Consider the following 72,089-nt stretch of genomic DNA (forward strand, 5'->3'; position numbering starts at 1 on the left):
ACTGACAATCATTTTGTGTCATTTGATTTTTTTTATTTACAAAAATACCATTCAATTTAGAAAAGTGATATATCTATTCCATTTTGTGAATATTGTTTAGGAAAACCGTAATATTTTTTTTTAATTTTCATAAGTTATTTTTATTTTTTGTTTTTGTTAAAAAAATAGACTGTACAAGCATGCAATGCCACAATACTAGTAAATGATTATTAATCCACATGTAAATTATTTTAATTAATCAAAATTAGTGAGTATAAATATTATTTATTTATTTATTAAAACAAAAATTAATTAATTGAGGAAAAAAAATTTCCTTGGATAAAGATTTAATCCAATGAAATGTATTCATCATATCCTAATTTATTAGATTTTTTATTCATGTTTTATAATTTTAAATGGAATTTTCATATATTAAAATCAAATAAAATATATTAAATATACCTCAAAGTATTTGAAATTTCTATTCATGTACTATAATTTTTAAAATGGGGTTTATATATATTTTGGAGAAGTAAATGATATTAATATAATTTTTTTCAATTAAAAAGATAATTAGTTAAAAATAATTATTGATCGCACATTTTATTTGTTATAAATCATAAAGATTTAAAGTTTAAATTGGATAAATATGAAAGAACTTTATGAGTTAATACAAGCGTTAAAAAACAAGTAAACATGATAATGATAATATTATAATATAATATATTTATCATAACAAATAAACACAATTATATGATACAAACTTTAAAAATAGAGTAACACTGTAACGTCCGAAAATTTGCTACGTAAATCCGCATGCATAACTAGGAGATTTAATAATTTTAAAATAATGTGAAAATGTGTTAAATTAATTTTATATGTTATTATGTGAATTATGTGATTTATTGGCATGTTTTAAATATTGTTTCGGCATTTAAATTGGTATGATGTTATTTATGAATTTATTTGAGAAAGTTTATTTTATGATCGCGTAGGCGGGACCGCGGACGGACGAGATGTTAGTTTTCACCCAAAATATTTTATGAGATTTTTAGGAGCCTTAAAATATTATTTTAAGGTAAGATTTTAAGAAAATTATGGTATTTATATATATGTATATTTATATGTCCGTTTTTACCCAAAATAAGTCATTTTAATGACTTTTATTAAGCTTTAAAAATCTCATTAATAATAATTTTGGGATTTACTTAGTTTTATCAAATTAGAATGTATTTTAAATTTTAAAATTAGAGTATTTAATTATCCTAATTATCTATTAATTATTTAACCTAGATTATCCTAAATATTATACCCTAAATCCCTCCCAAACCCACGCCTCACCTCTTAGCCGCCTCCATCACCCTCTTCTCCACCATTTTCACGTTCCATCAAAGTTTTCCCAGCCTCATAGCCGATCTTTGAAGGTTTTTGGATTATTTAGAAGATCCGTTCGTCCCGGCGAGCCCGATACGCGTCGTTTCGTCTAAATAATTATCAAGGCACGTCTCGAATCCATTCTTGGCCATCATTTAAATCATATTACAAAGATTTTATGCTTACAAGATCTGATATTGCATGTGTTATGATCTAGAAAAGAAAACATTAAAGTTCATGCATGTTCCTCACGTTTTTGCACTTCATGGCTCGGTTTTTCACTATTTTTGGACATGGCTTAGTTCGAACTGCTGGCTGATCGTTCATGGGTCTAGGTGGGTTCATAGGGGTCGGTTTAGGCAATGTGGTTCACGCCTGGAAGGGCTGGAACCAAGGGAAAAGGGGCTGGGACAGCAGTTAGGCGGGCAGAGGGAGCTGTCTGGTTTATGGGCCTTGGCCGAGCCATGCAAGGCTTGGCTCGGGCCAGGCCTGGTCCGAGGGATGAACTTGGACCCTGGGGTGGTCCAGGTGCCGGAGCTCCAGACTTTGGTGGCCGGAGCTGGTCGGAACATGCAGAGTATCATGGGCTTTCCAGAAAAGGGGCCTGCTCAGCTTGCATGGGGTTTAAGGGCCTTGGCCGAGCCATGCAAGGTTTGGCTCGAGCCAGGCCTAGTCCAGGGGTTGCACCTAGACCCTGGGGTGGTCCAGGTGTCGGAGATCCGGCCATGGGTGGCCGGAGCTGGTCAGAAAGTTAAGGGGAGTAAGGGCTGCTCCATGAGAGGGGCTGCGTGGGGTTTCTTGGGATTTAGGGATTGTGGCCGAGCCAAGCAGGGATTGGCTCGAGCCAGGCCCCAGGCTAAGGTTGCACCTGGACCCTGGGGTGGTCCAGGTGCCGGAGCTCCGGCCGGTGGTGGCCGGAGCAAGGTGTTTAAGGGGCTAAGGCGGCAGCTGCCGCAAGGGGGGTTGAGAATAGGTTAGGGTCGGGTTCGATGGTTTCAAGTGAGCCGGGCTCGGGTCTTTGGGTTCGAGTCCGGGTTGGGTCAAGTCTTGATGGGTCAATATTTTTAGTCCGGGTCTAGATTTTATTATTTGGGCTTAAGTCTCTTATTTTAATTAATTAAGACTTCAAGTTAATAAATTATGGGTTGGGCTTGATTAATTAATTGAACTAAATTAATGGGCTTTAATAATTATTGAGGTGAGCCCACTAATTAGTCATGGGCCATGTGATCCATGATAATTATTGGATCAAGTTGAGTCGGGTTAATAATTTTATCGGTCTAATTTATAGTAATGGTTAGTTAATAATTTTATTAATTTAACTTTAAATTAATAAGTTGATGGGCCTAAATTATGTTTTAAGTGAGCCCATTAGTTTTTCATGGGCCTGGGGGCCCATGAAGCTAATTGGGCCAGGTCAAATTGGGCTTTTGGGTTTTTGGGCCAGTCTATGAATTTTTGAGTTTAAGTCTAGTGGTCAGCAGCTCGAACAAGTCCTTGAAAAAATAAATGTCCGTAAATATATATTTAATTCATGCATGCATTTTTATTAGATATATAAGTATGGATTTTAAGAAAATAAATTAAATATATATTTACGGACAAATTTTCATAAAATAAAGAAATAAATGTGATTTTTTTTAAGTTCATGCATCATGTAAGAATTTTTATGATAAGTTTAAATGTATGTTAAGAAAAATATATTTTTATGGAAGTTGAAGTGAAGGTGGAAAGTGATGTGGTTGGAGGCCGGGATACCTGGGCCCGGTGACCTTCCTAATGATGTATAAGTATGATGAGCTTATGGATCCAGCTGAGAGGGCTGGTGAAGTGGCAGCACAGAGGTGGAAACCCCACCGCCGCGTACGTTGGTTTATAGATTGATCAATCGCTCAGTATGATGCCACCGACATGGATACGACCTGTTGAGAACTAAGAAATCATGATATGTTATTTTTACGAAAATTATAAAGTATGATGAATTATGTTATAGCATGATGATTTAGAAGTATGATTATTTATTTATGTTTATATGCATATAATTTTAAGATCATGCACGTATAATTATTATTCACGTATTTTATATGATGTGTGCTTGTGTGTGGTTTCATTTTGTTATGTAAGGATAGAACGTGCTGAGCCTCTAGGCTTACTAGATTTAAATGGTGCAGGTGAGCAAAATGTCAATAAGGATAATGTGTTCCCGACTGGCGGTGAGAGCGTATGAGTATCCAGGCGGCTAGTACCCGTGACCATCGCTCTATTATGAATTTTATGTTGAGACTAGAACATTTATTTCCGCATAGATTTTATTATTATAGATTTTTAGTATATGCATGAATTTTAGATTTAAGTATTTATTTTCTAAGTTTTCATGAATTTTTGTGAAAGAAATATTATTTAGGAGTTTTATTATGGCATTCTTATAAATTATTATTTAGTAATTATTTTTAAGTATTTAATTGCATGCGTGTACTTTTATTGTATCTTTTGTGTATTTGTATTTTAAATTAAGTACGATATATATATATATGTATGGACATATATATATTTATATTCATTATTTCATCGTTAGAGAGTTTAAAAAAAAAAATTCCAGTAGAAGTTCTAGGACATTTCAAACACTCATGTGAGACGGTCTCATCCGTGAGACGGGTCAACCATATACATATTTATAATAATAAGTAATACTTTAGGCATAAAATGTAATATTTTTTAATTGATAACCCATATAAAAGGCCGTCTAAAAAAATGACCCTTGAGACCGTCTCATAAAAATTTTTATCTTAAAAATATATGTCAACATTTAAATTCAGGGCGGGTATTATCCTAAAAATAGAGTAAAATTTCCCGTTATTTGAGAATTTATATATATACTATAAAAGTGCTAACTTTTAATATTTATCAATAATCATATAGTCCACGCTTTTAAGTAGAAATTTTAACTTTTATATTTATCTCTAAAAGATATTATTCGTAAATTCATCCGCTCTAAAAAAAAACGTTTAGTTAAAAAAAATTAATGGACCTCACTGAATTGATAACAATTAACGTGTCAAAGTTTATAAGCTACTACATAAAATAAATTTAGTCAAAACATCTTCTTAAATACAGTGTTTTCATAATCGGACTGGTGATCGAACTGGTCTACCTTAAAAAAACGGTCCAACTGGTTCGACCGTTTTAACCAAACGGTCGGACCGGAAAACCGTTTATATAATATAATATAATTAATAATATCTTTTAAATTTTAAAAATCTAACAGATGTATATAAATAAACAAAAATATATTTATCATAGTTTAAAAAATAAATAACTATATAAATATATTTAAAATATTAATTATAGTTATATATACTATATTTTTAAAAATAAATAAATTAATTAAAAAAATATAATAATAGAAAAATAATATTTTTAACGAAGTATAAATTTCAAATAATCATGTGTATATATATAATAAAATATTAAATTAAGATTTTAAAATTAAAAAAAAAACAATTTAAAAAAAAAAAAATTCGAAAACCGGTTCAACCGGTTTTCTGGCCGGTTTTTGGGATCGGTTCTTAGCCGGTTCGACCGGTTTTAACCGGTATATATATATATATATATATGTATATGTGTGTGTGTGTAAAAAGATTCACAAAAAATTTAATGTTTATCCTGCTTCAATTCAAGGCCTTGTTATTGTTTTTTTTAAAAAAATAACAATTATTATTATTTAATGAAATAAAGTTTGGCATTCAATAACTCCTTTAATACTCGTAATAAATAGGCACAGGACGTAGCAAAATGCAAATCTATTTAATGCGGCGGACCACTATGTCGTTCATTGCAAGTGGGAAACGTTAAGTCACATTCCTTCGTGAAATTTCCCTTTCCTATACATTTACTTCTTTTCCATAATCGTATTCATTTAATTACTAGAGAATTCAAACTTAATTCACTAGAAAACGAAAGCCACTCTCCAGGCTTCAATAAATACATATTATATGCTTATGTATTATTACAACGGAGGTGTCTCTTTTAACCTGAGATCAAACGCATCTCTCTTTTGTAAGGATAAGTTTATGCTATTACACCATTCTCATATAGCCAAAACATATTATATTCCATCATACTATAAGATCCTAGTGTTTGGTGCTTAAACCAAACCTAAATGGTACCGAAAGTGCTAGATTATAAGCCGGTCCGGTTTATTATAAAAGTACCCATCAAGTTAATAGCCGGTTTCTTCGCCATGTTGATCTTTGTCATGGTTGGGTTTAACCAAAAATCTTGACAATGTTACCAATTTTAGGCCCTAAACCACTTTCTCCCTAGACCATACAATATGTTCTAACTTAGTCCTATGCCACTATGTGCCTTTCTACTCCCTACAATTTTCATCTGTTTCAACTTCCCCCAAGTGGCATAAGAAATCATTTTCCTAGCATGATAAAGGAAACAAATAGTGGTACATGGGATACTTGGTGGCACACTTTTCTATTTCCACCTGTATACTATACCATACACAGGCTAGTGAAAAGGATAATGTGTTTTACTAACTTCACACGTTCATCCGACTCATATCTATCCATCATAAACAAATTTGACAAGTGTACTATATATACTTTTGTGTTAAAAAGAAATGTGACAAATTCTTTGCTCATACTTGTTGGATCCACCTCTAAGCACTACATGAGCTGCCTAAACTATTTGAACTTCAAACAAGTATATTCACGGGGAGAGCAATGGAAAGGCCTTGAATAATACCAGAAAATAGGAGATAATAGAGAAGAAGAGCCGATATACCATTTCAAACATATGTAAAGCTTCACCGAGAAGAAAAAAATTCTTACCTAGAATAGGTCTGTCTAACACTAAGAGGGCTTGGATCACAAGACAACACCGTCCAGGATTTCATACAAAAACATGTTACGCACAAGTGTCAATATTCAAGATTTGACATTCACCAAAAAGCAAAAAACGAGTCTCATTGGGAGCCATAGACAAGCCAAGAAAAATAACACTTCATATGATTATATGAATCCTCAGTCACAAGCAGGGACAATTCTCTCCTTCTAGGTCACATAGCTTTACTCCTATCTCAAGTTCGGATTCTATCAATAACTTGTGTTGGAGAGGGAGGTGTGTTTGGGGAGGTACAAATAAACTAAAATTGCCATGAAAATGAAAGATCGATCATGGAGTAACTGTAAGACATAAAAGTTTTAACCAAAAGTATGACCTTCAAACAGGAAAACTTGTCTTCATACATTTCTGCTTTGTTCTCCAGCAGACTGCCATCACTAATCCCACAAAATTCATACTCTCTCATTTTAAGCATTCAATTCCATGGCAGTAAGCATTTTCCATCAATCAATGACCAAGTATCACCTCGAACAAATTCTTTCTGATATTCACACTTTAATAGCATTCAAATTTCGTATTTACAACTTAGTGTTGCATTTCTAGCAGCACCGACTTATTTGAGTTTTTTTTTTTTATGTATTTCATCCCAAAACTCGCCTCAATTCATATTTTTGTCCTTCGGTAAACCTTTTAGGGTACTTCACATCAATTTGGATCCTCAAGGATCCCTTCTTCCTTGGATCCTTTGAAATAGGCATTCCTTCATTAGGGACAACAACCTCATGCCCAGGTTTAATAATCTCAGTTAAAGGGACCGATATATTCCTCCCATCCAGAGTGGTAAGCTCCAAAGTCTTTCCAGTGAGGGATTCGAGAAGTGTTATTTCCTGCTTCACGATCAAATCATTACCATCCCTTGTATAAACTGGATGAGATCTTTCATCCAAAACAAAAATAACATCTGCAGGAATGATGCCAGGTTCTTCATTGCCTTTCTCTGGGAAAGTTATTTTTGTGCCTTTCTTCCAGCCTGGTTTTACATCAATAGTTACGATCTCTTCCACCAAATGAGGATGGCTGCAAGAAACAAAGAACAAATCAAAACAGAATACAATTCAAAGGTACACAAAGAAAATAATCTAACAGCAACATATGCAAGAAATTTTATAATTGCAATTTACTTCTTCTTACTGTTAACAATCAGTATGGACAATACTTGGTTTCACGAATACAAGGTCTAAAGAAAAAAGTTAAAAATTTGTGTTTTACAAAAATTAAAACAATACTGCATTGGCAGGTTTGGTCAGTTTACAGGCCCATATTTGATTTCATTACTTTTAGAGTAAAGTTAATAGCAGCATGATGTTTAACATGCAAAATGGTCATTAGCATCTCTAAATACAGTTGAACCAGTTTCAGCTCTCAGAAATTTTACAAAATAGCTAAGCACTATATGGAGAATATGATGTCCCTAAACATATTGCCTCAACATATTTAGATTATGTAACACAAGATGATGCTTGTATCATAATATCACTCAGACACCACCAGAAAAATTGGAGGTTTACCACATATTACAAAAATAACAAGTATCTCCAATCTTCGTACAATTTTCATGTTATCATATTTATTTTATCCATTAGGTAAAAACTTTGGCCTTCAAGTATAAAAAACTTGTGATTATAATTTATAATCTTTCTATAAGAAAACAAATTGCAGATCACAAAGAAGTCATAAGAGACATAATATCGGAGACACATCTAATCAAATCATAAAGTGTGTACAGAAATCCATATTTGTATGATATCACCAATATTCTATATTCTATACAGACTATAGGCTAAAGGGTACCGTTTAATTAGTTGGATAGGACAGATAATGAATGATGAAAAAAATTAAAGATATGAATAAATAGTGTATGGTGGTAATTTTATAGTGTCTGGTATGATTTTTATACGATGGATAAATTCTGGTTATGCATTTTTTGCCCTCGATATAATTGAACAATTACTACGGTATTATTATTATATTATGGTTAAATAATAATCATTACTAATTATTAATATATTTGATTAACAGGTTAAATTTGTAAATAGATGTTATTTTGTATCTTTCCTTTTTTTTTTTTTTTTTATACACGACTTTCTTTCTTCCACCTCTTCTCCACGACCTGTGGCTTCAATTTTTCACCACCATTTTCTATAACAGACCTTCATATATATGCTAGTGAATTTGTCAACAAACAACAAAGAAGATAAATCAAGTCTTTGCCAAATCTATAGGGACACAAGATTGGGGGTAAAAGATATGAAGATTCGATAAATAAAAATCCTCTTTAAAATAATACTGCAAACTCGAGATTTTCCTTCGCCACAGCTGCTGCTCCAGCAGTAGTTATTAGGAAATATAACAATTGTGACAATAATGATAATTCCTATAAAGCCGCAATTAATATTTGCTCGGTTTGCCCAAAGCTACTGACAAAAGGGTAGAAGAGTAATTTGTGTGCTAATCATGTTGTTGAAGAACTGAAGATTTATAAATTGGTAATAGTGAATTATAATGGACTCGTGGATAAAATTTTCTGATTTTAAAGTCCAACCAAACATGAGATAACATGTGAAAACGTTATCGGTCTTTTTTTATCCATTAAACCAAACAAGGCCGTAGGAGTATTATGGATGCATGTCTATATCTATAGATATATAACAATGATTCTAGGATAAATCCAATTTCGCAATTGGAAAGCGCCCGTACTTACTAATCCGGTTCAGAAGTTCTTTCTAGTCATAATCATAAACTCAAAAAGGACCCTAGTATGGCATATAGTATATGTTGTTGAGGTTTGCAACTTCCAAGGAAACAGCAGCTCCTTTTTCATGATCACAATCACATAGTATGTGAGCCTAATTGATGAATGAGCATAGTTGTTAAGGGCGCAAGGCGCACTAAGGCACAAAGGGTCCTGGAGCCTGAGCCTGAGGCGCAAGGCGAGGCGCGCGCCTTATCGAAGCAAGGCGCAAAATTAATTTTTCAAAATAATATATTTATTTAATGATATTATATGACAAAAAAAACTATTATTGAAATAATTAATCTAAGCAAAAATATATCATTTCACAAAGATATTTATCTTACTTTATAGTATACTACATATATTTTGATAATGCATTAAGAAAACCTTTCATTATTCGTATATTTATGCCTTACTTTTACTTTTTTAATCCAAAATACTGATATATTATTTTTAGTATGTTGTGTGTAGTTAAGAAAACCGTTATTACTAGTAGAATTTTTCTTTACTTTTATTTTTCTTTTTTACCATAGTGTAGGGATTTTCTCTACTAACTTAAAATTAGATTCTAGTTTAATGAAGATTGACAATTTAAATCCTAGTTTATAGTTGTTATCAATCTATCAATAAATGTAAATTTGAATATTTTAGGAAATAGAACCTCAATTTAATTTTTTTTAAATTAAAAAAGGGAAAATATATGACTTTCCTTAGGCCCTTTTATTTTATTCTAGGGTTTGATGAACTTTCCTTTCTTATCTTAAAATTTAAAACACAAAAAGATTTATAAAAAACAGAACAAAGACTGAGGCGCTTGGGAACTGGGTGGACCGAGGCGTGAAATTTGTGAAATTAAAAGTAAACACGTGCAATTCACCATTGTAGCAGACAGCCACCCCAAATTCAATTTTTAGTTTGTGGATCTCTATTTTTCACTTGACCAATTACAAGGTTAATTCTACATGACTCATGGAAATAATTCCACTCAAATTGTATCTTACAATGGTCAATGGATATTGGTGAATATGTATTGCAACTAAAGGCATAACACAACACATGCTTATCAAAGTGAAAGAAGATATAAGGAATCTCATCACTCTTAACATTATAACATGGATAATATAAATTTAACACAGTAAGACGCAAGTTCCATGCTGATTTTATTCATGAACTTATTGTTCTTGATAACTGATGTTTAACTCTGACAGGCTAAAGAAGTTGAAGTTCAATCATACATCACAAGGGAAGATGCATCGCCACTCGAAAAGGCATTCAGAAGGCGTGACAAGAAAGAAAGTAAAAGGTCGCGAACCGCATCTCGCACATACTTTCTATTTCACACATTTTTTCCATCCAAAACCAAGTTGCACGATCACCCACTCCTCTTAATGTTCATGTAATAATCAAGAATGCAATGGACCTAATTCCTACTGACCAGGACTACATATATAAATATAGATAATAGTCCAGCCGCATGACATGACCTGACAGGTACAAGAGGAAATAACTAAAAACATAACCAAAAGTGCACCCAAAATTTGTGGAATAAAAGAAGAAAGAAATCTTGCATACCAAAAACCCAATTATCCACAACAATCACGTGATTCATGCCACAAATAGCCAATTTTGACACCCGAAAACCCTATGTACAGAAATTAAATACTTGCATTTCAAACTACCTCAAGAAGCATCAAAACCTCCAAGAATTACTAAATAAAAGAGGAACACGTTTGATCAATATAAACGTAAAATAAAACGGAGGAAATCACACATGGCGTTGTAAAATGCAACCAAAAGGGAAAAAAGCAATCTTGCACTTAAAAATCCCGAAAAAGCAGCAGAAAAAATTCAAGAACATAACAATCACACGTGATTACATAACCAAGAAACAGGAAAACACAACAAAAAAATTCAATAATTGCACGCACAACAGCAACCTCACAAGAATTCTACTTCAGACTGAACAATCAGACTGAGGATAAAGAAACACACAACCAAATACTCGATTATTAAAGAAAAATAAAAGAAAAGGTGCATACCCATGCCCATCAAAAACATTCCTCGAAATCTTCATTTTCCGCGTAACACCACCGTACAACTCTTCCAAACCACACACGAGCACGTTCTCCAAAGGCGGCGCCTTTCTGGCCCCCTCGCCGCTATTCATCGTCGTACTCCTGAAATACCCCTCTCTCCTAATCCCATTCCCACCGCCGTTACTGCTGCTACTCGCATTTCCGTTACTATTCTCCCCGAAAATTTCCGCGTAAATATCATTCGCATTTCTGGGATTGAACCGGAAACTCGGGTTCGGATGCTGCTGATGGTTGTGGTGAAAACCCTGATGACGATTCCGCGCGGCGCGTGTAGGATTCGGGACTTGACCCGATTTGAGGCCTTCCTCTCCACAAAGATCGTAGATATGACGCTTCTGCGGGTCACTCAAGACGTCGTAAGCCTCGGAAATCTGCTTGAACTTGGCCTCTGCTTCTTGCTTGTTGATGTTCTTGTCGGGATGCCAAATCATGGCGAGGCGGCGGTAGGATTTCTTCAAGTCGTCGGCGGTGGCGTTGCGGTTGACCTTGAGGATGTTGTAGTAGTCCACCCCCATTACTTACACACAATTTCAGTGGAATTTCGTTAATTCCTTTGTGACGAGAAGTGAGATTTGGGGCTATAAAGCCAAATTGGATTCAGTGGGCTCCATTTTTATTTCAAGACTAATTCACTTTGCAATTTAGATATATATTTTCTAATTTTTTTTTAATAATTATTTAGATAAGATTTACTTTTTATCATGTCTTTGTTAATTTATTATTAATTTATATTTTTACAAATAAATTAAAATAATCATTAGAAAAATAAAATTTACATACAAATTTTCTTTTTATATACATTTTTTTCATACAAATTAAAAAAATCATGAGAAAAACAAATTTATATACAAATTTTCGTCTTATTTCTATTTAATTCCTTCAAATCGAAAAATATTTATATGCATTTCAAATAGGAATGACAACGGGACGGATTCGGGGCAGGTTTGGGCAAACCCGGGACCCGCCCCGCCTACCCGTGGACTCATCCCGTCCCGTGAACCCAGCAGATCCAATCTAAGTTAGACTCGTTGGATCCGTCAAATTAAATATAATTTAAATTTTATTAAATAAAAAATTTAATTAAGTTAAAAAATTAACAAACCATCATTAAATTTATTTTTCAAATTTATATTAATAATATTTAGAATAAAAAAATATTCTTACAAATTAAAATATCATTTTTAATTTAAATAATAATTAATAACAAAGGAAAAATCATAATAATATATTTTCATATTAAAAATATCATAATATATTAAATTATTTAAATCCAAAAATATTATAAACTCAAATTAAGGATAAAGTATTGATTATGTAATATAAATAATATAATTATATATTATATATATACATATTTTATATTTATATTTAATATATATATACATATTTGGCGGGGTGGGTTCGGAATGGATCCGGCCAAACTCGAGACCCGTCCCGGACCTGCATGTGGACCCGTTTGATCGAGTCTAAACCCGCCCCGTCGGGTCGGGTTCAATGCGAGGTCGGATTTAAACTCGACTCATTGCCATCTCTAATTTCAAAGTTTAGCTAATGAAATATATTAATTAAAAAAATAGAGAGAGAATATTGTATGTTTAAGAATTAAGATGAACGAAAAAACCATGCATAATTAAAATGGAGGTAATTACATCACAAATATTATAGACATTGGTGCTATATAAGTAGTATATGTATTTAATTTTTTACATTTCAATAAATTAATGATAACTACATAAGATGGAAATTAAATATTGCCCTCCTCGTTTACTTTATACTAGTAGTTCACGCACGCAAAAATTCACATACATAAATAAGTACATCTAAAAATATTGAATTTTTTTAGAATTTTTAAATTTTAAAATAAAATTAAAAGATGATAGTTATAAGTAACAAGAGACATTTTTGTCCATCCATTAATTTGACTAAAGTAATTATTATAAGAAATTCATGCATTATTATATTGTATAGATACCACAAGAGTATTATGATAATCATATTATATTCCTTACTTTCAGACAATTTTTCATATGATTATAATAAATCCATCCTACCATAAAACCCATGGGCCAAAACATAATATATATATATATATATAATTCAAAAAATTAGGAAAGAGTAGATGAAAGTAAAAAATAAAAAGTAATATTACAGTAATTGTGCTTCAAATAGACAAGACACATTGAACAAACCACACGAATTATCTCCAGAATTTCACAATTTCCGGCTAAAAAAATCAACTGCTCCGTGCTCTCTTGTCAAGGCACACGCATATACATAAAACACCACCACAGGTGAACTCCACAAAAATATACAACAAGAGGCGACGCAAACACGACATGCTATCTACGCCTACGAATCGTATGAGCATATAAATATCAATCAATCATCTTCGAATCATGGTTCCTCGGTCAGACGACCGCCAACAAGAACAAAGAATGTAGCATGGTCTGATGCTACTCTACTTTCTTGAAGTTCCTCCATTTACAAGCTTTGGTTGTCAAGAAGAAAGGTGTTGGGAACAGCGAGGCGGTTTTGCGGTCATGAAAACTTTAATTGGTGACAGTTCTACCTTTAATCAATGGATTTTGTGATTGCGAAGAAAAACTTTAAACCATGACAGTTTGACCTGTAAATCCATCCTGGAGTTGAAGAGAGCCATCTTTCATCAGATTGAGGCTCAAGCTCTTGAAACGTTCTCTTGAGTACTGTCGAGACGCCTTTCTCCAATCTGTCCCCGTTTTCATCATTGCGACAAACTCGTCGTAACTAATTTGGCCGTCCTGAAATAGGATGGCAGTTAAAATAGGCTAAAAAGCTTCAAGAAGGACTAGCTACTAAATTGATTAGACACCGGAACTATTTTAGTCTAACCTTGTCTGTGTCAACCTCCCGCATGATGTCATTTAGTACTTCACTATCAGTTTCACCTGACTCATCGACTAACGCCTCTCGCAGTTCATGGAGTTCAATATACCCACTACCATCCCTGTCAAAGAACATAAACGCTCTACGGAAATGCTCGTCATTCTCCATCCTCTGTAAGTGGATTGTAACTGCAACAAACTCGCCGTAGTCCAATACGCCATTTCCATCAACATCAGCCTATCATTCATTAGAGAATAACCTTCTATAAGGACGACTTGCAGACAATTCAGGGTTGCGTTAACAAATTCACAACAAAGTTACAAGAAATGCAGTTTCCCAATGTTTGAAGGCTGAGTATCATGGATAGAATACATTATTGTCAATCAAATTGAATTTCTAATCGCTAACAAGATCCATCCATTAAGTTTAAACACCCAAGATATGGCACAATTTCAATAGAAGTTGGCAAGCTAGTGAATACTCAAATCTTACTGCCTCTAAGTGACACAGAAAAAGTGAAGAACAGGGAGAAAAAGACAATTGTGAACATTAACTCTTAACAACTATGTTAAGCAGAAAACGACTTCAATGTTTTCGGTGGTCCGCAAGTTATACTTACCACATCCATCAACAACTTTATCTCAGGCTCTGCTAGCTGAGAACCAACTTTTCGCAGACCAGCTTTTAGTTCCTCATATGATACTTTCCCATCTCTATCGGTATCCATCAATGCAAACATATCTCTCATAACTTCAACTTCTTCAACAGATAAATGTTCCGCAATGACCTACACATGCATTTGTGGAAAAGTAGAAATAAACTATAGAGCAACACAATTTATCAACATAGGTGGTAAATGGTACTCTTTTACCATTGTTCCCTCAGTTCAACTTACTGACAGGTAAGACCGCAAATTTTATAAAAGAATATTAGATGAACCTCAAATAACAGTGCCTCGGGTTGTTCACTAGAAAATCTTTCCCCCGAAATTATCATGATGTGAGAGGGATATTGATTTTTCCAATAGAAAATAAAGAGTTACAGATACAGCTAAGCTAATGCTCGACACTTACCCGTAATGCTCTCTTCTTGAATCTATTCATAACAGAAAACTGCTTAAGTCTTGCCCTCACAATATCTCCCAATGGTACATTTGGGGCCTTTTTTGCATTTTGTATCCATGGGTGTTCTAATCAAGACAACAAATGAAAAGAAAAACGTTAGAATTGTTGCATAAAACCGCATGTAAAAAATTGTCTCCTCGCCATCAGTATGATTGGCGAGTTACAATAGTTGTTAATAGAAATATTTTAAAAACTGTCTCTTGCAGTTCCCTACACACCCATGCTTGCCTTTCACAAACTAGCTGAAGGAAATTCTTTTTTTTTAATGTGGCAATATTTGAGAACCGAAGGTCTGAAATGTTTGTTGAGCCGTAAAAATTGATCGAGTCATAAGTCATTAGTGACCAGGGAACCAAAAAGTGGCACTTATCTGACCAGAGAAGCTAAACCTCCTGGATATGATATTACTTCCTAATCAAACAGTCAAGAAGTAGCCGGATGGATTTCTGGGAGACCCAGATCGAAAAATGCACAACCCAATAGGGTCTCGTCTCGGTCATTAATCTTGGATTTTATTATTACTTAAATACTGTCAAATCATTTCACAAGCCCAGTTGATTATTTTGTATACGATAACAGAACCATTTTCTACATAAGCGTATAAACTGATTAGGAATCTCCACCAAGACCATGGACATCCAGGTTTCTACCATTGAAATCCATAATCGAGAAATGTTATCCTAAACGCAAAAGACCAGTATATAGACTGAGCGGCCCTCTGCTGCATGATGCATAGTTAGCACTGACAGAATTAAAATCTATTTTCTGGAAATGTTCTGCATTTATTTTATTACCAAAGTAAACACTAGTTATCCTGGCCAAGTGCCATAAGCAAATAAAAAATTCTTGCGTGCCGGGGTCATCCATTCCTTTCTCAGCATGCTGCCCCATCATCATTTTAAAGAAAAGTGATCACATGCAGCAAAGATAAAATAAAGGCACTACCACTCTAACTTTATCAACACTTTTCAAGAATCTACTACAGGAGAGTACTTTACGAACATACCAAGTACTTGCTGTGCAGTCAAACGCTTTTGGGGATCAGGTTCCAACATCAGCCTAACGAGGTTTTTCGCACCTTCAGAAATCTGAGGCCATGGCTCCCTCTTGAAATCGATAACTCCTCTTAAGATTGCAAGCGCAACCCCTTGTTCGGTTTCTGCCGCAGGTTGTGATATAAAATAGCTTAATTCGTGAACTAACTATAAAAAGATCGGTACCGAAAAGGGGAGTAGTAAAAGTACCAGCCCAAAATGGAGGAACACCACACAACAAAATATACAAAATAACACCAGCACTCCAAATATCAACTTCGGGTCCATAATTTCGCTTCAAAACCTCCGGTGCCATGTAATACGGACTTCCCACAATTTCATTGAACCTTTCACCTGATTATGGAATTATCAATGCATTTAAACGTAAGAATATAAAACAAATCAATAAGTATATATTCCATCTATAATAACAGTATATAATACCAAATGGGACGAGGTAAAACGTATGATATACCAAATCAAAAGTTTAGCTTCTGAATTTCAAGCAGATTAACCAGATCAAACAAGTGGACATAACCAAAATCCGATACAACAAACCAACCTTGGCAAGGACTAACAAATTACAAAAAGGAAAAGAAAACTCAGAATTTCGTAACATATAATCGAAGAAGAACAAGAATGATATCAAACAATCAAAACCCAGTAAACAAAGCTAGCGAAAAGTTTTAAAAAGATTCAAAAACCAACAACACAGATCAAGAACCGATTTTTTCATATTACCACAAAAAAAAAAAAAAAAAAAAAAAGACTTACCAGGCTTGAAAAACACAGACAACCCAAAATCAATGGCCTTCAACGCCGCATTCTCCTTCTTACTGGCAAACAAAAAATTCTCGGGCTTCAAATCTCTATGTACAACGCCATTCTGATGACACATCCTCACCACCTCCGCGACCGTCTTCGCCACTCCCGCCGCAGCTCTCTCGCTGTAATGCCCACGCGCCACAATTCTATCAAAAAGCTCCCCACCCTCGCACAGCTCCATCACCAGATGCACAGCCTCGTTATCCTCGTAGGTGGCGCGTAGCTTCACGATATTCGGGTGCTCCGGCAAGCTAGACATGATCTCAACCTCGCGGCGGACATCCTCGATATCCACCGCAGTACGCAGCTTCTTTTTGGATATCGATTTGCACGCGAGCGCCTCCCGCGTCTCTCGGTCGGTGCAGAGATAGGTGACTCCGAACTCGCCGCGGCCCAGCTCACGGCCGAGGATATACTTGTCGGAGATTTTAGTACGAGGAATGAAGTCTTTGAGAACCCGGATCGGGGTAGGGGATTGCACATACGGATTGGTGTAGCGCTTGTTGGTTTTCCGGGATTCAGGAGTCTGATGCTCCGATTCCGAAGGTCTTATGCAAGCGTTGCAGTTGCCCATGATGGGTTCAATGGAGATTTAACTGGAGCCACAGTTGGAAGAGGAAGAAGGTGTCTCCGCCGCCGGTGTGGCGGTGGTTGCTTGGTTGGTGGTGGTGGTAGTGGTGGTGGCTGAGGAGTGAGAAGGTGAAGAAGAGATGAGTTGGGGTCAGCTGGTGGAAATCTCTGCCATTTGAATATAATAACACTCATTTAATTATCATGCTATTTTATTAATTGTTTTATTATTCTGTTACTAATTGCTTTTTATTGCTAATTATGACATATATGTATACACACTCACATATATTTAATATTTGGTTAAATTAAAAATTTCGTGGTTCCCCTTATTACAACGGTTCTTTTTGTCGAAAGATTAAGAAGTGGGTCAAAAATTCATCAAAAATATTATATTATATCATATTATATATATTATGTAATTTGTATGTGTCTATATTTCGGATTATCGAATAGTATTTTTTATTTTTTTTGAAGATAAAATAAATGTATTAATCCAAATTATTCGCGGATACAATTTCTTGTAACAGTCCCCAGGCATCGAATTATATGTGTTGTCGGACCAACAATATTCCCACAATGGCCTCTAATAACAGCCCCGATGGAAAATTTCCCTATTTTTCATATATATATTTGTAGTACGTATTTTCCTCATCTCAAATTTAAATTCTACATATGTGGTTGATTTGATCGATTTAAAATATATATTAATTTATATATGTGTATTTAGCAAGGTTTTATAAAGATTGAAGTACGTCGAAACATGAAAGTTAAGCTTTAAGTTTTTTAAGTTTAAGAGAATTTTGTACGAGCTTAAGCGGGAAAAATAAGGTTTTAAAAAGATTGAAGTAAGTCGAAAGATGAAAGTTAAGTTTTAAGTTTTTTAAGTTTAAGAGAGTTTTATACGAGCTTAAGAGGGAAAAAAACGTTTTTAATTATACTATAATTTCATGTTTGACTACAATTTTAATTATTTTAAGACAACATTAAATAAAATTAAGATTAATCATAAATATAAGATTTAATAAATATGTAAAGTTCTAAATTATAAATATAAAATTTATAGAACTATTTTCATTTTAAAAAACAAATAAAATTTTTCGTTTTAAAAATCGTTACTTAATCGAACTTAATCATATCAAATCTTAAACCAGCATGTCAAAACACTAATATGTAGACAATTCACAATAGGAAAATCGACCAAAAGGTCATATGGTTTCCAACAACATAACAATGGTTAGAGAATGATTACTCTTGATGAGTATCAGAGTATATACATGACGTGGGTGATGCTACATGTACACGGAGGATTACACGTTGGGTTACACGTAGCACATGAAATTACATAAATGTATTTTGGAAAGAGGTTTTTCAAATAAAGTGGAGGGATACTTTTATAATTTCATGTGTAGTGTGTAATCCAACATGTAACTCTCCATGTACACATAACATTTCCCTAACGTATTAAAAATTTGAACTATAAAAGGAAATCTTTAGCTTACTTTTGGATTTCGAATTTTTTTTTTTTTAAAAAAAGAAAAAAACAGAAGAGAAATTTGAAGATAGAATTTAAAATAACTTTAAATCGTAAATTTAAAATTTATCCAAACAACTCAAAACTAATTAAAAGATACTTGAATATTCAAGTGGATTTTGTTAAATAAAACAATAGATTTATTATTATGCATTTGAAACCTTCAACTTAAATCTCATATTATTATTTTTAACAATAATACATACACCGCGCGTCGAGTAATTGAAAAAAAAAAACCAAGTCTAGAAAAAAAAACGAATCGCAGGCGAAAAGTTTCGAAAACTCGAATGGATCGAACCACGAGGCACGAAGTTTACATCCGCAAGCGAACTCGAGAAGACCAAATTATTTGTAGGCATAATTTGCGATTATTTGCTTTAATTATCAAGTATTAGTGGAGTATTAGTTTACCGAGTCGTCTTCTTAATGAAGACACCAAAACGACGACTCAGCATGATTAGTTGAAAGACCATTATCACGACTCAGTAAAAGAAAAACATAAGCGCAGACCATTAATTAATAAAAACTATAGGCATCAGAAATTTATAATACGCGTGTACGTAATTAATACAATTTGGTCAATCCGAATATTAATTAATTGGGATGAAATTTGGTTACAGAAAAATACCAGTTTGACAAATACAGCTTAAATTGCTGGTCAAAGGTATTTATTAAAATAGAGATGTCCTCTTCACTTTTATAATTTTTAAATAAAAGAATGTACCGAAATGTGTTGGCAATTGTGTAATGGTAAAAGGGGATAAGTTTTTGGACCAAATTTAAAATACCCCAATACACCAAATTTAGCAAGTCACCGAGAGACGTTATATTTTGGGGGAAATCAATTCTTGTCCAATATATTACCTAAATTGGATGTTGATCATTGTATCAGTGACTTATACATATGAGATTGATCGATGTTATTCATATCTAGAGTGTTGAGTAATAATTTGAACATAAAAAATAATATTTTTTTATGGTTGAAGTCTGACCGTCTGATAAAATTGACTAACAATTTAACAAGAATTTTCGTGTTAGTCAAAATAAATCTTCAGCTTCTTCCATCACTTTAATCATTTTTCCACTACAATATTGGCAAGATCACAATCGGTGTCATATAACACATATAATCATTTGGTAACAAAATATAGGGGCCAAATTCTATTTTTTCTCTAATATTTTTAAATGCACACATATTATCAAATGACAATAGAATTTTAAAAAATTAATTAAAGAATGTATTAGAAGGATGCATTTTAATAAATTAGGTAGGATAGAAGTTGGTGTAGGTGAACTACATTATCATGAAGATTAAGGGGGAGAATCAAAGTAGTAGAGTGGCTACCATCCCATTTATTAATATTATTAGGTCAAAATTATTATACTTTTGCGCCGACTTGTAGACTACTATTTGCATTATACTAACATCATAGAACACTCACCACAAACTCATGAGCACACCTAATGAAGTGTGCCAAAATTGTTCTTTTCAAACACTTGATCCAACGCCTACAAGAAAAATCAAGTCATTTTTTCGTATGATTCAAATTTAACAATTTAAAAAAGATATATATAATCTCTTTACAACAATCGGATTACATTTTTAGATATTATCCTCTAATGGTAGATGAAATAAATAGCCAAAAGTACAAGGATGAGTTACCAAAGTGCTTTTTTGTTTATTTAATAAATTTTATATCAAAGGAGAAGCCATCATTTTGCTTATTGGCTTGCCGTTCAAAAAAGCAAACTTTTTAACAGCTAATACTCAAGCCCACATTTTTTATATATTCAAGAAAAGATGGCGAACTTTTTCTTTAGACTTTCCGCAGTCCGCTTGCGTTTAAAGAATGGTCTTCATAAAAACTAATTATTAAGGCAAAAAAAATTGTGACTTTTTTTTTTTTGGAAACATTTGGACATAATCGTGCATACAATAGTGATTTTAAATATTAGCAAAGAAAGAAACTGAATAAGGGTCAAAATTCGAGCTTCCGCAACTCAGAGCTCTATTACTGTTGTTGTCGCCGCTGCTGTTGCTATTACTTTACCAATAGCTTCAGTCAATGGCAAAGAAACTGTAGCTAAAGGTATGCCAAGCAGAAAAACCAACTGCAACTGGTAGCCAGTTTGGAAAATGAAGCAAGTTACAAGAAAAATCGTCTGCGACTTGTATCCATCTCGGCCTGTCATCAAGAACACGTGAGACACAGATACGAGCAACCATTAATCACGCATATCCCAGGGAAATACAAAAAAGGTGGGCCTCTGATGCTAAGAATTTTTGCGATTTGGAAAGTACCTTGTGAACCCATTCGAATTCACCGGCTTTAGTATCAAAGGTTCCATGTTGAAGACTGATTAGTTTCAGCGTGAAACGTGGGCCGCATTCCTGAAATTGAGGTATAAACACATCAATACTTGTTTAGCATCGTCCAGTTCGTAAGCCCAAACAAAAGACGAGAGCACATCCATTTAGCATAATATATAAATAACGTCTCAACTGCTAACAAATACAAGACTAACAAATAATCAGTGGATAAATTCAAATTTCTGTCACAAGTTTCCAATCATGGGTCAGCTGAAAAGTGCTGATGAACTAACTTTTCCAAATTAAACACAGCACACAAGTCAACTAGTAAACTGTTTCAATATACCAAGCCATAATACAAATCGAATGTAGAACAATGCATTCTTAAAAAGGCCAACAAGTTTTTATACCACAAACATTTTAAACTGTACACTTCTTTTACTGCCATGGATTCATTTGGAGAAAAAAGAATAGACATGTAATGTAATGGACTTATGTTATGGCACCAGCCAGAGATCAGAAGTATAAACCTGAAGCCGGGCAATGACTTTTTGCTTGGTGTTTGCTTTGTCATTATCTTTGTCATCTTTACTTTTTGATTCCACCGGTTTGCTATCTAAGCCTTCAAATATGTAACTTTCAAAGAGAAGAATATATAACTTCAGATAAGCAGGCCAAAATTCAGTGAAATGAAATTGGATCATACAGGGGGAATCTCAAGTACCGGTGATGGCGGAAGAATATAAAACCACGTTGATTGTGGAAGGTAACAACTCTCCGACCACGGAAATTAGGGTCTTGTGGAAATAAAGATTGTATTAACCTAATCAGAGAATCATTAAAAAAATGTTAATGCAGTACCAAAACCACCTGTCAATGCCAAACAGTCCAGAAGAGGGTAAACCGTATACAGAATAAAAGAAAAAAAGGATGGTTCTATTAGGATTTAGGAAGATTGTGCCAACTTTGAAACACCTTAAACTAAGGCCAGCTTGATGAACTTTTATAGACCTTAATTTTTTAAATCCATAAAAACTGTATCATGACTACTCTAGAACATATTTCAAATCAAGAATCAACCCCAAACAGCAACTCTGTAAGCAAAAAACAATATTTAAAATGAATAGAGCTTACGCTTTACCGCTACAACTTAACTTTCATGACACGGTTACATTTCAATTATCATACGAAGCAGCAAAAAGAATTACCTGCCGACACGGTGCCCCAAGCGTGTCGTGAAGTTAGTCAAAACTAACTCAGGCTTATGGTTGGTTGGATTGCCATGATTCTGCAGTAATTGAAAGACAGACAGTTAACAGCACGTAATATTTCTCATACCAGATAATTCAAGAACTATCAAAGCAAGATAAAACCTTACTTACAGCAATACAAACAACAAAATAACAAGTTCAGTGCGTCAAGTGACCCAAAAATAATGATGATGATGATGATGATCATAATAATAATAATGATGATGATAATAAAATGGTCAAGATTTGGTGAAATAAATTCCACTTAATGAAAGTTCACTTTCTTCAGGTTTTATATAAAAACAGATGCATTATGAGAATAGCTGAACGAAAATCAAACCTTAAGGTCTTTATGCAAAACAAGATTTGAAAGTTTGAAGTGGGCGGTAGGACCATCAGGCACCCCAATGATCAGAACAGCGTCTGCAGCAACTCACAAGAATTAACACAGTCAATTTCTATTATGAAACATAAAAGGTAACCTGACGTATCCCTTAAAGGCTTTAAAGTCCGTCTCCCTTTCAATTTTACAACAACCAAACAGTCAAGAAATTTGCTCAGAAACAAGCTAGATAAGTATCTGATTAAGATAATTACTGATCAGCTAAATATATTAAACCAATAGCATGTTATACAGGTTTTTGAAGTCCAGCAAAGAACTTCCCAAATCTGCATTCGTCCCACAAATAACTTAAAACCCACAACATAAAACCACATGTATCAATAACGAATTGTTAATGCCACAAAAACCATCAAGCTAGGCTTAGAGTAAGGATTACCTGGTTCTCGGCGGCTTGTGTGGATGACCACGACTGAAGTGAAATCCCTATTTTTTGCATACTCAACAATCTGCAGGAGTGATGACAATTTATGGAACAAAATACAATCGTGTCTCATGGACAACAATAGTACCATTTAAATCTCACTTAACGAAGGCATATCGTTTTAAAACATGGTGGGGGGAAGTGAGGAAGCGGGGAAGGGGGGAGAGGGAGAGAAGTTAAAGACTGAACCTTTTTTAAGTCATATGTTCCTCGCTTGTAGTAATGAGAATTGGGGATTATAGAAAGAAGATCCGAAGCAAGACCAGGTCCCCTCTGCAGTATAAATAATCAGCCAGAAATTGAACAGAGCATTAGACGCTCACTGATGCAGTATGAATGGAACCTAAGTAAAACTCGCTGCAGTCACACAAATCGGGTAGGCCAGACCCACCATCCTCAAAATAAATATAATCACCCCATTGCCTCCTGCCCTGCAATTATATACCTAGGCCCTCCCCCGACACCAGGAGATTGGTTAAGTTATCTCCCAAGAAAAACATGTTTGATACTTTAATTTTTAATAAAAAGTAGGTTGTGCGTCCAAAAACATCAAGCCAGCCCCAAAATAATGACACCAACCTAATAACAAAACACTTACAGTTGAATTGAAGCGGCATGTGGTTATCAAGACCTTCGGAATCAGTTCTTGCTTCAAAATATTACTAAATTCATCGGCATCATTGCCAGCAAAGAGCTCATCATCATCCGGCTTGCATATTGTCTCATCCAGTTCACGTGTATTCTCTATTGTGCGAGGGGTTTTCTTAGGAGGAGGATCCTCACCAAGCTCCAGAGCCCTCTTCTCAGCTGCTTCACGAGCCTTGACCTTCTTCCGCTTGTCAGCCTTCTTCTGGAGCTTCAATTTCGCATGAATGGCTGACCTCTTCTCCTTGTTCTTAATCATCGATGGACGCAAGGCCTCCTTTTGCTGCTTCATCTTCTTCGCTTTTCTTTCTTCTGTTCCTTCGTCCCCACTTCCACCACCATCCTCGCCACCCTTTTTCCGCTTCCCCCCCATAGCATCAACTTTCAAAATCCTGCAGAGCCACCAGAAACTTACGTCTGCTTCGAAAAAATCATGAATTCCACATAGTTTAAACTAAAAGCAATATTTCATTTGATATGTAGAAAGTTGAAGGACCGAAATTGTCATCCAGAAATGCTCAGGGATTACAACGAAGAATAGGGACCACAAAAAGCAAGTTTTTTTCCCCTAATTTTCATAAAAATTGCAATTTTCAGTCCCAACCCTACCAACATTGGATTAAAGTGAAACACGAACAATCCAATCAAATTCTTCCGTCCAAGGGAAACCTTACGTAAAATCATGAATCACGAAAAAGAGCAAGATGAGAAAATAGAAAAGAAACAGCACCTGAAAGGGCGGAACTGCAGCTCAAAAATGGCGGCGGTGGCTACAGCGCTCGGTTTGTGTGGATCGGCCTGTGATAATTTGCAGAGTGGGATTTCGTGAATAGTAATAAAAAGCGCTATAGGAATTTAATTTTCTAAAACCACAATAGGGTTTTTCTCTATTACTTTGCTTTCAGAAAATAAATATGAAGAATTGAAGATAACAAAAGTCGCTAGATAAAACAACAGCGACTTCACGAATAACGATATCAAAATTAAACACTTTTTTAAGCAATAAAAATTGCAACACTCTCTCCCAGCCCCCACTAAAAAACACGATTACATTTATTATAATGGGCTAGGGCTAGGTCAGTCAAGTTAGTTTGTCTGAACATATAAAATAGGGGGTTGGTTCACAATTTTTCAACCCATGAAATGGTGGGCACTGGGCCGGCCTGCCCTCTCCCGTCTAATGGTGAGTTGCGACGGGTTGTGGGTCGACCCGCCCCAACCCACCAATTTACACATAAGTTCGTCGGATTTGCCCGCCAATTTTTAAAAGGATTGGGTTAATGTTTTTTCAATCCGCCTAACAGATAAGTCAGTCCGCCCCACTAGCCCGTTTTAACACCTTTAATTACATTTCTAGTAATACACATGGACCTAGTGTAATGTGTTCATTATATTCTTTTTTTTTTCCTCCACGTACGTGTTTTTTTATAAACAAAAAAACTCTTGTGAAACGATCGCACATATCAATTTTATGAGACAAAGTTCTTATTTAGGTCATTTAAAAAAAACATTGTTCTTATTGTAAATATAAACAAAATTCCACGCGATCATGTCACAAAAACTACTCTTTTTATGATAGTTTACACTTTCCGATCTTCTTATATTATGAATTATTGTTAAAATCATCAAGGAAATCACCTTATTCTTGAAATTAAATTTATTTTTTAAAAACCCATTATTGTTATCAGTATTATTATTACGACTACTACGTATAATTTTGATAAAAATAAATAAATAAATGTTATGATGTGGTATCATATTCTATATGAGAAAAAAATTGATATCTAAACCCTCCAAGGTTGTGTTAAAAAAGTGAAATTACGCTTATGTCATGAACATACGTGTTTGTTTAATGGTAATTTACACTTCTCAATCTTTTCCTATTTTAAGATCTTGTTATTCTGTTGAACATATCATTTTTATATTTTTATCAAAAAACTCGTTATATATACTATAGTTTTTAAAAATAATTATCAGTTATTATTATTTATCGATCATAAAAACTAAATCCGAGGAACAAAAAAATCCGACCACCCAATATATATTTCCACAAGAAGTTTAGAGATGGTATTTGCCCATTTGCCCTTTGCCCTTTGCCATCATTCACCTTATGACAAATTATCCTCGCAATATAGACACCAAATGTAGATCAGTAAGATGTCATCTGCCATAATACTTGACCGAGGTTTCCGGCATCTTCAACCACATTCATGGTGCTCAAAAATGCGGCGACACGCGAGGTATACGCTCAATCGATTTGGTAAAAACACAGCAGATTTGAAGCTGAGGAGCACAGATAAGGGAATGAGTAACTTCACTGCCAAATGTTTTCCTACAACTCTCTGTCTTTAAGACAGAAAACGAGGCGAAAAAATATTTTCTTCTGTTCTTTCCCAGCAAAATCACGAGTTAAACTTACTAGCCGAAGAGCTATATAGAAGCTGGGGAGTATACAAAATAAATCCCTCCAGCAGGGCAGAAAGATGGAAGATTCACAGGCCTTGAGGGACTGTTGATGAATTAAATGATGCAATACAAAAAAGAGACGTAAAGTATAACCTTTCAGATCGGTTGCTAGATGACAAGCATCCAACGTCGCGTTTCTGTAAAAGAATTATCATGTATACCATTTATTCAGAAGTTCCAGAAGGAGAACTGCAGCAGAATCCTTCGCTTTCTTGACACTCGGCATTGGATCGCCGATGCATTCATCGGTCCATCCTCTATCAGAAGTATTAACACGCACAGCAAAGGTAAATCTTTTTGCATGTGCTGGACCACCCTCGTGTATACATCTGAAACGTTTTTTTTTTTTTTGGGAAAAAAAAGCCATATAAATGAATATTTCTCCGCGAACGACATTTTTAATTAGAAATTTCAAGGTAGAAAAAGAGCTCTTACTGGTATATAGGCATTGGCCAGTTTCTACGCAAGCAGATATCATTTAAGGTCTGCCTGGTAAAACTTTGGCTACCATTCTTCTCTTTTCCATCAGCCTCACCGCTCTCTTTGGCTTCAGCTGACTCCTTTTCTTTCAGAGCGACAAGAGCATTTCGGGCGGCCAGTTTTTGTGCCATTTTCTTTTGAGGATTATGGGCGACCCCGACCTGCACACCATCAACATAAACTTCCACGATAGCCAGGTTCCCACTCCGAGTAGCTTTGTATTCTAGGCCTTCAGCTTGTTGCTGGCATCGCTCTTGTAATTCTCGAACAGGATGCATCGGGAGCGTTTCTGGAGTAACCATCGGGTTCAGCAAGGGCTGAAAAACCTGGAAATTTACACCAAATACATTCCAACTCAAACCTCCAAGCCCATCCCTAACAAGTAACAACATTATGAGTCAATAAAATTCTGATGGGTTACATTAATGAAGCTAACCTTCCATACAGATGCGGTAACACATCCACTATCAAGGAAGATAGCCCCAGCAATTGATTCGAAAATATCTCCAAGAACTTTCGGAGCTTTGCAATCCCCTAAACCAAAAGAGTTGAACCCAGGTTTTGAAAGTTCATTCTGAACCTCTTTCACAAAATCCCGAATCTGAAAGTGGGTTAAAATAAAAGCAATGGACATATAACACACGGTAGCTAAACGAAGAAGACAAAAATTTGCAAACCTGTTTCTCAAGGGCACTTGAACCGTGGCGAAGATGAGTATGAAGGTTATGTTTGACAGCCACGCGTGCAAAGTTCTCGTTATTTACAGCAGCTGCTCGCAAGTCGGTTAGACGTCCTGGAGGCAAATCTGTGTATGTGAAGAACAGGTACCTTGTGATGAGATGATCTAACACTGCATCACCAACAAATTCTAGTCGTTGATAACAAGACACTCCAGAAGATGGACGTGATGCATGAGTTATAGCTTCAACAAGCAACCCTCTATCACTGAACTTGCAATTCAAAGAACCTTCTAATGAATCGAAATCGATACTTCTCAGTATATTCTCTGGAACAGTGCTCGGCTTGACTGAGTATTTAATTTCTTTCAAATCAAAATCGATGTCAATTCCTATCCATCTCATTAGGTGGTTGGCAGCATACTTTCCACCTTCGACATAATAGACACCAATTAATGCTTCCACGACATCAGCCAGAGTTTTTCCAGAGAGCACACGATAAGAACTTGAGTCACTCTCAAGTTCCCCATCTTCCATTTCAACATCTTCATATCCATCAGTATCGTGGATCTTTCTACTTAACCTCTCATCGGAATCTATTTCTTCATAAAAAAATGATGAATCTGCATCCTTGGTGTCCTCGTCAAAGACAGGAAGCACCCCAGGTGAAGCCCATCTAGATGGAGCAAAACGATCTGCCTGGATGTATGACTGGAGCCCTTTGTTCAAAGCATACCTATAAAGTACCATGTTGCTTACCATTTGCTGTCTCATTCTGGTGAGCTGACCTTCATGTTTTTGGGGATATTTTAGAAAAAGAAATCTACTCACAACCCACTTCAGGTAAGCATCTCCTAAAAGCTCTGCTCTTTCATAGCAGAAGGTCTCTTGGCATGAAGCTGCCGTCAAGGCTTCCAAGATCTGCAAGTAGCCAGATCACAGATCAGGTGTACGACTGTACATTAACAGTTGCTTTCAAGAATCACTTTATAAAATTCTAGAATACCTTTGAAGCCGGAACAGGATAATTAATGATATCCTTAAGTTGAACAGCAAGCAGCATGCTTTCAATTCTCCTCATAATAGATGGCAATCTTTGAGCACCCCTAACCAGCGAACCAGGAAGAGAATGTACAAAACATAGTTCGGGGGGGAGGAAAACATAATATGTTTTCTCAGGTGTCTCTTCAGATACACCATCATGACCTATCATAGAAACTTCCATATGGGTAATCAGATAGCCAAACACAAAGCTAAATACCAAAATTATAAAAATAAAAAATTAACCAAAGAGCATACCATCTGAATGTTCAAACCGTGGAGATAAGAGATTCTTGCAATATGAAACACCACGGGCTCTTATTAGAGGTTGCTGTCTATAGATCAATTCTACCCCATACCTACAATTAATTTGGTCAGCAAGGTCACCACGCTGCAAGTAGAGAATGGAATTTGCTCAATGTTTGAAGGCTTCTAGTCTTCTAGTAACTAAAATAAACATAGTCAAAACAATGTAACACACTTGTAAACTACCTTATCCATACTCAAATGTTTATACACACTCCAATAATTACAATGATTGATAAATCTTATTTTTTTTCCAATTTCACTAGAAATAGCCAATTCTTGCACACAAAATAGGTTAAAAGCAAGTCGGAAAGGCATCGTCTCTTTGGAGTTTTGAGTTGAGATTATTCTACTCGAAATCCCAGTTACCAGCTTGAATTTACAAATTAAAAAATCAATTTTCCTACCCATCAGAACATCATTCCAAAAACACAAACATATTTTAAATTTTAAATTCCTCATCACTGTACGAAAACTAAACTACCCGAAACCTTCAAAAGGCAAAACATCACTAAAGGATTCAAAATTTTCTCATCCAACTCTCCTAAAACTCTTTTTAAAAATCACAGAAAACCTAATCAAATGTCAATTTTTTTATCCTTTTTTTTAAAATTCTTTTTCACCAAACATATTCCTGATTCCAGCCAAACTCTTTCGAAGCTAGCACATATAAAAGTGAAATATATCAATAAAAACAACCGGATACATGGAGGAATTCATATTCATACACACATCATCTATGCAATAGGGGAAGAGTCAAAACAAAATAAATCTTAGCAAATTCAAAGTGCGGGAAACATACTTTTGCTTATAATATTCGGCGTAAGAACTGTACTCCAGAGGACCTAGGTAGCCTTCCTTCCTCGGGAATGAGTTCTCAGCTGTCATATCAAAGCGCACAGAATCAACATAGAACCTCTTTCCAGAATGAGCTGCAGTGACAATTTTTCCTCCCAGATCTTCAACCATAATACAGGAATCAGCCATCATCAATTTTCCATTTGTTAAATCAACTAGAGACGGTACTCTACTAGCATCACGATGAGGTGCTAGTCCAGATGCTTTGACCACATCAAACTGAGCAACAGCTCCTCTAATCCCATAAGTAGGATGGCTTTTCTGTTCATTGGCCATGCCATGTCGCAATTTTGCAAATCCATACTCCCTACGGTCTCCACCAAGTGTTCGCTCATTGGTGCCAAGGTAAACATCCGGTCTAGCTCTCTGAAGGGGATTACTCCATGCATCTGTCTTATTAACTTTATCAATTAGAGCCCAGTCGATAAGATGTACTGGATCTGTAGATTTTCCTCCAGACAAAGGAACAAATAAATATGCCTTCGCAGTGTCCCAAGGAGTGCTGGATGGTTCGACATCCACATCCAAAACAATGCTCATCAGGCGAACGTGGAAGCTCTTAAGCAGAGTCAACTGTATACAGAAAAATGTTGGTGCTTTCTCAAACTTTTATTCTAAGCCAAGCACAGCAAAGTAATGATTCAAATAATCAAAGAAAGAATCTACACACCTGAGTTTCTCTAATTTCTGTCAGCCCTTCATAAACAAGTGAAGCCTTTGTTATCACAGCCCGAGCAATAAATAAGTCCATCGACATTGATAATACCTGGCAAGTATATGGGAGAAAATGAAGAACTCTACTCTTGTTGGACTTAAAATGAAAATAAGGTACCTCAGCATCCAACTCAGCGCCAAACACTATTGCAAACTCTGACACTTGGTTTAGGAGGAGATCTTTTGAGAAGCCAGCATTTTCACATTTGACAGAGTACATGTAAAGATTAAAGATCTTGGATTCTTCACAGCCTTTTCCAGATAATATCCACTCTCCCTGCAAAGAAAAAGGTAGGTATGTGCTTCTAAAACCCCACAACAAAGCATTAACAGACAACGTAGGGATAATAAGGAGAATCCATGACCAATAGACTTGTTTATTTGATCGAAACATGGCATGAAACTACTGGAAGCCACTGACACGCCAGAACTACAAACAGCAGGTCCCAACAAAAGATGCATCGCCAAGAAAAATCTATCACAACTCTGTTGAATTCACAGTTCTAACAGGCAGCACCTAGGACCGCCGTCCCGATTTTTAGACAGTTGATGCCATTGGGTGTTATTACATAATCAGCCACCTATGCCACCTAATCACCGCTTAGGCAGCTCAAAATTCCCCTAGACGGCCAGCTAGAATAATATATTTTTTAAAATTTTAAAAGATTATTTGACAAATTTACCCATCAATTTGTATAGAATGAAGATGAGGGAAATATCATGATTTTTGTGTTTGAATTCGATAAAAATGAATTATTGGATAAATATTAAAATGAACACGAAGGATTATAGTTATGCTATAAAGTTAAAACTGTCTGGGCCCTGCCTAAGCGTCTAGACGGTGGGTGACCATCCGCCTATCGTCTACTGCTTTTTAGAACATTGCTGAAAGACGACCTCGGGATCTTTAATTCCACACACACATGTGCACCAAAACAATCATCGCCAGACATTGATGATATTTCTGGTGTTCAATTTATTTGATATTATGCACAAATTCAGTAGATTTGATAACCACATATGACTTAACTGCAAATCTATTCCATTCAGAATTTCACTGCATTAGAAATTGTCTTCCAACAATCAGGAGGGATCGCAATCACCAATGCTTTCATGCAGACAAACTCATACATATTTGAGTACAATTTAGCGTGTGTCTATGCTCTTAATTGAAAAAGGGAGGTCATTGGTATTTCAACACGAAAAGCATCCAAATGACACTTCAGTTTCAAGAAAATGTAGTTAAATTTCAATCATGAAGGTATGTCCAGCGAATCATCTTCAAGCTTAAGTCTGCTAATACAAAACAAGGACAGGAGGAACTAACCTGGAGAATATCAGCAACACCTTCAGGGTAAAATTCTCTATGTCTTGCAGTTCCTGGGAGAGGATCTCCTTCATCATTTTGTTCAACTTTGTCAGTTTCTGCCCCAATTCCCTTGTCTGGCAATAGCATATCAGTAAACGCTCCCATCTCATGTAGCTTTTTGCAAGCAGCCAAACAAACAGCCTACAGATTCCATAATTTGTCAAATAGATACCCCACAATAAGAACTCAAATAAGTTGTGTGAAGATTTTTAACATAATCATGCCTGCTGAGCAAGACGCATCGACTTGCATGGAGGACCTTCAAGTTTTTCAAAGGGTGCATTGCAAGGAAGTTGAAGCTCACATGAATATTCCATTGGGCCTCCTGGAGTCTCATGACGCTTTATTGTAAACTCTGGATGAAGAATTGAATACCTGCATGTATAAAAGGTAAGTGATTGCAAAATGATAAGAAATGCATGAAGAGATTTGCCTCACGTGTGTGTGTGTTTGTATGCAGAGGGAGAGAGAGAGAGAGAGACCTGTCACTAGGCAGTTGAGAGCAGTAAAAGTGGACGAGTCCAACAGCTGAATTCAAGCTAACAACAGCACCCGTTGATTTCACCTGGTACATTGTACCATCTACAGCCTCTCCTGAATTTATGCCGCAGGTATCCTTGAGATGACTAATATCAGTCCTCTCAATGGCTTCTTTCCGCAAAGTTTCTTCACTATTCCTAGCATTCTTTAAAAAAGCAACATGGGACAGATTCTCTCTGCAAATGAATCATCAATTTCTAAGTAAGCTATATAAGTCGTCGCTTATGTAGACCAAAACAACATGTTGGTATGGGATTTTGCAGCCTTCATGAGTTTAATCGAGTGTTGCTAGCAAAACAAGTTTGGAGAATAATTCGTGATCCCTCTTCAATTATGACACAAGTACTAAAAGCAAGGTATTTAAAACACGAAGATATCATGGAAGCAAATTTAGGCTCGAAACCATCATACATTTGGCAGTCTATCTTATGGAGTCGAGACCTTATTCAAAAAGAAATTCGGTGGAGAGTAGGAAATGGACATCACATAAGGGCTCTGACTGATAAATGGATTCCAAGATTGGCAAGTGGGAAAAGTTTTTCGAACAGAACCGGTGGGATGTTGATGGTTGAGGATATGATTTCTGCAAATCGATCATGGAATGAGGAAGCAGTGCGCAATAATTTTTCTTCAATTGAAGCAGAATATCCATTAGATATCCCATTAAGTTGGACTGATTCGACAGATTTGAGATTCTGGAAATGGGATAGTAAAGGGCAATACACTGTAAAATATGGCTATATGCTCGAGACAGGAAGCTTAGAACCCCCGACGTCGCAGTCTACCTACTCTTTGGAAGCTTGGTGGAAACAGATTAGGGCCATACATATCCCACAAAAAGTTCGCATATTCTTTTGGCAAGCTTGTCATGATTTCATTCCGACTGACTTGTTCCGGTAAGCATGGCTTGTTCTTTCTGTGGTTCATTGCAAAGTTCGACTAACCACTGTATTGTTTTGCCTTATTGTTCGTGAAGCTTGGAAACGAACCAATCTTTGGCATGTTTTGAAGAAGTGCAGTAAGCTGCCCTTCATTTATTGTGGGCTTTATATGAAGAAAAATTTGGTAAAACATGAATTTGAGCTTTTTGTAATGCAAACTTGGGCGGTTTGGAAAGAGATTTGTAAAATGAAGCATATCGCGAATCAACCGTTTCGTTCAGTAAATGTAGATTGGGTGGCATTCTATCTCAATGAATATCGTAAAGCAAGACGTGATAGTGTGTCTCAAGGTCTAGTTAACCAATCATCTAACGAGAAGAGATGGTCAAAACCCCCCATGGGATTGAGTAGGCTGAATGTAGATGCAGGATTTAATGAGAAGATTGGATGTTTTAGTGTTGGGGCTGTTATTAGAGACCACCATGGGAGTATATGTGCTGCTGAAGGTAGGGGAATTCGCAATCCGGGCTCGGTTGTGACTGCTGAACTAATAGCTATAAAACATGGAATGTTGCTGTCGATGAATCTTGGATTGATTAATGTGCTGGTGTATTCTGATTCTTTGATAGCCGTCCAAACGGTGACGTCGCTGAAAGAGAATCTCAGTCCGAATGGCAATCTGATCAACGACATCTTGGATCTTCTTGCTTTGGGAGGCTTTGTTAGTATTAATCATGTTAGTAGATGTGCGAACAAGCTGGCCCATCGACTTGCGATGTTTGCTCTTTATCACCCTTTCCCTTTGTAATGGATGAAGGTTTTTACCCATCTTGGTTGATGGATGTAGCTTTGGATAATATTTCTAAGTAATAGATTGTGTTATTGTTTATATATATACATATATATATATATGTACGTGTGTATATATATATGTATGTATGTGTATATATATATAAGTTGTCACTTCATGGGAAAGTAAAGTTATGGCACAGAGTCTACCTCTCAACCATCAAAATATAATCTGATCCAGGTTTTCGAGCTCGACCTCTGGACTGAATGTAAGCCAACACAGTTTTGGCAAGATCAAAGCGGATGACAACATTACATTGCCGAATATCAAGTCCCTCCTCGGCAACACTAGTGGCAACTAAGACAGTCACCTGTCAAACACATGAATACCAAATAACTTGATAGGAATTTACTAAGGGAATTCAAGCAATATATTGAAAGTTTAACATACACGCCCGTCTCGGAATCTGGCAATTGTATCTTGCATTTGAGAGGTTCGCATTTCTTGACTGTTATTGTGCCCTATCAAACTTGCTGATTTGACAAAACTTAGAGATGGAAGTTCCATAAACACCTGAACAGATACCAGAAACTTTAATTCATGTAGGCAGACACTAGCTGGCAAGAAATCGCTTCAAGCCACAATAATTGTTTGCTGTACTCAATTGACCTTAGGAAGAACCAAGGCTGCCACAACACGTTCGACGAAAATTATTGCACGGAAATCCTCTGTGTGTTGATATTTTAGAAGTATTTTGATTAATGACTGCACCTTTGGAGTCACCTTCCCATCAGCAACTGCAGCTCCAATAATCACATCAACATGCTCCCCACCAGAGACAACTAACAGACATTATCATCACATTATCAATCCAATGACAAATTCACGAACCAGAAACCACCACCAAGTTGTAAGACATACATCAAAAGAACCAGAGCACAAATACTGATAACTCAAGCATAAAGTAGCATCTGTCAAATTATATAACTGCAAGTAGAATCTAATATGACGTGCAAGCCTCCATCAGACTGGTTCCTCTGACAAGCAAATCCTCCATGGACATAAATATAATTGATTTATGAGAAAAGGTACAGCTGACATTTGAATGATTGTTGAATCATCAACTGTACCATCTAATAGATAGAATTAATCAAACAGGGTGGTGAATAAAAAAAAAGTCTTGAAACACCATAATCGAGCAACATTTTTTTGTCAGAAAAAAAGATCAAAGATCATTATTCCACATAATCAAAGGCACAAACAAACACTAATTTGATTCAGCGTCTTTTTCCAGTGTAAGATTTGGACAATACATAAATCAAGCAGATAAAATCAGTTGGTTTGTGTTTCACTACCCAGGAAAGAACTGGGTACTCTTGCTCAGAGTTCAGAGATAGCCTTCAGTTGGATAATGACAAAATGTTTACAGGATAGGGCAATCAATAAGTCATTGTTAGTGTGCACTATTTAAGATAAAGATGGCAAAGTACTCACTGTGACTGGTAGTGAGTTCCCCTTCCTCAAGTTCATCGGGCACATTCCCATTTACAGAAGCATCATCCATGTCAGAACCTGTAGCATTATTCTCTGAAATGGCTCCTTCAGACAGATTACATTGCAAGAGAGAGACAACTGTGATTAGGTAAGATTCTTGGAACTTGATATCAAGTTGGTAGTTTGCCCTTTCATCATTTTGCAAAGCTGTTAAGAATGCATGCGCAACCTGCCAAAAAAAATGAAAAGAAAAGGCAAAAATATAATGCATGAGACCAATAACTCCAGTCACCCAGAACAAAGCAGTTTATGCCTGATTTTGGCTGTCAGCATATCCATATCCCAACTTCACCACCAGCCCATCAAAAAATGGAGGAAGAGAGAGAAAAAATATACAGATACAAGTAGGCAAACTTGGACATCAGTTGCATAGGATGAGTGTAAAATACAATCTATAATAAAGATGGCAAACCACCTTGTAAGCGCACCACTGGCCTAGTTCACCAAGTGCATAATTGATCGCCCTCAATTTTTGGATTAAGTTTGCAGCACCATCACTTTCTGTTCGTTCAGACACACCATAAACTTGACGCAACTCTTCCTTAGCTCCAGCATCTCTTGCTCCCATGAATTGCCACTTACTTCTTCTAGAGCTTGACCGAGCAGCCTCTTCAACAGTCTGTTCCATTAGTTTTATTTTTTCATGGAGAGACCATAAGCTAGAAGCTTTATCATACTCCACCACCACTTCTGAAGGCATCGGTACATGTTTCTCCAGTTCCTTACGGTCTTTAATGGTACAAACTACAGAGTCTAGTTTACTCTCCAGATTTCGAATTTTTACTGCACAATCCACTTGGCTAGAAACACCTGCAACAACAAAGTACAAATTTCTTCAGCTCAAGAAACTTCAATGAATGAACATAACAAGGGACCAACACAACACCTAGTGCAAAGAAATATCAAAAGAGAACCAATAAAAACTTATGTTTGTATCTACGGATAAAAAATCCATGTGGTGTTTCCTAGAAGAACCTAATACTTTGCGATATAGAGACACAAATAAGAATAATACCCTTCAAGTTGACAGGAGATGCAGTCATCCCAAAAACTGATGGCCTCTTCTCTTTTGGTGTTGTGTGATAAAACTCAGACATCACCAATGAATAAGGATGCTTCTTTACTGCATGATGACATTCGTCCAGAATAAGGAGATTTATTGCTTCCATTTTCACTATACTGTGCCTAAGTATATTCAAAAGAATTTGAGCCGTCATCACTAAGACCTGGTTAAAGAGAAACAGAAGGAAGAAACATTAAGTGCCTTCACAAGTTTTCTGTAGTAAATTCCAGTGCTTGGACTTTGTAACTTCAGAACGATAATTTTGCACATATTTCAGCAAAGTCTTGAAATTTTAGCAAAAAGATATCCATTACAACGCCTACTAGTAGGCAACTGGCCCAAAATCCGCCCAATCGTATAAGCTACACCACTATGCTTTCAAATGACCACATATCCAAAAGCTATTGTTTATAATTACCATAGGAATTTGAGATAGTTTTCAACTGCTATTTCACTGTTTTTAAAGCGTATTTGCCACATGATGGCAGCTGACAGTTAAGTGTATTAGAGTGACAGCGCCAAACATGAACAAGCAAGAAACAAGTGAAAAAAAAAAAGAAAAAGAAAAGTATTAATGTTCTATAAGTTATTGACTACAAGCCAGAGTAACCAAATATACATCCATAGGGAATAGACCATGCTTCTCACATGGTCTCACATATGTGTTTGGCAACAACGAAAGCATGGAATATCCAAATTTTTTAAAATGCACCAAAACAGGTAAGTTCTGAAACGGAAGAATAATGGTGTTCTAATGAAGCTTATTAGTTTTAACATGTAAATCACAGAAAGTCATTGGTCTTCACAAGAAAGAACATGATGAATTAAGTTTTTTTTATCAGAACCGATAATATTATATAAATGGAATTAGATGATAACTACAAAAGACGGATCAGGGGTTCACGCATTGACTCTAGAGAAATAACAACTGAGATACTGAAGGAGTGTGATTATGAGATGATAATGCTCCAATGTTGATTGAATCTCGCCAGATGGTAGAGAAACTTAATAAGATTCCCAAAAGTTCCAACAAAATCTCCCATTACCGACCTGCTTTCTTTAACTTTCAGATTTTTCCAAAATGTCAAGCTCACCTCGGTAACATGGTCTCGATTTTTGGTACAAATTTATTTCTCAACTTTAAGGTGAGTGGAGAGTGGGACACAAATAAGCAGATGCAATAATTTTTCACTTATTATTTACCACGGGTTTGCCTTGATTGACTATTACTTTATCCACTTTATCTTTCTTCTTAACTAAAATAGGTACATCGGTGCTCGACCACGTTACACTACAATAGGTACCTGGATTTTACCAAAACTTCTTAAAAAATAGTAAAACGCAAAGGACACAATCGCTATTTTCAAGACACAGCCCTCCAATTCACAAATTGAGGAGATATATAACTGCAGCAAACTCCACTTGTTATGTTATATTTCCACATACAATTAAAGTAATATTTTTCATAACTTACAATGCCTGATTTTTTAACAATCTTGGCAAAAGTAATCGTTAGACATCTGCAATCTAAAAGTAATGCCAATTATTTAGTTTTTCTTCCCTCCAGTTTTACGATTCATTAGATAAGGTAAATCTACTTTATGCCTCCAAACTCATTCTTGTTTCTCTATTATCAAAACTGGCAGGTTTAATGTCAAATCTCCATGGTTTCAACTTTCAAGGTGATTTCATGCATCACCAAATGAGGAAGTATATCTAAGCATATGAAGTGAGTTTTCCATGTGAATTGAACTCCGCAAATGGTACAAATTCAAATGATATAAGAGCTGGAGAAAATTAGAGCATCTTTTACTGCATTCGATTTAATCGAGGGCATCATTATCAATGCTAAAAAAAATCAAATGAAACATTTAAATTTCCTTTTACAATGTTAATATCACCAGTCATTCATCATCAGACAAATTGACAAACACTTGAAAGGAGGAGAAGGGGCGAGCTTAGCATACATAGCCACAAACTCTTCATTTCAATTATAACCATAAGTGTGACATTCAAAAGTACCTGCTTACTTTCAAACTCGCGTTGCCACCTCCTCGCATCCCAGAAATCTTGGCCCATTTCACCACAGTAATGGCCAACTTGATAACCAGTACGCTCGCGTATTACTTCTGCTTGCTGCATATAAAGAGTTGAGTAACTGAATAGGACTTACAAATTGAAAGAGAAAAAAACATCACTCATTGTCCAGTAGATCACTACCTGATACACGAGTGGAACTTTAGGTACCAAAAAGACTGCAAGCAATTTTTTATTTTGTTTTTGCAACTCTACGCTGATACTTTTTATAAGCAGAACAGCGATCAGTGTTTTTCCAGCCCCAGTTTCAAGAAAAGCAATTGTGTTTCTACTCTTTGCCTGCTCAAGAACATCCAGCTGATATTGGCGAGCTTGCTCTTCAGGAAGCTTCTCTTTCGGCTCATCAACTTTATTTTCTTCCAAATCTTCGTCACCTTTGTTAATTTTCTCATTGTTCAACTTCTCTTTTCTATTTCGACAAGATTCCCAAGAACCCACTTGAAATATCAATTCATTTGTTGTTTTATCCCTCTCCCAGAAACCCTTTGCTTCCCTGAACTCCCTATCCTTCCAACTACATGAATTATAGCGTTCCCTTCTTCTAACTTGATCCCTGACCCTCACATCCATCTCTGTATCATCTGGACCTCGACGTCTCTTCCTGCCTGAAGTCCTATCCCAAACTCTCCTCTTCTTCGATGGTTCACTACCATCAAAGAAACAAGGGTCATTGGAAACCTGCTGAGAATATGATTCGGGAACCACAGTCGTGTTAGCTCCTAAATCAACAAAATAGTCGTCATCCTCACAGGCATCTAACCAGTACGAGGATCTGACATCAGCATTCCCTGAATCCCTAACCTCGTCGTCCATTTTTCACAACAAAATTATTACAACAAAAAAAAAACTTAAATTACAAACCAGCCCGGAATATGATCACCGGGTCTCTTCTCCGAGCTGGCAATGCCAATTGCCAGATAGTTATACAACAAATAATATACAAAACCAGTGGTCGCCGTTCTGACGACCGGACATCAAGAATTCGAGCCTTTTTCCAGTGTTAATTCCACCAAGCACGCGTTTCTGCTGCAACCGAAAAAAGAAAAGAAAAAAAAAAGCCTTCGGGCCCTTAATGCTCCGCCGGAAAACGGACCTTATAATTTTGGAACCGATAGTTTATCAAGAAGCTGAAGTGACTCTCAAGTCGGGAGCAAGAACTCCAGAATCTTGCAATTGAAACCTCACTGAATCAGTTCGTTGGAAGACCGAGCTGTAAGGTACGAACTTAACGGCCTGCGACGGCGGAAATGCGTAGAAAGAGACGGCACGGCGGCGAGGAAGACGGCGAAGATGCGGCGGAGCCAAGCGAATATTAAGGAGCGAGACCTGTGATTCGATTTTATTTTGTTCATATTCTTGTCTTAAAGAAGAAGAAGAATAAAAGCAGTGAATTCCAATTTTGACCCTTTTACCCTTCACAGTATCAATTCAATGTCCATGTCACATTTGTTCCAAAATTTGGGAAAGCTCTATGATTAGATTTGATGTTTTCTTTGGTTGATCTAAAGTATTATTTTTTTTAAAAAAAATAATATATATATATGTTGAATCCGATATTTTGGTGATAACAAACAACAACTCATTGTATAGGAATGTGCTGCCAACCATTGTATTTCAGGAATCTACTACAACTTCTACCGGAAGCTTGTCAACCGCCTTTGCTCTCGACCGGCTGAAGTCACAAGCCTATCGACTGGCTATCAAAACCAGCAGAGGATAAATCTATCTACCGGAAGCTTGTCAACCGCCTTTATCTCTCGACCGGTTGAAGTCACAAGCTTATCGACTGGTTATTCAAACCAGCAGAGGACAAATATCTCTACCGGTAGAATGCCAACTGCCTATCTAGATATCTCGAGACAAGTACCTGTGACAAGATGTTCTTTGCAGGATCCTTTATTAAAAGCAGAACCGGCGTTTCAGAAGATTTGTTGACTCCTGCAAATCAAGACAACAGGTTGTACCAAAATGGCAAAAACACAGAATGACTGCAGATAAAGCATTCGACCGTTTATTCCAGTTTTGGACCCTGGAAGTTGTCTGCAGTGTACGATCCTCATGCAGAATCATCAATGCATTTATGAGCATTAAATGTGCATTCAATGCAGCATCAGAACGTTCAAAATAAAGACGTTGATGATTGACCTATATAAAGGGAAGATTGCTCAAAAAGAGAACAACAACAAGAACAACAACAAGTGATACGAGACAACGAAGAGAGACAAGCAACTCAGAAAAATTTCAATCACTTGACAAATATCAGAAGTCCTCATCTGATATACTTGAGCACACTTACAAGATCATTCATCTGCTGCTCAAATAAACCCTCGCCTACAGTTCACATATCTGATCGTCAAGGATCATCTTAGGGTTTTCAAGCCTCTCGACCGCTCTGCAGTCTGAGAAGCTCAACTCAACTATACTCAGTGTTGAAGAGACTTGAAGCTGCTCTGAAAGCTTCCACCAGTCTGATAAGAACTGAGAATCTTATCTGTGTAAATCTAGGAGTTTCGGATTAGGCATTGGATAAGTTCTAAGTCTGAAGTGGGTGTATTACAAGACGTTGTAATAACCAAAGTCTTCTAGTGAATTCCTTCCTGAGTGGAAGAAGGGGAGACGTAGAAGGATTAAGCCTTCGAACTTCCATAAAATCGTGCTTTAGCATTTACTGCCATTTATCTTACATCCTGCTCATACATTGCATTATAAACTTTGCATCACTAAAACCTCTGAACTATTTCCGCACTATTTAAGTTGTTCAAAACGTTTTAGAAGTTGAGAAAACTGATTAAGTGAACTAAACCTCACTTGATCATTTTAAAGAAGAAGAAGAAAAGTTTCAGAGTGTATTCACCCCCCCCTCTACCCTCTGAACCGATCCCAACAAGTGGTATCAGAGCGGGTTCCTTTCTCAACTGCTGATCTGAAGTTTTCAAATCATGACTTCTTTCAACAGAATTCCTATGTTTTCTAAAGAAGAGTATGATGATTGGAAAATTCGCATGCAGGCACATCTTGCAGCACAGGATGATGACATGCTATATGTCATAACAGACGGTCCTATCAAAATTATGAAGGTCAACCCAGCTCTAGCCGATGGTGCAGGACAAATGATTGAGAAACCAAGAGCTGAGTGGACCACTGAGGACAAAAAGAAGGCCAATCTTGACAATGTGGCCCGGGACATCCTATACAAAACACTGGACAAGAATATGTTCAGCAAAATCAAGTCATGTTCCACAGCAAAGGAGATTTGGGAGAAGCTCACTCAGCTGTGTGAAGGGAATGACCAGACAAAGGAAAACAAGCTCACTCTGGCCATTCAAAAATATGACAACGCCAAAATGAAGCCAGGGGAAACCATGGCTGAATTTGATGAACGGTTCAGTAGTATCATCTGTGATCTTATTGCTTTAGGTAAAACTTATACTAACCGTGAAATTGCTGTGAAGGTTATGAGAGCTCTGCCCAAAGAATGGGAGATCAAGACAGTGGCCATGAGAGAGTCAAAAGACTTGAGCAAGGTTGAACTGCATGATCTCTTTGCAGATCTCAAAGCCTATGAGTTCGAGCTCAACATGAGAACAGAAGATGAACCATCTACTTCTCAACCAACCAAGGCCTTAACCTCAACCGTGATATGTCCACCGGTCGAGGAAGCTCCAAAGAGATCAGCTGAGCAAATCAGCAATGAAGCCATGACACTCTTTGTCAAGAAATTTGGTAAATTTATGCGTAAAAACAATTCTAAATTTAAAAATTATCATAAATCGGACCATACAAACGATGGTCCTACTTGTTTTAACTGTGGAAAGCCAGGCCACTTCATTGCAGACTGCACCAAGTCTAAGAACAATGATCAGAAGCAATTCTCCGAAAGAAGAAGGGGTAAGGAGGATAAAAGGACGTTTAGAAAAGGAAGAGACCAAAGGGTTCTAGTAGCAGACGAAAGCAAAAGCAAGTGGGCTGAGTCTGACTCTGACAACTCCAATACCGGAAGCTCTTCAGATGACAGCGATGATGAAAAAGTGGAATGCCTTATGGCCGACATCGAAGAAGAAGCTGAGGAGGTATTTGACTTTGGCTCACCTGAATTTACTCACAGTGATTTAGTTACTGCTTTACACGAAATGGCTAATGAATACAAAGCATTATCCAAGGAGTTCGAGGAAGTAAAGGCAGAAAGAGCTGACCTAAAAGATAAGTCAAGCAAATCAAGCTGCATGCAGCAAAAAGAGCTTGATGGTCTTAAGGTCAAGCTAAGTCTGCTGGCTACTGAGAACGACACCTTGAAAAGAGTATTCCAAGCTACCTTGATTGAGAATAAAAAACTACTTGAAACCATTAAGGCTTGGAATAAATCTTCGGTAACCATTGACAAGATTCAAGAAATCCAAAGACCGGTACATGATAAAACCGGTCTAGGGTTTGGAACAAATGAACAGTCTATGGAATCCTGTATTCAGTCAAGCCTGGACAAAGGCAATCTTAACAAAATAAGATTTGTCAGGTCCAGCACGATATATGAACACGATAAGTGCAGCTTTGACAAAAATCAGAAAGTATCGAACGAACGAAGCTCTAAGCATAGAGGGCTGGGATATGTGGATCCCCAGACCTCTAATCAAAGAGGAACTTGGATCAAACCAAAACCTAATGAAAGAAGAAAGGGAAACCAATCTAATTTCAAAAGGCCATGGAATGAGTCTAACTACTCTAAGAAAAGATGGTCAAAGGAGAAGCCTTACCAGTACTTTAATTGCAGGCCAGTTCAAAAGAGGTACAGGCTAACTGATGAAAATAAAAAAGGCAAGCAGCACACAGCAACCTCACAAGCACACACATTTACTGCCTATCGACCGCACAGATTTCTGGACACACACACGGGCAAACCTGTAAGGGTGTTCCAGGTGTGGGTCCCGAAAGGGCTAATCCGACCTGGACCCTACTAGATATGGGTACCAAAAGTTCTTCACTCTTTGCAGGTACTAAAAGTCCAAACGGGCGAGAAAACCACTTCTATCAAGGACACTACCTGGTATTTAGATAGCGGTTGCTCACGACACATGACAGGGAATCCAGAACTTCTAACAGAAGTGGTGTTGTGCAAAGAACCAAAGATCAGCTTTGGAGACAACTCCAAAGGTAAAACCGTGGGTAAGGGTAAGATCATCCATGGTAACATCATTATTAAAGATGTGTTACTTGTTGACAAACTATGCTATAATTTGATAAGTATTAGTCAACTATGTGACAATGATCATTCGGTCGAGTTTCACAAACACACTTGCCTCATAAAAAATGACAAAGGTGAGACTCTTATGACCGGTGTACGAGACCTAAACACCTACAAGGTAAACTGGTCTTGCTCACATATTTCTTCACCTACTTGTCTTACTGCTCATCATGATAAACATTGGTTGTGGCATAAGCGGTTAAATCATCTAAATTTTATGTCCATTTTTAACTTGAGGAAGCATGATTTGGTTTCTGGTCTGCCCGAAGGAGATTTTATAAAAGACAAAGTTTGTCCTGCTTGTCAACTAGGAAAGCAGGTGAGAGCAACTTTTAAAAATAAAGGGTGTATGTCTTCTTCCAAATGTTTAGACTTACTTCACATGGACCTATTTGGTCCTATACCAGTAAGAAGCATAGGGGGAATGAGATATGCTCTTGTTGTTATAGATGACTTTTCTCGATTTACTTGGGTCATCTTTCTCTCTTCAAAAGATCAAACTGCACCTCACCTGATTAAGCTTTTTAAACGCTTGCAAAATGAACAATCTACTGTGATAGATAGAATCAGGAGTGATAGAGGGACTGAATTTTTAAACACCACTCTTATGACTTATCTAGATGATCAGGGAATCAAGCATGAGTTGTCAGCTGCTAGATCCCCACAGCAAAATGGGGTGGCTGAAAGAAGGAACCGTACTTTAAAAGAAGCAGCCAGAACTATGATTGCTGATTCAAATGTTTCTCAAAGACTTTGGGCAGAAGCAGTTAACACAGCTTGCTATACTCAAAACAGATCTATGATTAATAAACGATTTAACAAAACTCCATATGAGATCTGGAATGGCACAAAACCTGATATTTCTTATTTCAAAATTTTTGGGTGCAAATGCTTTATCCACAACAATGGCAAAAACCATTTGACAGCCTTCGATGCCAAAGCAGACGAAGGAACTTTTATTGGTTACTCAGCCGTTAGCAGAGCTTATCGAGTGTTCAATCAAAGATCACTAACGGTCGAGGAAACCATTCATGTTGTTTTTGATGAATCTACTCTATGTACAGAACAAACTCAAGGGAGCATAAATGATCTGAGTCACAGACTGGAAAACACAAATCTACAGGAAGAGAGTGACAGTGATCTATATCCTCCAAAGAAGGATGATCCAGTTCCCTCTACCGGGTGTGATCAAACAAGGCCAGAAGTGGATCCACCGGTTGATAACAATCCTCCAGCCAATGATGATCCAGTAAACGAGGACGTTCATCAACCAATTGATGACAACCCTTTAGGGAATTATTTTAGGTGGAACAAAGATCATCCACCTGGGTTGGTCATAGGTGACCCTTCTGCTCCTCGAAAAACACGTGGTCAAATGATTAATGAATTCTTGCATGCCGCTTTCATATCTCAGGTAGAGCCCAAGAAAATAGATGAAGCTCTATCAGATGCCAGCTGGATTGAAGCTATGCAAGAAGAGTTGAATCAATTCACCCGCAACAATGTTTGGCATCTAGTTCCTCGACCGAAAAATCAAAATGTGATTGGAACTGGATGGGTGTTTCGTAACAAGCTCGATGAACATGGCACTGTTGTGCGTAACAAAGCTCGACTTGTTGCTCAAGGATTCAGACAAGAAGAAGGCATAGACTTTGAGGAATCTTTCGCGCCAGTTGCAAGACTAGAAGCAATCCACATCTTTCTTGCTTATGCAGCCTTCAAGAATTTTAAAGTTTATCAAATGGATGTGAAGTCTGCATTCCTCAATGGTCTACTTCAAGAAGAGGTGTACGTTGAACAACCACCAGGTTTTGTCAATCCTACTCATCCTCAATATATCTATAAACTTGACAAAGCTCTCTATGGATTAAAACAAGCACCGCGTGCTTGGTATGACACTTTGCTAAAATTTTTACTGGAACATGATTTCCAAATTGGAACGGTCGATAAGACCCTGTTTAAATTTGTAAAAGGTGATCATGTGTTACTAGTACAAATTTATGTTGATGACATTATATTTGGGTCAACTAACCCCAAGTTGTGCTCAAAGTTCTCTAAACTGATGAAGGAGAAGTTTGAAATGAGCATGATGGGCGAGCTAAACTTCTTTCTTGGACTTCAAGTAAAGCAACTTGAAACTGGAATATTCATCAATCAGTCCAAGTATGCCAAGGAATTGGTAAAGAAGTTTGGAATGGAACAATGCTCAACTGTATCTACCCCCATGAGTACATCAATTAAGCTTGATAAAGATGAAGGGGGAATTCCGGTCGAGGTAACCATGTATCGAGGCCTTATTGGTTCACTGCTCTATTTGACTGCCAGTCGACCGGATATCATGTATTCAGTTTGTTTATGTGCTAGATTTCAAGCCGCACCTAAGCAATCTCATTTCATTGCTACCAAACGAATACTTAAATATATTAAAGGAACTACTAATGTGGGTCTTTGGTATCCCAAAGATTCAAATCTTAATCTTATTGGCTATTCAGATGCAGATTATGCAGGTTGTAGAATTGATCGCAAAAGTACAAGTGGCACATGTCAATTCCTTGGAGATAGACTAATTTCGTGGTCAAGTAAGAAGCAGACATCAATTGCTACCTCGACCGCCGAAGCAGAATACCTTGCTGCTGGCAGCTGTTGTGCTCAAATACTCTGGATTCAACAGCAGCTTAATGATTATGGGATTCGGTCGAGTGAAGCTCCAATCTACTGTGACAATACAAGTGCCATAGCCATCACTCACAATCCAGTGATGCACTCTCGGACAAAGCACATTGATGTCAGGCATCACTTTATCCGAGATCATGTCTTAAAGAAGGAAATCAGGCTGGAATACATCTCTACCGATCAGCAAGCAGCAGACATATTCACCAAGCCTCTACCGGACGCTAAGTTTTCATATTTTCGAAATATTCTTGGCTTAGTAGATTTAAGTTAGTATGCATGTGTTTAGGGGGAATGATTGTCAATATGACATTAATAGATTAGCTGTTACGTTGCCATTAATATTGGCATATCATCCGCCTTTAACTAGTCTCTGACAGGCTTCGTACTAGCAGCTTGGTGCTTTGAACCAAATGACATTAATTGGGCGCCGTGATTATGCTCTTCAAAACCTTTTGAATTTCAAAAATACTTTTCATGACATCACCCTATGGCCCATAGGTTCCTATATATACTTCTTTACACTCGTATATCAATCTTTCACCTTTGCTAAAAACTTTCATATTGTATTAAACGCTCCATCGAATTACTCTCAAGCTTTTGCTTACTCTTTGCTCGAGTTCTTATCTACAGATATCATGTCGATCCAGAAGACTTGCCTCGCCATCAACTTTGATTCCGTTGTTAAGGCAAACAACGCAGGAATAACTGAGGTCTTCACCATGCTTGAAGCCTCTGGACTGAAGAAATTTCTGGAATGCAGCGCCATCTGCGATTTGCCTGTTTTGAAGGAGTTCTTCGCAACCGCTCAAATCGAGCATGGGACTATCAAATGCTTGATCAAGACAGAGGTCTACTCCTTCAATCAGAAGTTCTTCGCCAGCACATTTGATCTGCCCTCCAGGGGTTTGACAAAATGCACGGATCTTCCAGATGGTAACTGCTCTTATTGGTTGAAGGAGTTCTCAACTACTGATGCTCCGATCAAACTGCCGGCCCAGAAGACATCTCTCAAAGCTCCATTCAGGCTACTGACTAATATCGTGGCCAAGAATCTTCTGGCCAAGGCTGGATCTTACGACAAGGTGACGCTGGAGAAATTTCAATACATGGCTTGTATTGCCTCCAAGATCAACATAAACTGGTCAGACATTCTGTTCAATATTCTATGTGAAATGATCAGGGGCAAAGGGCAATCCGAGGGATTTGCTTTGCAAATCTGCCACATCTTGGGCGTCCTTGGAGTGGACTTTTCCAAGACTGAGCCTCTGCATCCCACCAAATGGCTCAACAAGTCTACGATTCTCAAATTCCTGAACAAGAAAGAGACTGCGGTCGACACCTTGCCCTCAACCGCAAAGGTTATTGCTATCCCTCAACCGCTTTCAACGGTTCCGGTCGTGGCCAAACCAGTCCATACCAAAAAGTCTGCCAAGCGTCAACTGATCATCGAATCTGACTCTGAAGATGAATCACGTGAGAATGTTCCACTGATTCAAGCTTTCAGCAAGTCATCCCCTTCGGTCTCCAAAGCAGCTGTGTCATCCACGCCTGCAGGCGAGAAGAAGAGGCAGCACAAGAAGCTAAAGTCTCTTTCTGGACTTGCTCCTACCCTGCCAACGGTCGAGACTACTACCGTTGTTGCTTCTACTGCTCCTCGTCCTACAAAAGGTGTGATAATCCGGGAAGGTGCCTCATCAGCTCCTGAGGTCACTCTAGCTGATCCCAAAGACAAAGGGAAAGGTGTGATGATCTACACACCCAAGGCTCAACCAGCAGCTACGATAGAACTCAATATGATCATCTCTCACGTGCTCCGTATTGTCAAGCGTCATCTACAACGTTTTGACAGATGGCATCACTCCCGCACTCACTTGACACTCGCTCAAATATTTCCTAAATGGAAATCTCTAAACGTCATTGAGCAGAAGATGCTTCTATTTGCTGATACTGAAGACATCGTGGAGGCTCTGGGAAGAAGACATCTCATAGACTTGAAGCTTCGAGGAAGCCTGCTATCACTGCTAATTAATGAGCGTGTCAAGAATTTCAAATCCAAGAGTCCTACCGCTGCCGATGACTTTGTGATTTTGACTGGACTACAGGATAGTCTACGTCAAATCACTCAACTACTTCAGCACTTCCAAGCTCTCAACAATGTCAAAACACCAGCTTCAGCAGCCTGTTTGCAAGCTTATGTGCTGGAAGCACAAGTGATGATGAAAACCTTTCTCACCCAAGATCAGGGTGAAGAAGACGTCTATGCTCTCCCTTCTTCAGATGGGATTCTGACCGATCTCATCACTGCTGACCTCTTTCAATCATATGCTCTAAGATCGAGTGTAGCAGCATCTTCATCGGTCGACCCCTCCTCAACCGCAGTCCAAGCAGTTACTCAACCGGAAGCAGTTGTGATTGCTCACTCCTCTCCCGTGACGACCGCTCACACTTCTCCCGGTCATTCACAAGATGTTTTAGAAGTGGTTGCACAAGAGATACCTGTCACCTCTGTGACAGAGGCTCCTTGCAGTAGTGAAGCAACAGTGCCCCCAACGGAGATATCAAGCACTATTGTATCACCTGCATCTCCAGAACAGCAAGTGACTGATGCTGATCCAGCACTTCAACCGTCTCCATCTACTGAAAAGTTTATGGAAGATCTCATTATGGATGAACCAAGTGCTGATCCTGGTACTCCACCAACCATATTGGCTGCAGTCGAAACTATTACATCTCCAACTGTACCATTATTGGAAGGTCCATCGGGTAGCTCTCCAGCAAGTTCACCCGCACCACATCATCGTGAGTCTAGCCCGGTTTCACCAAGAAATGACTCAGAAGGGCAAATGATTCAGACTGATGATTCTTTAATTGAAGCCATGGCCGCAGCTCTAGATCATACCTTGATAACTCGGCTTCATGAGCTCATGCAAACGGTTAGGTCCTTCTCTCAAGACATAACAAACTCATCCTTATCGGTCGATAATTCACGCCAGACGATGATTCGGCATTTCGAGACCGTGTCTCGAGACCTTGCTCGTCTGTCCACAGAGATCACTAATCATCATCGCACTCAAATCAACACGCTCTCTACCGTCTCCGAACAAGTTATCCGATCCGAAAATCGCCTTCATAAGCAGTTGAATGATCGGATGGACACTATGCAAGCCACTCTACTTGCTCAAATCGATGCAAAAATAGACACTATGCAAGCCTGCCTTGGCACTCAACTCACTGAGGTCATCCTTCGGCTCAACCAAGGTGATGCCAAAAAGGGGGAAGAAGAGCAACGTAAAGCAGCAGAGGCAAGAAGACGTGAAGAAGAGTCCAGAAGAAAAGAAGAAGCCGACAGAAGAAGAAGAGAAGGCGATAGGTCAGGAGGAGCCAGTTGGTTCAAAAGATGAACAACTTATCTCTTCTTTACTTATCGCAGCCGCATCTTATTTTTTTTTCTGTAGGTGTAATAAAAATGCTTATTGTACTTAATGAAATTCATTCTCTCAATGAAGTTCATTTTAATGCTTTCATATTGTTCTTGGAGCACTTAAGTTTTGTCATCACCAAAAAGGGGGAAATTGTTGAATCCGATATTTTGGTGATAACAAACAACAACTCATTGTATAGGAATGTGCTGCCAACCATTGTATTTCAGGAATCTACTACAACTTCTACCGGAAGCTTGTCAACCGCCTTTGCTCTCGACCGGCTGAAGTCACAAGCCTATCGACTGGCTATCAAAACCAGCAGAGGATAAATCTATCTACCGGAAGCTTGTCAACCGCCTTTATCTCTCGACCGGTTGAAGTCACAAGCTTATCGACTGGTTATTCAAACCAGCAGAGGACAAATATCTCTACCGGTAGAATGCCAACTGCCTATCTAGATATCTCGAGACAAGTACCTGTGACAAGATGTTCTTTGCAGGATCCTTTATTAAAAGCAGAACCGGCGTTTCAGAAGATTTGTTGACTCCTGCAAATCAAGACAACAGGTTGTACCAAAATGGCAAAAACACAGAATGACTGCAGATAAAGCATTCGACCGTTTATTCCAGTTTTGGACCCTGGAAGTTGTCTGCAGTGTACGATCCTCATGCAGAATCATCAATGCATTTATGAGCATTAAATGTGCATTCAATGCAGCATCAGAACGTTCAAAATAAAGACGTTGATGATTGACCTATATAAAGGGAAGATTGCTCAAAAAGAGAACAACAACAAGAACAACAACAAGTGATACGAGACAACGAAGAGAGACAAGCAACTCAGAAAAATTTCAATCACTTGACAAATATCAGAAGTCCTCATCTGATATACTTGAGCACACTTACAAGATCATTCATCTGCTGCTCAAATAAACCCTCGCCTACAGTTCACATATCTGATCGTCAAGGATCATCTTAGGGTTTTCAAGCCTCTCGACCGCTCTGCAGTCTGAGAAGCTCAACTCAACTATACTCAGTGTTGAAGAGACTTGAAGCTGCTCTGAAAGCTTCCACCAGTCTGATAAGAACTGAGAATCTTATCTGTGTAAATCTAGGAGTTTCGGATTAGGCATTGGATAAGTTCTAAGTCTGAAGTGGGTGTATTACAAGACGTTGTAATAACCAAAGTCTTCTAGTGAATTCCTTCCTGAGTGGAAGAAGGGGAGACGTAGAAGGATTAAGCCTTCGAACTTCCATAAAATCGTGCTTTAGCATTTACTGCCATTTATCTTACATCCTGCTCATACATTGCATTATAAACTTTGCATCACTAAAACCTCTGAACTATTTCCGCACTATTTAAGTTGTTCAAAACGTTTTAGAAGTTGAGAAAACTGATTAAGTGAACTAAACCTCACTTGATCATTTTAAAGAAGAAGAAGAAAAGTTTCAGAGTGTATTCACCCCCCCCTCTACCCTCTGAACCGATCCCAACAATATAAGACCGTTTCACATAGACGAATATTTTATCCAATTTAACCCATTAAAAAATATTATTTTTCATGTCAAATTTATAATTATTTCACTTAAAGCATGCATCGGATCGGCCCGTCTAACATACGTGGATAGGTGAGACTATGAGTCAATTTGCTTTCCATAGAATTTTTTTTAAAATAAACATTTTTTAAGCACTAATTTTGGATTTTTGAAAAAGTTCTTTTTTAAGTTAAATAAGTGTTTTTTTAAGCACTAAAAAGCCAATCCAAACACATTAAAAATTAGAAAAGCATTTAAAAAAAATACTTTTTTAATTTGATTTTTGATACCAAACGGCGTCTAACAGTAAACGTACCATATTTTTTTACTTGTGATGAATTGAGATATATTGGTTTACGTGAAAATAGATACTATTTATTCAAAAAATTGGATGTATACACTAAATGCCATGTCGATGATTTATAATACATCTAATATCACCTCAAATTTGGAACAGGTTTTTTATTTCAATATTCGATTATGTCTTTTGTCAAGCAAAAAAAATAAAAAATAATATATTTACGCTCGTAAGAATTAAATAAATTTTCTCTATTCATTTCTCTCTGCATCACTTTTATTTCTCTAACTCGTTTTTTTCATCAATTGATGATATAGAATATTTTTTAGTGTTGCAAAAATGTTAGATAACCTCAAGATAAAATTTTAGCCAAATAGATTCTATGTTAGTATATTCTCTTGATATATCTAACTTTTTATTTATTTGCTAATTTTTTTGTCATGAAAATGTATACTATATCTAATATTAATATGGAAATTTAATTCTAAATTACAGTAAAATGTTAATTTATTTTTTCTAACATCCGCTTCGCAAATTATTATTAAATAGATTAGATACGCTGAAAAGTACAGTTTCTTTTTTCTCAAAAAAAACGTACAGTTTCTTCTTCTTAAAAAAAAGGAAAGAAAAGTACAGTTTCTTTTACCATTACTAATTTACACGTGCTAAATACGTGACAATATTAATACATATTTAAAACTTATATTATTTTGATGACGTCTACACATAACACGTCCATATTGCAATATTAATAACTTATCATTTAATTAATTGCACTCTTCGTTCAATTCATGTCTTCTGTCATTTATACTAGCAGCAACGCATGCATGCGTATAAATTATTATGTAAGGAATATAATAATTTGTTATTATAACTTTTCGTAGCTAGTATATTATTAATTTAATTTGAATAAAAATATATTCAGTGATCTGTATGAAATGAGATATTGAGGAAAGTGAAACTGATAGAATTTGCAAATTATAGGGATCAACATAAAAGATTTTACCATCGTACCAAATAATTAACATTGAAGATTTAATTTTAATATAATATATAGATAAACTAGCGGCCCGACAAACAATATACAAGCATGTTTTATTTGATGTATATCTATTATTATATGTAATCAAATTTTCTCTTAATGATCACATTCACAACCATTCATGATCATAATCGAACACGTGACTTTAATTATTTTTTATGTTATTTTTTGTCTTACTTCGATTTCTAATTGTAAGATCAAAAACTTTAAGTTATAATTGATAATAACGTTGCAATTCAAATTTTTTAAAATAGAACAATAAGTCAAACATAATCTGTCAACCAATTTCGTAGGGTGAGCAATTATTGCACTAACAAACTTGATGTTTGATGTTCGAAGTTAATAACAATAAATAATACAAAGATGGAGTGGCGAAACTCGAAAGAATGCGATAAATAACATAAAACTTTTCAGGGAATATACGCAATTCGAGGGCACCATGAAATTAAACCTTTTGAATTTTATTTATTATTTTTGTTTTTGAGGAAAAGGTAATAATAGAAAGAATCCCATGGGTTTGGGCTTTTGGGCTTATCTCCTATGGGTAAGTGGGCCTACCCTGGGCTTAAAACTTAAGCTAGGTGAAAGATTTAGTTAGACATGGACCTGTTCAATTAAACTCTCTAATATCGTCTTCATTTTATTTAATCGGATTTGATTTAACCCTTATTACTTAAAAAATTAGTTATGGCAAATTTATTAGTAAAATGTTGTTATAAAAAAAAATCTAAATCATATAAAAATAATGTATATAAATTTTTTAACTTCTTTTGAATTTTTATAATAATTATTTTGACGTATGTACTCATGGAATACCGAGTATTTTTTTGCTGAGCTTATAAGCTCTACAAAACAACTTATAGGCTCTTAAAAGATCACCTTTATTTTTTTAAAAAAAAATTATAAGCTATCAAATAATTTATTTTAACAGCTTATAAGCGGTTTGGAAATTGTTTTCTACAAAACAGCTTATAAGCTCTTAAAAGGTCATCTTTATTTTTAAAAAACAACTTATAAGTTGCCAAACAATTTATTTTAACATCTTATAAGCGGTTTGGAAATTGTTTTCTACCAAAAAGCTTACAAGCTCTTAAAAAGTCATCTTTATTTTTTAAAAAACAACTTATAAGTTGTCAAACAATTTATTTTAAACTTATAAGCGTTTGGAAAATTTTTTTACTAAACAATTTTTAAGAGCTTATAAGCTCAGCAAAAAAAATACTTGGTACTCCATGAGTACATACGTCAAAAGAATTATTATAAAAATTCAAAAAAAATACTTGGTACTCCATGAGTACATTCGTCAAAAAAATTATTATAAAAATTCAAAAGAAGTTAAAAAAATTATATAGATTATTTTTATATGATTTAGATTTTTTTATAACAACATTGTACTAATAAATTTGCGATAACTGATTTTTTGTTAAGTAATAAGAGTTAAATAAAATCCGATTAAATAAAATGAAGACGAGTAAAAAAAAAATTCAAATTGCTTATAAGCTGTTAAAATAAATTGTTTGACATCTTATAAGTTGTTTTTTAAAAAATAAAGGTGACCTTGCTTTTTTAGAAAATATTTTATTTTACATTTTATTTCTCCAAAATTTCTTTGCATATCTCTCCCTATATATAAAGAATTTCTACCTTAGACACCATATTTTTATTTGCCGAAATTGCCCTTGTGTGATATAAATATTACACTTTTATTTTTATTTGTTTTTTTTAATTTCGATATTTCAAATTTACATATTTTTCTCAACTAAACATTATAGATAAGATAAATTGATAAATAAATTTTAAATTTATTTTTATATTATTTTATTAATGAAAAAAATAAATTTAAATATTATCAAAAAAATAATATTTATACATAACATACAATATTAAATATATTATATGATTTTATACACACGCAACGCGTGAGTGCGATTATGCTAGTTTTTATAAATTTTCATCATATCCTCCACCCACTAAATATTATTTTTAAAAATTTTACAAACAACATAATTTTTTTTCTAAATTAAAATATAAAATATATTTATTTTTTAAATATACTTTTATTATAAAACTATTTTTGTATATGTATAAATCGTTACGTTATATCCATAACATTATACCATTTTTTATGATTTTGATAATAAAATGATTTTATAATACTAAGCATATCATATTTATAAGTTGTAATAAAATAAATTTACTCAAACACTTGTTTTTAAAATAAATCCAAACATCTTATAAGTTGCTCAAAGCCTAAAACAGCTTTTAAGATCAAAAACCTTTAAACTATTTTTAACAAATTTAGCCAAACATCCTATAAATAACTTGAGGATTAGTATCTCAATAAAAAACTATATATAAAAAAACAGTGGATATTAGTAAACATTGCCTTTTTAGCAGAAAATCATATTAAAAACAAAATAGTATTATATTTTTATTGTATGATAATTATTAAATATAAAAACATGAATTATTTAGGATCCAACCAGTAATTTTATTTCGGCTTAGATTTTGCCAAAAAAAAAAAAAAAATCAAAATCAAAATCAAAATCCGAGACAACTCACAAAGGTAGAGGTTTATTATTCAAATAATATTCACCACTATTTAATCTGCAACAGTTGTTTTATCCAATCATACCTTTTTATAAAATTATTAACCTTTACATATTATAAATTTATATTTGCAGTATTTACATAATTAGTTCAGTTTATTTGATAGTTAATCTAGTTTCTTTGAATAACTAATTTACTTACTTTAAATTGATTAAATTTGAGATGACTTCGCAAATGAGGCATTAGCCGAGGCCCTAATACCATCTGGTTTTAGATTTGATTTTCATTGACTGCCGATAATTTTTTTAATTTATTTAGATAGATTTTTCCTAATTTACATTTTCCCCCTTCCAATTCTTATAACAAATAAATGTTGTTGGAACTCTGAGATACCATTTGGTGCATCCATTGGTAATAGGTTCGACTCGCCTAAGGTTTGCACTCATATGGTTTAGCTTTTTATGCGTTTGTACAATGATTCTTAAGTTTTTATAATTAAAAAAAATAAAAGTAGCTTTTGTATTTGTTAATAACTATAGTTTATAATGATCTAGTGGTAACAAATTAATAATAACAATTGGTGTCAAAGATATATGGTGGGTTCGAGTAATCCTAAAAGTAATTTTTGGGATGAAATATATATTTTATTTACAAAGCATCCTTATACAAAATATGTATTTTAATTGTTTTCATTAAATCAATGTTTTCATAATTGGATTGGTGATTAAACCGGTTTATCTTGAATAAACGGTCCAATCAATTGGACCGTTTTAATCGAACTGTCGAACTGAAAAATCGTTTATATAATATAATATAATTAATAATATATTTTAAATTTTAAAACCTAAAAAATATATATAAATAGACAAAAAATATATTTATCCTAGTTTTAAAAATAAATAACTATATAAATATATTCAAAATATAAATTATAGTTATATCATTTTAAAAGTAAATAAATTAATTGAAAAAACTCTAATAATACTAAAATAATATTTTTAAAGATGTACAAATTCCAATTAATCATGTGTATATACATGTAATAAAATATTAAATTAAAGTTTTAAAATTTTAAAAAAAAACTAATTTTAAAAAATAAAAAAAAATTCAAAATTCTGGTTGAACCGGTTTTTGGCCGGTTCGACCGGTTCTTGACTAGTTCTGAACGGTTTAACATATAAAATGGTTATTTGGGATATTCCGAACTGGACCAGTGACCGGTTCTCGATCGAACCAATCGGTCCGGTCCAGTTTTGAAAACAATAGTGTTAAAGAGTTAAATAATACTTTTTATGTTTTAGAAACACGTGTCATGCCTGATGCAAGAAATAGTGCTCATTTAGGGGATATAAATCGAGAGTCTGCTAGTAGTAGTATTAGTACATTGTATTTCTCAACAACAACTACTACAACAACAATAATATTAATAATTACAAATTGAATAGATACTCTCACAAATATACACCATATGTCTCAAATACTTACGAAACATGTAGATGTAAACATACACCATATGTCTCAAATATTTGTGAAGCACGTAGATTTTTACGATTGATGTAGTTAAAAATTAAATGTAACAACATGAATTATATAGATTGGAGTATGAAGATTTGATTGACTCGTATAACAAATTTAAGTACTCGTTAACAGCAAATTTTGTTGACACGAATAAACGTCTGAGACGTCGAAGGTTGCCGATGTAGACAGACAAACACTCAAGTCATGAAATAGCTCACACACGTATTATTTAAAAGTTTGAGAGCTCGGATGAGAAAAATAAGACTGTACCGTGGAGAATGATGTTGTTGATAATCTCTTTATATATAGATTATTTATAAATGTCTACCGAGCCTGAGTTTTTTTAAGTGAAGTTAGCTAAATAATTTAATTTGCTTATAACTGTTCAACAATAAACTCTTATATATTATTATAGCATGATTACTATTGCGACGACAGCACGAAAATGTAGAGATAAAATATCATCTCTTAATATATTTTTCAAAAATCACACATAAAAGTCTCGAGAATTTGTCGTGACAAGGAATCCCAGATCATTTTGTATAAATGCAACTTTTTGCCAAGATTCATCTCTTTCTCACAAGAAAATAACACACCCACTAGCATGCCTTTTGATTTTTCTTGTGGATATTTGTTCTCGTATACTTTGGCATATTCTATACCATCAAAATTCAAATATACTTGGTTTAAAAAAAATATACACATATTGATATTTTAGTATACTATATTTTAGTGTACTTTGTTGGACCATTTCGTATGCTTTTTCTAAAACTGAGAGATGATTCTTTTAATTGTTTTTCACGATTCTCCATTTGACTTTGTTTTTAATAAGTCAAGAGGAAATGTAAACATTTAATCATATTAATATACCTCCAACCAAAATTATGTTAATTTATAAAGCTTCCCCATTGACTAAGACATTGAATTATTTTTATAGTCTTATAAAAAATTGCTTGAACATCATCATATGGTGCATGCTTCAACTTGTCAAGATGAAAAACACTAAAAAAGACTATTGAGATTATATAACATACGAGAATTGAATAAAAAAATTAGATAATCATTTTAAAATTTCAAGATTTTATCTGACCATCCCTTACATAGTATTATTATTTTATTTTATATATATAGAACATAAAGAGTGATGCTACAGGTACAACAAAATTTGTACACCAAATCTTACAACACAAAAAATTCAACACAAGAATTTACTTTATCAAAACCTCACGAAACATTAAATACAAAATCTCGCGATAAAATAACAAAATATCACGATATTATTGTTGTAAATATCGTTGTACATGATAATTGTTGTACCTGTAGCATTTTCCTAACATAAAAGAGAGAATGACGTGTTTACGGTCTACACTGTATTATCAACATCAACTATTTTCGATCATTTTAAGTTTTAAATGAATAAACAGATCTATATACACTCCTCCACTTATTAAAAAAATATCATAAATTATAGGAAAAACTGCAAAGTTGTTATATAATTTCGATTTTTATTTTAATCATTTATGTTGTTCAATTATAGTTTTAGTCATGCAAATTTATATTTTGTCAATTCTAGTTATTTTTTCGACAATGTTGATATGATTTTACACATCAACGTTATGTCGGACTCACTTAAGTGTTGCATATGTGTTACATCAACTTTATGTCAGAAAAAATGACTAAAATAGTAAAAATAATAGACCGTGACTGAAATTTAATAACATCAAAGAACAAAATCTCGAAGAGATCATATACGCGGTTTTCTAAATTAGTTTATGCTAAATTTGAATATTACGTGTAACTAACTTTTAACGTCCCGCATTTTTACCTCATGTTTAAATTAATGAAATGTCTATTCATCTTGTCAAATACGTGTAGCTCGTCTGACATCAATATCTCAAATATTAAACGAATTATCGAGTTCGAGACCCAATAATAAAAACTCCGCCCCCACCTCAATATCTCTTGGTCTCTTTTGCGTAAACTGGGTTGTTTGTCTGAATTTGAGGGGATTCCTTGGATTGTTGGGGGTGATTTTAATGAAATTTGTTTTGATGCGGAGAAAATTGGAGGAATTCCCCGTCCTCTTTCTCTTACTCGAGATTTTTGAGATACTCTGGATTATTGCGCTCTTCAGGATCTCCATGCGATTGGAGATTTTTTCACTTGGGTTAATCGTCGGAGTCGTCAGGATCTCATTTTTGAAAGGCTTGATAGATTTGTGGCTTCTCTCGATTGGAGACTACTTTTTCCAGCTGCTCGAGTCTACACGCTTGACTTTTTTCACGCTGACCACATACCCATCCTTATTGACCTTGGGTACTCTTCTCATCAGGTGTTGTGCAGAAAACCTGGCTTTAGGTTCGAGTACCATTGGGCTGATGACCAGGAATGTTCTAAAGTAGTGGAGGGTGGCTGGAGTAAATCTGATTTCTCTATACCTCTTCCAGCTCGTTTGTTGAGATGTTCCGAGACTCTCAGTTCTTGGGCTAAGAATCGTTTTGGACATATCCCTAGAAAGCTTAAGCAAAAAATAATAGAATTGAATTTGCTTAAGAATCATATCAGGTGGCGCGATTCTGAAAGAAAAATTGATGATCTTGAACGTGAGATTGAGGTGTTGGCTTCCAAGGAAGAGTCTTATTGGAAACAACAGAGCAGGGCTAGCTGGCTAGCCCAAGGGGATCGTAATTCTAAATTTTTTCACGTCTGTGCTTCTGCTAGAATAGCTAAGAACCATATTCGGGGGCTTGTTTCTTCTCATGGTGATTGGTGTACTGAGAATCGTACTATGGCAGCCATGATTGAATCTTATTTTTCTGAACTGTTCTCCTCAGATAACCCATCTGCTGAAGATATGTAGTGACCCTTACCCGGATCACCTACTAACAGAACTTAGGCATGCAATTAACTTAATAAAACAGATATCAGAATAATCTGCGAAAACCATAAACATTATACAATTCTAAGTAAAGGAATCTGTAATTTATCCAAATATTTATACAACTAAATCGAATAGCTGTATCAACCTCAAAACAACAGAAATAAAACCTAGACGAAGCTCCAGCTGGTCAACCACCGACTAGCCCCTCTTGGATCCACCCGCCTCGTCCAATCGCAAACCTGCCCCATGGAATAGGGTGTCCAAAAACACAGAGTACGAGATGTGAGCATAAAACGCTCAGTACGAGAGTATGAGTATACATGCATGCAAAGTGAACTCCCTATAAACTCGAGGTCAAGGATCAGATAACAGAGATAGACCGGACCCTGGTATGTAGCACGCTGTGCCGTCGCTTCAGGAGGTGGCTCCCATACCATAATACCAGTGGATTTACCGGACCCAAAGCCATGGAAGTCCATCCACTAACAGGATAGGGTACAAACCTACTAACAGACATCTCGAAGGAGATAGCTCAGTATGCAAATGAATGCAGCATAAATCAATGACATATAAACCATGCAGTCACATAATACATGCATACTCAGTCAGGATATCTCGAACAGTACTTTCGTACCTCAAAACAGTGCAAGCTCTACCAACTCTAGGTCCACGCCTATAGTCTGCTCTACACTGCCAAATGATACTACTATCATTAAAGTGCTCTAAAAGCCTTAACTAAGCTATTGCATACTCCTAAATATTTATAGCAAAAGCTATACCTTCGTCCGTCGTTAGCCCTTTGATGTCGATGCCTCCAAAACTTGAGCACAACTCCGCTACGACTATCGAACGCCTCGACGACTCCCGGGTCAAGCCTAGGAAGGCTAGAACAACTCGAATACGACTAGAGTAGAGAGGAAATCCGGAATTGGCAAATGAAAATGAATTCTCGGCCTTCTATTTATAGACAACGATCGGAGCTTCCGATCCTCGATCGGAACGTCCGAACCTCGATCGGAACGTCCGATCCTGCCATCGGAGCTTCCGAAGATCCTGATCTGCCACGTGTCAAAATATCACTTGTTGACTTCGGATAGGGGTGATCGGAGCTTCCGATCCTGATCAGAGCTTCCGATCTAACCACACGTCATGCCTGACGTAATACCATCGGAGCTTCCGATCCTGCATCGGAGCTTCCGATCCTGTTCGGAACTTCCGATCCTGTTCGGAACTTCCGAACTCACCTTCGGAGCTTCCGAACTCTATCCAAGTAATTATGATTAATTCCTAAATTACTGATTTCGGTTTCGGGCTACTACATTCTCCCCCACTTAAGATATTTCGTCCTCGAAATCAGATCTTAAGTATTGAATGTAATACAGAAATCAGAAACATTCTTTATTCAAATCAAACGTTTACAGAGTTTGCAACTGAATATAACTTAAGAATGAAATCAAAACAACTCAGGATGGTCTTCACGCATCCTGTCCTCAAGTTCCCAAGTAGCTTCCTCAGTGTCTCGGCGCTGCCACTGAACTAAAACCAAAGGAATGACTTTGTTCCGTAAAACCTTATCCTTATAATCCAGGATACGAATAGGTTTATCAACATAGGTGAAATCCTTGTTCACCTGAACCTCAGACCGCTGCAGAATATGAGATTCATCCGCCACATACCGTCGCAACAGAGATACATGGAACACGTCGTGAATACTGGATAGATGCGGTGGCAAAGCTAGTCGATAAGCCAAATCACCAATGCTCTCCAAGATCTCAAACGGACCGATAAACCTGGGAGATAACTTGCCCTTAAGGCCGAATCTGAGAATCTTGCGGAAAGGTGACACTCTCAGAAACACTTTCTCCCCGACATCGAACTGCAAAGACCTACGCTTGATATTAGCATAGCTGGCATGACGATCCTGTGCAGTCTTAATCCATTTCTTGATCTGATCAACAATGTCTATCGCCTGCTGGATAAACTCCGGTCCCTCAGCCTGTCTCTCCCCCACTTCTTCCCAGAAGAGTGGAGTACGACAACGTCGCCCGTACAACGCCTCAAAAGGTTCCATCCCAATACTAGTATGATAGCTGTTGTTGTACGCGAACTCGATCAATGGCAAATGATCCTGCCAGGCTGAACCAAAATCCATAACGCACGCTCGAAGCATATCCTCCAAAGTACGGATAGTGCGCTCCGACTGACCATCAGTCTCCGGATGATAGGCAGTACTCAAACTGAGAGTAGTACCCATCACACGCTGAACACTCCCCCAGAATCTAGAAGTAAACCTGGGGTCCCGATCGCTGACAATGCTCACAGGCACTCCATGAAGTCGAACGATCTCCTGAATGTACAATCGTGCCATACGATCCACATTGTATTCCCGACTATAGGCAATGAAATGTGCTGACTTGGTGAGTCGATCCACCACAACCCAAATAGCATCACAGTTCCTCAGAGATACTGGCAAATGGGTCACAAAGTCCATTGTGATAAACTCCCATTTCCATTCAGGAATAGGCAGACTGTGAAGCAATCCTCCAGGTCGTCGGTGCTCTGCCTTGACCTGTTGACACACCAAACATCTCGAAACAAACTGATAAACACTGCGTTTCATTCCTTTCCACCAGAAACGAGTACATAGATCCTTGTACATCTTGTTGCTCCCAGGATGAATACTCAACTTAGTGCGATGTGCCTGAGACAAAATCTCCTCTCGCAACTCTTCATCCTGCGGAATCACAAGCCTACCAGACAAACACAGAAAACCATCTGACTGATAATGAAATCCAGACGAGTTACCCTTGTTAGCTAGACGAGCTAAACGCTGGGTCTTCGAATCAGACATCTGAGCATCTCGGATCCGCGAATACAAGGCTGGCTCAGATAATATCTCAAACATCTGGATACTCTGCATACCTTTCTTATGCTTGAAGGTATAACCTGAAGTACAACAGTCACTGATCGCACTAGACATCGAACAAGTCTGAAGTGCGGATAGTCGCACCTTGTGACTCAAAGCATCAGCGGTGAGATTAGCAGCTCCCGGATGGTACTTAATCTCGCAATCATAGTCCTTAAGCAAGTCCATCCAACGTCTCTGCCTCATGTTCAACTCCGCCTGAGTGAACAAATACTTGAGACTCTTATGGTCAGTGAAGATCTCAAATTTCTCGCCATACAGATAATGACGCCAGATCTTTAAAGCGAACACAATGGCTGCCAACTCCAAATCATGGACTGGATAGTTGTCCTCATGAAGCTTCAGCTGTCTAGAAGCGTAAGCGATCACATGCCCATTTTGAGTCAGAACACAACCTAACCCATGAAGAGAAGCATCAGTGTATACCACATACCCTCCAGATCCTGACGGTAATGCCAACACCGGCGCAGAAGTCAACCGCCGTCGAAGCTCACAGAAATTCTCCTCACACTCGGAGGACCACTCGAAATCCACACCCTTGCGGGTAAGCTGCGTCAAAGGTCGAGCTAGTTGAGAGAAGTTCAGAATGAAGCGACGATAATACCCTGCTAGACCCAGAAAACTACGGATCTCAGCAACTGTCGTCGGACGCGACCAATTAAGTACCGCTTCAATCTTGCTTGGATCAACAGAAATCCCCTCCCTGGATATGATATGGCCAAGAAAGACCACTTTATCCATCCAGAACTCATACTTGCTCAGCTTGGCGTACAACTGCTCATCTCGAAGAGTCTGCAGTACCAACCGCAAGTGAGAAACATGCTCTTCCGTATTACGTGAATACACCAAGATGTCGTCAATGAAGACCACGACAAACTTGTCCAAATACTCCCTGAAGACACGGTTCATCAGATCCATGAATATAGCCGGCACATTAGTCAAACCAAATGGCATCACTAGGAACTCGTAATTCCCATAGCGAGTACGGAATGCAGTCTTGGCTACGTCCTGATCACGACTCTCAACTGATGATACCCAGATCTCAAGTCAATCTTGGAGTAAACTGACGTGCCCTGCAGCTGATCAAACAAGTCATCAATACGAGGCAACAGATACTTGTTCTTTACAGTGACTAGATTCAGCTGCCGATAGTCAATGCACAACCGCATCGACCCATCCTTCTTCTTTACAAAAAGAACAGGAGCTCCCCAAGGAGATACACTAGGACGAATGTACCCCTTGTTCAAAAGATCCTGTAGCTGATTCTTCAACTCACGCATCTCTGATGGAGCCAGACGATACGGTGCTCGAGAAATAGGTGAAGTACCCGGCATCAACTCTATGCCAAACTCGACTTTCCTAGCAGGAGGAAAACCCGGAATCTCATCAGGAAATACATCTGGAAATTCATCCACAACAGGAATGCTCTCTATCCCAATACTCTCAGCGGACAAATCGACTGCATAGATAAGGTAGCCTTTTCCGCCAGACTCTAGAGCTCGACAGACTCTCAAAGCTGATACCAAAGGCATCGGGGGTCGCGCTCCCTCAGCATAGAAAAACCAGATCTCACTCCCCTTCGGATGAAAGCGTACTAATCTCTGATAGCAGTCCACTGAAGCTCGATAGGTAGTCAACATATCTATTCCCAGAATGCAATCAAATTCGTCCATCACCAGGACCATGAGATTCGCTAACAGAATGTTCCCTTTGAACTCTAAAGGGCAACCCATCACTAGACGCTTAGCTAAAGCATATTGGCCCGTCGGAGTAGAAACAGACATCACTACGTCTAGTGCAATGCATGGTAACTTATGCCTCTTAACAAAACATGCAGAAATGAAGGAATGAGATGCACCAGTGTCAATAAGTACAAGAGCAGGTATACCATAAAGCAGAAATGTACCTGCGATGAATTTCTCATTCTCCTCCACTGCCTGATCATGTCTCAGGGCAAACACCTGGCCAGAAGCTCGTGGCCTCAAATAAGAACTCCCAGCAGGTTGTCCCTACGACCTCTGCTGAACGGTGGCCTGAGAACCAGATCCTGAACCAGAACCAGAACCGCCTCCCTCAGACAGTGGACAATCCCTCCGAATATGACCAGTCTCTCCACAACGGAAACAAGCTCCAGAAGCTCTGCGGCACTTGTCGGATGGATGGTTCTTTCCACAGTGATTAGGGGTGGCAAATTTTACACAAATCCCGACCCGTCCCGATTCCCAACTCGTTCCCGTCCCGAATTTTTTCCGTCCCGAACTTTTCCCGACCCGAATGGTCGGGATTTTTCCCGACCCGATCAATGTCGGGATCGGGATCGGGATAGGCAACCCTTCCCGACGGGATTCCCGACCCGACCCGAATATAAAAATAATATTTTTTAATAATATTTTTTAATTAAAAAAATAATTTTTTTTAAAATTTTATGTTTTAATATTAATGTTTTATAATTATATACCATATAATTTTTTTTTATATTTATCTTTTTTAATATTAACATTGAGTTATAAATTTTTATTCTATTTTTTTTATTATTATGAATAATTATATGTTTTTTTATTAATAAAGTAGTTGTTTTAGTTTATTTGTAATGTACTAAAAAAATGTTTTAGTTTTTTAATGGTTATATATAAAGAAATTTTAATTTATTTGTAATGTATTAAGATATTTTTTGATTTTTTTCATAAATTTTTTTCAAAAAAAATATTTTCATAGAATTTTTTTTTTTAAAAAAATATTATTCGGGATTACCCTCTCCCGACCCGACGGGATCCCGAATGTTCGGGATCCCGAACATTCGGGTCCCGATACTTCTCGGGTGCGGGATCGGGAGAAAAAAAATATCTCAATTCCTATCGGGACGGGAATCGGGTAAGGGGGTTACGGGACGGGTCCCGACCCGATTCCACCCCTAACAGTGATCACACTTGTCCTTCTTACCGAAACGGACAACATAGATCCAGACTTCTTGAAAGATTGGGCATGGGGACCCAAAGAACTAGCAGGCCTCGACTGAGGGAAAGACCTGTTCCGCCGAATGCTGTCCTCCACCTGGTGACAACGGCTCACCAAACCCTCGTAAGACATGTCATCGCCAACCGCCACACGGTCATGGATCTCAGGGTTAAGGCCCTGAAGGAACAGGTTATACTTCATCTCTGAGCTATCAGCAATCTCGGGGCAATAAGATAGCATATCAAAGAACTTCTGTTGATACTCATCGATAGACATGGCTCCCTGTCGCAGACTCAGTAACTCGCCTGCCTTCGACTGACGGAGTGCAGGAGGAAAATACTGCTTTTGGAAAGTTGTGCGGAACTCGGCCCAGGTGGCCACTCCTCTCGCCGCAACAAAAGGTGCAGAAGTAAACCTCCACCACCTGCGCGCACGTCCATCCAAAAGATAGCCAAGGGTCTCCATTTTCTGCTCCTCGGTGCAGTGGAAAGTCTGAAAAGTCATCTCCATGCGGTCTAACCAATTTTCCGCATCCTCCGGAGACTCACCTCCAACTAAGGGCTTAGGACCCATAGCTAAAAATCGACGCACAGTGAAACGCTCGTCGTCATGATGACGATGACGCCGTTCTCGACGATGCTCTCGGTCGGCATCACCCCAACGCCCACCAATACTGCCATGAGAACTCTGGTCATCACGATCTGCCATCTACAAAAATACCTCATGATGAGACTAAATCCCAAGAATACTTTTGCATGCTCTGATACCATAAATGTAGTGACCCTTACCCGGATCACCTACTAACAGAACTTAGACATGCAATTAACTTAATAAAACAGATATCAGAATAATCTGCGGAAACCATAAACATTATACAATTCCAAGTAAAGAAATCTGTAATTTATCCAAATATTTATACAACCAAATCGAATAGCTGTATCAACCTCAAAACAACAGAAATAAAACCTAGACGAAGCTCCAGCTGGTCAACCACCAACTAGCCCCTCTTGGATCCACCCGCCTCGTCCAATCGCAAACCTGCCCCATGGAATAGGGTGTCCAGAAACACAGAGTACGAGATGTGAGCATAAAACGCTCAGTACGAGAGTATGAGTATACATGCATGCAAAGTGAACTCCCTATAAACTCGAGGTCAAGGATCAGATAACAGAGACAGACCGGGCCCTGGTATGTAGCACGCTATGCCGTCGCTTCAGGAGGTGGCTCCCATACCATAATACCAGTGGATTTACCGGACCCAAAGCCATGGAAGTCCATCCACTAACAGGATAGGGTACAACCCTACTAACAGACATCTCGAAAGAGATAGCTCAGTATGCAAATGAATGCAGCATAAATCAATGACATATAAACCATGCAGTCACATAATACATGCATACTCAGTCAGGATATCTCGAACAGTACTTCCGTACCTCAAAACAGTGCAAGCTCTACCAACTCTAGGTCCACGCCTATAGTCTGCTCTACACTGCCAAATGATACTACTATCATTAAAGTGCTCTAAAAGCCTTAACTAAACTATTGCATACTCCTAAATATTTATAGCAAAAGCTATACCTTCGTCCGTCGTTAGCCCTTTGATGTCGATGCCTCAAGAACTTGGGCACAACTCCGCTACGACTATCGAACGCCTCGACGACTCCCGGGTCAAGCCTAGGAAGGCTAGAACAACTCGAATACGACTAGAGTAGAGAGGAAATCCGGAATTGGCAAATGAAAATGAATTCTCGGCCTTCTATTTATAGACAACGATCGGAGCTTCCGATCCTCGATCGGAACGTCCGAACCTCGATCGGAACGTTCGATCCTGCCATCGAAGCTTCCGAAGATCCTGATCTGCCACGTGTCAAAATATCACTTGTTGACTTCGGATAGGGGTGATCGGAGCTTCCGATCCTGATCAGAGCTTCCGATCTAACCACACGTCATGCCTGACGTAATACCATCGAAGCTTCCGATCCTGCATCGGAGCTTCCGATCCTGTTCGGAACTTCCGAACTCACCTTCGGAGCTTCCGAACTCTATCCAAGTAATTATGATTAATTCCTTAATTACTGATTTTGGTTTCGGGATACTACAAGATACTAGGACTATTCTGGACTCTGTAACTCCTATAATTGATGGTAATATGAATTTGATGCTAACGACGCCATTATCTGGGGAGGAAGTGAGAAAAGCACTTTTCGATATGCATCCCGATAAGGCTCTGGGGCCGGATGGTATAGGTGTATTTTTTTATCAAAAATTTTGGAACATTATTGGTGAAGAAGTTACTGTGGCAGTACTTCAAATTCTTAATGAAGGGGCTGATCTTGTGGATTGGAATAGAACTGTTGTCACTCTTGTGCCGAAAATTAAGGACCCTTTGACTCTGAAAAATTATGGGCATATTAGTCTCTGTAATGTGAGTTATAAAATAGTAGCTCGTGATATGAATAATAGGCTGCGACCTGTTTTGAATAAAATTATAAATGAATTTCAGAGTGCTTTCCTGCCCGGAAGATTGATTTCTGACAATATTATCCTGAGTTTTGAAATTCTGCATTGGATTCATAGTAGGAAGGTTGGTAAGACGGGCTATGCTGCTTTAAAACTGGATATGAACAAGGCATATGATCGAGTGGAATGGAGTTTTTTAATTGGTATGATGCTGAAATTGGGATTCTATCAATCTTGGGTTGAGCTGATTATGAGATGTGTTAGCTCAGTTCAGTACTCTTTTTCTCTTAATGGGGAGCTGGTGGGAAATATTTCTCCAACTAGAGGTCTGCGTCAAGGAGACCCCCTTTCTCCGTACTTATTCCTCTTATGTGCTCATGGTCTTTCTTCTTATTTAATTTCCATGGAGAATCTAAACCTGCTGAAAGGAATTAAAATTGATTCATCTTGCCCTTCTGTATCTCATCTATTTTTTTGCAGATGATAGCCTGATGTTTTTTAGAGCGACTTTGGAAGACACTTTCTCAATCCGAAATTGTTTGAATGTCTATGGAAAAGCTTCGGGACAGCTGGTAAGTTTTGAGAAATCTTCTTTGTCCTTCAGCCCAAATTCGGATGAGAATCTCATTTCTGGAACTAAAAATTTGTTGTGCATTCCTGTGGTCCAAAGTCATGAATTCTATTTAGGTCTCCCAGTGTTCTCTTCCAGAAATAAAAGGTTACAATTTCGTTACTTGGTTGAAAGGGTCGTTAAACGTACTCTTGGCTGGGGTAATAAAACTTTCTCTTCCGGGGGAAAAGAGACTCTTATTAAATCTGTGTTACAGGCGATTCCCTCTTATGCTATTGAAAGAGTGGGTGCCCGGTTAGCCAACTTGTGGCTAAGGCTTTTATGACTCTATGTATAAACAATCTTTGTTTAATATAATTTACATTAATTAATGGCATTTTCTTTATCTTTCTTCATATTGTTATATTGTGATATACTATTGTTGTTTTGATAAAGTCCTTGAATATACTATAGTGTAAGTAAGATGAGATAGTGAATAAAGAGAGATCACTATTATGAAACACATCTTATAGTCACTGTATATTCTAAACAGTTCCTAGTCAATTGAGCCGTCCGCTAATAAGGATAAGGATCGCTCGAGATTGAGACTAGCATTTGTGATGCCAAGTACCACGTTTCATTGGTAGTGGACATGGAGATGTTCAAAGCATGTAAATGGATATTCATATGATGAATGATCGAACTACCCTATTTGTACTTTCCATGTGGTTATTATTATTTGAGTGGATAAGTCCGCGGTTTTGGTTGTACACCATTAGTCCTTACTACTTGAAACATCATTGAGACTCTATATGCTAGTACTGTATTTTGACTCATTTACCGACTCTATGGGGGTCATCAGGTGTCGGGATTGGGTACAGTTACGACACATATAGGAGTCTATGCTTTGTTGTCAAGAATTCACCACACGCTTGCGAGTGTGGATATCCTATGCGATCTGAGGAGATATTAGTGTGACAAATCTCTGGCCAGAGTACTCGATATGATTTAGGTTACTTGGTTTTCTAGTAGCACATGCGATGTCACTATTTGATCTTCAAGATGCATTGCATAGTTATCGAATCTCGAACGACTCTCGATGTACCAATGGTTGTTGATTCGATCGGGATATATGGATGAAGGAACTGTACTGTACGCTAACCAAAACTTATTGCTAGACGCTCTTACCATGATTCGTTGGGTAAGTCGGAAATCGTTGTTCCGAGTCACAAGGAGTTGTGAGCCCACGGCTAGCTGTATCCCTGAACCATTGAGGGTCACACAAGTAATGGATTACTAAACCCCGTTGAGATAGTTAAATTTAAAGAGTTAAATTTAATGAAAGAGAAGTTGTACTTCTTAACTAAAGGGAGTGAAATTTACTAAAATGACATAGGGATAGACATTTTTGGAAATCACTGAATTCGGATTCAGAAAAATTATCTTGACTTTAAAAGGTGCAGAAATGGTTTTTGTGCACATTGGTGAAATCGGTTTATCAATCGGAGTCATGATGAATTTTATATTAATTTCTATAATAACGGGCTTGGCTTGTTGGGCTTAAGTTATGGATTGTGGGCCCTAAGGAGTTAGTGTCCTAATACAATTATAACTTAATCCAGTCTAGAAATTATATATATATATATGTGTGTAGGTTTCGAAAATAATAACTTTTGATCAAGGAATTTTCGAAAATCACACTCTATATTTTCTTAGGGGAATTTCGAATTCCTCTTGTCCCTTTTGAGAAAATTCAGTCTGTGATTTTTCTGAAAAATTACATTCTGAATTGACAGATCAAATCTGTTTATTCTCTACGATAAACATCTGATTGATTTATAGTGCAATCAATCAGAGGGTTTTTGTTTTCTATTCGTGGACCTAATTCCGGAGATTGATCGAGCGATTCATCGGTTCCTGGGATTTACAACAAGAGCAGATTAAATCTGTTGGAGTCCATAATCAAGCCTTAGCTTGAAGAGGTAAAAATATTTAATTGTGATTTTTATTTTTACTTGCAAGATTTTAATCGTTTGGATTTGATACCCACGATATGGAATCGTTCCATATCGAAAAATAAAATTTTTAAACTTTCGCTGCTCCGGGTATCACATCAGTATGATCAGAGAACGCGTGTTTCAACAGCTATGTCTTGTTTTAGAATCCCTATATCGATTTGCGAGGAAATAGAACGTGTTGTTTCTAATTTTTTGTGGGGAATGGAAGGTGATCGTAGACGTATGCATTGGTCATCCTGGAAAACTATTTGCAAACATAAATGTATGGGTGGGATGGGTTTTAGGCATTTGGTGTCTTTTAATAAGGCACTTTTGGCGAAGCAAATTTGGAGAATTATTACCATTTCGTTCTTAAAGCTAGATATTTTCGACATCAAGACATCATGTCTTCTTCAATTGGATCCAATCTGTGGGTACCCGGGTTGCTAATCAAATCATATAGGGCGATTAGTAACTAAAAATAGTTAATTTGCAAAATCGGACAATTGGCGATGCAAAACCTAACATTTGGCGACGCAAAAGCACGTCGCAAAAAGATCAACAATTTTTTTTTTTTAGAACCAAAGTGGCTCGCTCGAGCGAGCCTCACCTCTCGCCCGAGCGAGCGCCGCTTGGGTCTAGGACCCCTTGGCTCGCTCGAGCGAGCTGTGCTCTGTTCGGCTGCTCAAAATCTGACCTTTTGCTGTCAAATAGAAGTTTGGGATGCCTCAGCTCTTCTAATAACACCATACATTAATAAGAGAAGATAATAACATCAAAACACAACCCAACATGTATATCTAATCTTTCATAATCAAAGACATTCTCTTTACAAACATAATATGAAGGCTAATAAGTACTTGACAACATCATACAAAGTTCTTGTATCATTCTACCATGTTTCAACAACTCAAAGTACAAGTTGTTCTGCTAAAATACAAGTTGTTCTGCTAAAACCCGAGTCCTCACATGCTAAGACTCTCTCTCGAGCTATCCCTGTCACTTCTGACCAGCTCCTGCCCCACCTATTGCCATGCACACATACAAAACAAAGCAATTATTTTGGTACAATTGATGATAAGATATGATCTTATGAAAGGATAAGATAAAATTTGATTTTATCTTTTTAAT

At 36.8% G+C, this 72,089-nt stretch overlaps 5 protein-coding genes across 11 annotated transcripts; 1 reads left to right on the plus strand and 4 right to left on the minus strand.

Annotated features, from left to right (window-relative positions):
• Positions 1–6,564: 6,564 nt before the first annotated feature.
• LOC140863474 (uncharacterized) lies at positions 6,565–11,661 on the minus strand. The gene is made up of 2 exons (XM_073266931.1): positions 11,041–11,661; positions 6,565–7,284 (listed from the first exon to the last, which is right to left on the minus strand). The coding sequence occupies exons 1-2, from the start codon at positions 11,610–11,612 to the stop codon at positions 6,849–6,851; spliced, it is 1,008 nt and encodes a 335-aa protein (XP_073123032.1). The 5' UTR covers positions 11,613–11,661; the 3' UTR covers positions 6,565–6,848.
• Positions 11,662–13,217: 1,556 nt separating this feature from the next.
• On the minus strand, positions 13,218–17,703 carry LOC140865962 (calcium-dependent protein kinase 10-like). The gene is made up of 7 exons (XM_073270811.1): positions 16,895–17,703; positions 16,331–16,474; positions 16,093–16,245; positions 15,036–15,151; positions 14,582–14,749; positions 13,969–14,199; positions 13,218–13,877 (listed from the first exon to the last, which is right to left on the minus strand). The coding sequence occupies exons 1-7, from the start codon at positions 17,517–17,519 to the stop codon at positions 13,704–13,706; spliced, it is 1,611 nt and encodes a 536-aa protein (XP_073126912.1). The 5' UTR covers positions 17,520–17,703; the 3' UTR covers positions 13,218–13,703.
• A 3,141-nt stretch (positions 17,704–20,844) lies between these two features.
• Positions 20,845–24,945, minus strand: LOC140864662 (uncharacterized). Its single transcript, XM_073268955.1, has 10 exons — positions 24,810–24,945; positions 24,033–24,471; positions 23,624–23,707; positions 23,390–23,459; positions 22,951–23,033; positions 22,569–22,648; positions 22,085–22,183; positions 21,891–21,996; positions 21,352–21,441; positions 20,845–21,235 (listed from the first exon to the last, which is right to left on the minus strand). The coding sequence occupies exons 2-10, from the start codon at positions 24,450–24,452 to the stop codon at positions 21,197–21,199; spliced, it is 1,071 nt and encodes a 356-aa protein (XP_073125056.1). The 5' UTR covers positions 24,453–24,471; positions 24,810–24,945; the 3' UTR covers positions 20,845–21,196.
• A 1,141-nt stretch (positions 24,946–26,086) lies between these two features.
• LOC140865961 (endoribonuclease Dicer homolog 1) lies at positions 26,087–40,247 on the minus strand. Of its 7 annotated transcripts, none has more exons than XR_012144767.1 (20): positions 39,039–40,247; positions 38,841–38,954; positions 36,771–36,981; positions 36,171–36,565; positions 35,696–35,924; positions 34,871–35,043; positions 34,652–34,774; positions 34,411–34,571; positions 32,473–32,706; positions 32,215–32,365; positions 31,949–32,131; positions 30,578–30,898; positions 29,852–30,480; positions 29,002–29,102; positions 28,709–28,920; positions 27,703–28,623; positions 27,462–27,626; positions 26,981–27,351; positions 26,639–26,874; positions 26,087–26,362 (listed from the first exon to the last, which is right to left on the minus strand). XR_012144767.1 is itself a non-coding variant. In XM_073270808.1 (20 exons), the coding sequence occupies exons 1-20, from the start codon at positions 39,726–39,728 to the stop codon at positions 26,697–26,699; spliced, it is 5,484 nt and encodes a 1,827-aa protein (XP_073126909.1). In that variant the 5' UTR covers positions 39,729–40,247; the 3' UTR covers positions 26,489–26,696. The 7 variants fall into 7 exon arrangements, 6 of the variants coding, with proteins under 6 accessions (XP_073126909.1, XP_073126908.1, XP_073126911.1 ...); XM_073270808.1 differs by lacking the exon at positions 26,087–26,362 and having other exon boundaries at positions 26,489–26,874; positions 28,709–28,908; positions 30,578–30,673; positions 30,740–30,898; XM_073270807.1 differs by lacking the exon at positions 26,087–26,362 and having other exon boundaries at positions 26,489–26,874; positions 30,578–30,673; positions 30,740–30,898.
• Positions 40,248–58,333: 18,086 nt separating this feature from the next.
• Positions 58,334–60,049, plus strand: LOC140862191 (uncharacterized). The gene is made up of 2 exons (XM_073265196.1): positions 58,334–58,342; positions 59,324–60,049. Exons 1-2 carry the CDS (start codon positions 58,334–58,336, stop codon positions 60,047–60,049), a joined length of 735 nt encoding a protein of 244 aa, XP_073121297.1.
• Positions 60,050–72,089: the final 12,040 nt, after the last annotated feature.

The sequence above is a fragment of the Henckelia pumila genome, chromosome 4 (assembly GCF_033568475.1).
Source record: "Henckelia pumila isolate YLH828 chromosome 4, ASM3356847v2, whole genome shotgun sequence".
In the NCBI taxonomy this organism is placed as follows: domain Eukaryota; kingdom Viridiplantae; phylum Streptophyta; class Magnoliopsida; order Lamiales; family Gesneriaceae; genus Henckelia; species Henckelia pumila.

Bases quoted from the DNA above. Each gene is read 5' to 3' on its own strand.
- LOC140863474 (XM_073266931.1), bottom strand. From the start codon at position 11,612: ATGGGGGTGGACTACTACAACATCCTCAAGGTCAACCGCAACGCCACC. The intron at 7,285-11,040 runs GTATGCACCTTT...TGTTTCTTGCAG, and splicing joins AATGTTTTTGATGGGCATGG to CCATCCTCATTTGGTGGAAG.
- LOC140865962 (XM_073270811.1), bottom strand. From the start codon at position 17,519: ATGGGCAACTGCAACGCTTGCATAAGACCTTCGGAATCGGAGCATCAG. The intron at 16,475-16,894 runs GTAAGTCTTTTT...TTCCATAATCAG, and splicing joins GTCTGTGTTTTTCAAGCCTG to GTGAAAGGTTCAATGAAATT. The intron at 13,878-13,968 runs GTTAGACTAAAA...ATCCTATTTCAG, and splicing joins GGGAGGTTGACACAGACAAG to GACGGCCAAATTAGTTACGA.
- LOC140864662 (XM_073268955.1), bottom strand. From the start codon at position 24,452: ATGGGGGGGAAGCGGAAAAAGGGTGGCGAGGATGGTGGTGGAAGTGGG. The intron at 23,034-23,389 runs GTAATCCTTACT...GAGTTGCTGCAG, and splicing joins CACAAGCCGCCGAGAACCAG to ACGCTGTTCTGATCATTGGG. The intron at 21,997-22,084 runs GTACTTGAGATT...TCTCTTTGAAAG, and splicing joins ATATTCTTCCGCCATCACCG to TTACATATTTGAAGGCTTAG.
- LOC140865961 (XM_073270805.1), bottom strand. From the start codon at position 39,728: ATGGACGACGAGGTTAGGGATTCAGGGAATGCTGATGTCAGATCCTCG. The intron at 36,566-36,770 runs GTATTATTCTTA...TTGTTGTTGCAG, and splicing joins ATCTCCTGTCAACTTGAAGG to GTGTTTCTAGCCAAGTGGAT. The intron at 29,103-29,851 runs GTATGTTTCCCG...AATTAATTGTAG, and splicing joins GCCGAATATTATAAGCAAAA to GTATGGGGTAGAATTGATCT.